The following is a 71,225-nucleotide window of genomic DNA, read 5'->3' as shown; positions in this document are numbered from 1 at the left end:
TTTATTTTTGAGAGGAGCACCATTGTCTAAAGTCGTCTGTTATATCTGTTACTAAAGTTAACATAAGGGTCCTCTGTTATATTAAGGAACGGAATTAAATTAAATGCTGTTGGAATATCTTTATTAAAGCTATTGCACTGTCAGATAAGCATCTAGTGTAGAAGCTTTTATTTTTTAGTATAGTCTGATAGTAAGAATTCAAAATTCAATTCCGATGCCATCTGTTCGCACAAGGTCGAGGGTGTGGTTAAAACATTGAGTGGCCTTATGCACACTCTGACTAAAACCAACTGAATCTAGTAGAAAGTTGAAAGCAATACTAAAGCTATCGTTATCACATCCACATGGATATTAAAGTCACCTACAGTAAGTACTTTGTCAGATACTACACTTGATAAAAACTCTGAGAATTCAGATAAAAATTCTGAAGCCTGGTCCTGGAGCTCAGTAAATAACAACAAATATAATTGGCTGTAATGTTTTCCATGATGGATGTTGAAGATTAAGAAAAAGGCTTATCAAGTTATAATTTAGTTTTTGTTCAGGATTAATTAACAAGTTTTGGCCTGAGCCTCTAGCGATTTGAGTATTGTTATGACTGGGAGGAGTGGCTTCATTTAGACTAACATATTATTCATGGCCCAACCATGTTTCAGTAAGAGAATAGATCAATGAATCGATATCATGAATATAGAACAGAACTGCTTTAGAAGACAGTAATCTAATATTTAATAGTCCACATCTAATTTTCCTATTCTGTTTTATCATTGCAGTGGTTGTTTTAATCCCAATTAGGTTTTTAAGCATAGCCCCTCTCTTGTTTACCTTTTGATTTAACCGATCTGAGTCCGGGGACAGACACCGTGGTTAAACTATGATTGGGCGACTGACCCAGTGGAAGCACAGAGGAGCACCATGCACTGCACCTCCGATTACTAATATCAGACTTGTGTTGTCATTGTTTATGGCTGATATGGCAGCTCTCATAAAAGAGGAATTGTTGTTTATTAACAGGATGGATGGGGTAAGGGTAAGCCTGGACCTCAGCACAGTGCCTTTCCTGACAGCCATGGTCTCAGAATGTCTTTATTATTTTATTGTACACCTCGTTATAAGTAGGTAGGATGCTAAATAGTGGTAGACAATTCTGACTAAAATATTTTATAGAAGTTGTCCCCAAGTGAAACAGAAGGAAAGTCAATAGAGTGGTTTCAATGTCGACCAACGAAGACAAAATCTTGGATGCCAATGTTAGATTTTTAATAAACCTGAGGTGTGTTCCATCTATCAATTCAAATTGCGTTAACTGTAAGATTTAATCAGGATTTGTATTTTCAAATTGTATAAAGTCTGTGTGTGTAATCTGATGTCATGAAGAGTATTCTCACAAGAACAGATTGAAAGACCCCAGGACAAATAGAACAAACAAACAAACATTGTTAGACCTTAACGATTGATACAATATTCATTTTGTATTTCTCCTCTTTTCTTTCCAAAGGAGAAACTGCTGTGACATATTACAGTGTGGAAAATTGACACATGGTTACTGCTATTACTCATTTATATATGCCACAATATTTGTGACATTCTCCAAGTAACCTATGCTGATGATCTGTCACTGTAAAATAAAATAGTGACTGCTAAAATATTTCTTTTGAATTTGTGAGTTAATTTGTCAACCCTAAATATCACACTACTACTATCTTCATTTTAAGTATGACATTTCAGAGTTTATTCTCTGTATCAGTTAGTTTATTTGATGTCACTCACTTTAATGTTTCTGCTCCTGTAGGAATAACCTGTGCTATTTCTTCTCTTGTCCTCCCTGTTTAATGCAGATTAAATGGGCTGCACTGGTTGAAAAACATTAGTCTAGAACCAGTAAGCCAGGTGACCCAGTTGGACTTACGGTACAATTACTTGGACTCACTAGATCTGAGCTCCGTGTGCAACCTGGAAATTCTGCATTGCCAGCGCAACCAGCTGACGACACTCACACTCAGTGGTTTCACACTGCGCATGCTTCACGCCAACAGCAACCGTGAGTCAAACAGAGCGTCAACTAGCTGCTATTATTGTCTCGCTGGCTGCTGTTGTCTGTATGTTCAGGCCCTTATCCCAAGTGATACATTCATCTTATAAGCACACATGTGAACTGGCCAGATGTTTAGCTGCTGATTGCTGCTTTTATCTGCCCACAGGCCTTACAACAGTCAACATCTATCCCGTCCCCAACCAGCTGACACACATGGACCTATCACAGTGAGTTCTGGCTGGGAAGAAGAAATGGCTGTGGTCTCTGTGTTCACAGATTTTTTAAACAGAGGCTCTGTTGTCTAAAAATAGTATCTTTAAAGATTACTTTTTTGGGCATTTTAGGCCTTTAATTCCAGATGACATATGAAGACATTAAAAGAGAGTAAGAAGGGGAATGACAGTCAGCAAAGGGCCACAGATTGGAGTAAAACCTGCGGCCACTGCGTCGGGGAGTAAACCTCTATATACAGTGAGGAAAATAAGTAATTTTTTTTAAGTACACCCTGCTATTTTGCAAGTTCTCCCAATTAGAAATCATGGAGGGCTCTGAATTTGTCATCGTAGATGCATGTCCACTGTGAGAGACATAATCTAAAAAAGATTATAAAGACACCTGTCCACCCCAAATCAGTAAGAATCCAACTACTAACATGGTCGAGACCAAAGAGCTGTCCAAAGACACTAGAGACTAAATTTTACACCTCCACAAGGCTGGAAAGGGCTACGGGGAAATTGCCAAGTAACTTGGTAAAAAAGTTCCACTTTTGGACCAATCATTAGAAAATGGAAGAAGCTAAACATTACTGTCAATCTCCCTCTGACTGAGGAGCTTGTCAATGACCTGAAAAGAGCTGGGACCACCGTTTCCAAGGTTACCGTTGGTAATACTCTAAGTATTTTATTGAATACAAAAAAATTGTTAAAAAATCATACGGTGTGATTTCTGGATTTTCTTTTTTAGAGTATGTCTCTCACACTGGACATGCACCTACGATGACAATTTTAGACCCCGCCATGATTTCTTAGTGGCAGAACCAAACAAAATAGCAGGGTGTTCAAATTTTCCTGGCTGTATGTGTGCCTGCTCTACCAACTGAGCTAACCCAGACACTAGTATCTTTAACTTAAGGCGTAAATTAATTTGAATACTGAATTGGAAAATTACCCAAAAAGCAAAAATTCTATGGAACCTACCAAGTAAAGCTTGTATGTGTGTATGTTTGTATTTTTTTTTTTATTATGATTTTCCTGGTCAATACATTACATTCAATGACAATACATATGATACTTCTCATTAAGCCATCTGTAAATGTACATTAATAGCCCCCAGAAAAGTATCACAGGCTCCATAAGCAGAACAAACGTGAGCAAGGACCCATTAGGCAACACATTCTTTTTAAAGTAGAACTTCGGGCAATTTTTACCTGATTCTTGATCGCTATATAACTCTGAGTACTGTCGTAAAAAAAAAAAAAATACCAAAATTGCTGCAGCTAATGCCGAGAGGTCCCAGTTAGCTAAAATGCAAGTTGTGGGGGCATATTGTAATGAGTGCCTTTGTGGCTCTTAACAAAGACAAAATGCAATTAAAATGTGTGTGCTTGAAGTTGGCCTTATTAAATTTTCCTGCAATTATATTAACACTGTCGGGGAGGGCCTGCTGCTGTTTGTTTATGGTGTTCAGCAGAAAAGAGAGAGGATAATGTTTACATTGGCATCGGGTGGAATATACACAGTGGTGACAATCACTACTGTTATCTCTCTCGGTAAAAAAGGCCGTCATCTTACAGACGTACTCACGGTCAGGGGAACAGTGTTTATCTATCATTGTCCGGTTATTACACCAGTTCTTATGCACGTACATACAGAGCCCCCCTCCTGTCCCAGCGGAGCAGAGTGTGAGCTGCTAGCTGCAAAAAAAACATTTTTAAGGGATAATTTTTTTTTTTTTCTTAAGATTTGATTTTTTTTAAGTGGTGTTGTATGTGGTACTTATTCATAGTCAGTGAATTACCTACAGTAGATGGCAATTGGCACACCCCAGTTTGAAGGAGCAGACAGGAGGACAGGTATGGAAGCTAAGCAATATCCTGCTGTGGATGGGGACAGCAGCTTAACATATTTTAGCCATCTAAAAGAAAGGCCCACCTAAATAAAAATAAATCAATAATAATTTAGGTGTATGCTATATTTACAATATTTTCACAGCTTTATCTTGCTGTCGAACAGCCCTGTTTAAGTTTACGCCGATGGAACCGAAGCTGTTCTTTTTTTTGGTGTCTGAAACACATTTTCCTTCTGACCCCATCCACAGCAGCAGCAGCAGCTTCAGCTTATGCACAGTAAACATCACTGTCATAAAATAAGTTATCTTGTGTTTCTGAACCACCTGCCAGTGTAAGACACATCTGTATCGAGATCATTTGCATGCTCAAAAAACCCTCAAGGATATTGTTTTGGCCTCCTGTTTACCACTTTTTCCAAACTGCTTACTCATCTGTACCAAGCCAAATGCCAACTACGCTCAGTTTGAGTGTTTGTGTGTGTGTGTCTTTCTATGTGTATGACGGTGTGTGTGTTGAGACAGGAACCTTTTGGAGTACCTTCCGGACTGGGTGTGTGACTGCGGAAAAATTGAGATGCTGGACGTTACCCACAACCTCCTGTCTGAGCTTCCTTCCAGGTTACTGACCTTATTCTGTCCCTAATCTTGAACCATATCTGCTTAAAACTTGAACTTTTCTGTTGCACAATTGCATATTTTAAATGGATTCAGCTCTTGTAATGCAACCGGATGGCTATTGTGTCCAGAATTAGGTTGTCAGGTGTCACATTACACATGGTCATGCTGCTCACTCTGTTGCCAAACTGCTTTAAAATTTGTCCATCCTAAACATTTCTTATGGTAGTGAAACAATAGAAATAACAAGGCACAAATAACAGCTGGTATCAGTCTCTCTGTGTAAAACAGTATTTTTGTATTTTCATTCATTTTCATTTTTTTTTCTTTTTTATTCATTCAATCATCATTTACAGCAAGCTTTCAACACAGGCATTTCCATTTGAATGAAATATCAGAAATGATTTTTCAAATGAGGTGATCCTCTATCCACGGGACCCACTCATGATATGATGTTTCAGGAGAGCACAAAAAGTTAGTTTAGGCAACCAAGCTAAAAGGTCATCCAGTAGTCAAGTTTGCACAGGGAGACAACGTTCTTTGGTTTGTTTCCTTTTTTGTTGGTCTGTTTTTTACGTATCCTAATCTGGCTCTCTAACATCTTTTCTGGCCTCCGACAGACTACTCAACAGCTTGAGTTTGAGAAAGCTGCTGGCGGGGAACAATCGTTTGCAGAGAGTGTCTGACCTACTTGACCACATCCCTCTGGAAGCCCTAGACCTCCAGCACAACAAGCTAGCTGAGCTCCCTGAGAGTCTGTTTTATAAGGCCTTAAAGTGAGTATCTCCACCCTCCTCTCTCTACAGATCTTACTGGTTCCTTTTTCATCCTGTCCTTGAAACTATTCGAGCTATTACTTGAGCCCTTTAGCAACTCTGCTTTAAAACATTTACCTGGAGTGTGTTCCCTGATAGGTGTCAGTTGACATTTATTGTGTCACATCTTATTGTTTTGGAGATGAAGTATATAATGTATGTAGGGATTGTGGTCAAGATCAATGGAGCATTCTAAATCTTAGCTGGAGTTTAATGTGCCCTCCTATTTCCTGTGTGGTAAATCACTTAACACCCATTAGCAGTTCAAATTCCTTAATGTACTTTACTGTCTCTAATGCTGAGGCGTAATGGAAGGGACTGCTTTGTGCACGATGGGTTTTCCGATATGTTGTCTAAAGAGCTGCCCAGCTTACAAGAGAAGGCTGTTATGCTCTGATGGAAATGATATGTGGCTACATAAACGAGGTGGATAAGGACTCTTTTGACATATTCAGATTTGACACTGAATTCCAAAAGGCCACAAGACCAGTAAGGTGTCTGTCAACAGTCTTGTAATGTTTGCGGGGCTTTAGAGATAGCATTGTAATAATGTCTGACTCTGTTTTAAAACAACAGCGTGACATGGTTCACTTTTTCATGTGTCAGAAGTACCGGGTTTATTACTGTTCACTACGTTATACGCACAGGCAATGACTTAACAACATCAATTACACAGGACCAGTGTAGCTCAAATTACTGTCCATCCTCTCGGCGTAGGTTCAACAGCGTGTAAATCAATGCTCCAATTGTCGATGTTTAGCAGTATCCTCTTTAGTACAATGAGAAAAAAAACACACCTTAAACACCTTAATCTACATATCACTGCACTTAAATTATGGTATGTCCTGTATTCTGCACATAATAGGTGGCTTGAATTTAGATTCTTGCACTTTGCATTGTTTTAATACTATCAATACTACAGCTGCAAATATTGTGAGAATAATGTAATAGAAATTATGCTGCTACATACTACTTTACAGAATCTAATTATTAGAAATTGTAGTTTCTAACCCCTAATACTTGCTCTTAGTCATAGTTCTAAAGTCCTAAATTAAAGCACAAAGGCAAAATAATCAAATAGTTTATTTATGAGTCACTCTTTAGCAGTAAATTATGTGATATTGTAGTAAAATGTAATTGTCCCCAGTGTATATATAAAAGAAAATAGGATTCACTTGGTTACAGTAAAGTATATGTGATATTGTAGTAAAATGTATTTGTCCCTAGTATATATTAAAGAAAAAAACTACATCTACAACAAACTGTTGGATTGATCTGGACTTTCAATTTTCTCACATTTAATTTCTGACCCAAAATGTTAGCTTTTTGTATATATGTTGCATCATTTGCATAGATCAAAGGGAGGGAAAGGGCTTGTACAGACAGGGTCAAATCAGAAAGTTACATTTAATAAAATTATTTGTATTATTTTAAACAAAATTTGTATTTCCCTGAACCCATGACATAAATATAACCCATTACAAGGGGAACTCAAACTTTTAGCTTGAGCTTCTCCAAATCCACTCTAAATGAGACAGTATTGGGTGTACAAACTTCTTGTACTTCTAGTGTATCCACATACACTTTTTTTTAAACTCATGTATCTGTTTTTTATTTGTTTTCCCTCACAGCCTAAAATACTTAAATGTGTCAGCCAATGCACTGGAAAGTATTCCTCCCAGCAGCCAATCAGAGGAGAGCCTCAGCACACTCCAGGAGCTCTACCTGACGGGGAACAACCTGAATGAGAACTGCGGTGCATTGTTAGTTGGACACCAGAACCTGCGGGTCCTTCACATTGCCTACAATCAGTTGCTCTCCTTCCCTGCCAGGTGTGTTACCTTGGCTTACTGTTAATCAGTGTCAAAAATATTTTGTATTCCACTTATTAAAGCTATAGTGCTCCTCCACACAGTTGCTAGTAGCCAAGGAGGACACAAAGGATTAAAATCTTCACTTGAGTTTCTGCTATGGAAAGTCACTGGACGCCACAATCTTCTGAACATAGCCATACTGAGATATACAGAGAGTTGTGTGGAGTTGATAGTCTTAATTATCTTTGTAGCAACTCATTTGGCAATGGCTTGAAAGTAACGGACATTTAATAATATCAAAATGTTGCTAACTAAATCTTTAAGATCACAGGATTGTTCCACTGTCATGTTTGTGTGTCTTTAGTAAGCTGAGTAAGCTGGAACTCCTGGAGGAGCTAAATCTAAGTGGCAACAAGCTAAAGACCATCCCCTCCACTGTGTCTAGCTGTAAGAAACTGCACACCCTCATAGCACACTCCAACCACATTACTGTCTTCCCGGAGATTCTCAACCTGCCTGAGATCAAGGTCAGACTGGTTTTGGTTTTATTTGCCTAGCCAGTGTATGATTATGTTCAATCTGTCAGCTCATGTTTGTTTTGTACGTTTGTAGCTTGTAGATCTAAGTTGTAATGAGCTGACTGAGATCCAGCTGCCTGACTCGCTGCCTGCCACTCTGCAAGAGCTGGACCTGACAGGCAACAGCAGCCTGATGTTGGAACACAAAACGCTCAACCTCTTCAGGTGAGTCATAAAGCTCACTGAAATTTGTCAAGCATGAAATATAAACACTTTAGATTGTGTAGCTGTCTGGACACATACTGGTGGGTAATGGCATCATTCTTTTATGTAAAACTTATAAGCAATGAAAAGATAAAAATATAGCTGTGAAAAAGATCATCACTATGAATGGATTGAACTGGCTGTAGTTACATTGCCTCTCTCATCCTGTCAGCATTATTTCGCTCTACCTGTACTAATAACTTATCAGAATGCAGTCAGGTTATATTCTGTCCTTCTTGTCATAGATCACAGCAGCCTTTGAGCTAGGAAGACCTTAACCTTGACCTTAACGGTGACACTCACCTGTGTTTTTTCCTTACTGGATTAAGTTCGTGGCTGTGTAAGGAAATAATGCATGTACCAATGTAAACCTTCTTCTACAATTCATTTTACTATATTTCGTTTCCTTTTTTAGTCACATCACCACCCTAAAGTTAGACCAGAAATCCACCACGACAGCAGGAGACACACAGAGTGCCTCCCCTCCATGGAACCACGGTTACTCTGAAATGAGTGGCCAAAGAAACAAGTCAGTACTGTTTGGTGTTTTGTTGTGTTTGTAAAAAAAAGAAAAAACACAGTCTGGTTAGCCATCTCCCGGTGTCCGCTGTTTTCCCGGTGGGCAGTAAAGCAGAGGGGCTGTAGGCTCGGTTTGGTTCTGCCGCTGATCAAGCAAGCGCTGTTTGTTGTGGGTATCATAGCAATGTTGTCCTGTTTCCCTTGTTAATTGACAAACAGATTACTACTTCCTGCTGGTATGACCTAGACAATCGGCCTTCGTTGCCTCTAGTCCCTGGCCGTTGGCTTGGTGTGTCAGGGCCTGTGCGTCATCTGTTTGTTAATGTGGATCTGTTGTTTGGGACAGGTTGTGCGTGTCTGTGCTGGCTGTAGACCGGTTTGGAGACGGTGTGGAAGCATGTTATGGCATCTTTGACGGAGACCGCAATGAGGAAGTGCCTCGGCTGCTGCAGTGCACCATGGGAGATGTGCTGTGGGAAGAACTCCAGCACTCCAGTATTGACAATGTGTATATGTGCAACACCTTCCTCACCTCACACAGGTAAGAGATACTATTTTAAATGTTAGTTTTTGTTAATACCTCTTTTGGTACTTGCTATAAATAAATAAATAAATAAATAAATAAATGAATGAATGCACTCTTACTGCAGTTTTGTCTTGTTTTGCATTGGACAGGAAACTAGGAATGGCTGGCCAGAAGCTGGGTGCTTCTGCCTTGCTGTGTTACATTCACCATGAGCCTTCAGATCCAGGAGGCTCCTTTAGCCTCACTGTGGCCAATGTTGGCACCTGCCAGGCAGTGCTGTGCCGGGATGGTCGACCTATACCTCTCTCTAAGGTTTACAGCTTGGAGACCTGCACTGAAGAGATGGAGAGAGTTAAACTCAGTAAAGCCATTATTACCGAGGTAACGCAAAGCTTCTAAGTATGTTTGGTTCTTGTTTTTATACTCAGGCCATTACAGTATGTAGAACTTTTGTTTAGTGTTAATGTGCAACTTCATATTCAGTGGGGTGTATTTAATTTTCATCCACAATTCCTCTTTTGTAGGATAACAAAGTGAGTGGAGTGACATGCTGCTCTCGCCTGCTGGGCTGCTCTTATCTGTCTCCCTGGGTGCTTCCAAAGCCCTGGGTGCACTCTAAGCCTCTATGTTCCCAGGATGAGTTCTTGATACTGGGGAATCGAGCGCTGTTTGAACGAGTCTCCTACCAGGAGGCTGTATGCACTGTGCAGGCTGTGCGAGATCCTCGCGCTGCTGCAAAGAAGTTGTGTTCACTTGCTCAGAGTTATGGTTGCAAAGACAACATCGAGGCTGCAGTGGTATCCTTGCATATTGCTGAGGACAGCTGTACCTGTGAGCCACCTGTCTCCACCACTGAACCACGGGGTCCCCCTCCCGCCCCTGTGCCTGTGACCGTGACCCCAGGCCCCAGTGACCCAGCAACCCTTTCATCCAGCAGTGGTGTTGTCTCTGAGTTTAACAGTGAGACATCGGCTTCAGAGGTTGGCAGTGAGGCGGGGTCCACCGCTTCAGACGAGCATCCATCGTCTGTCCCTGCATCCCGCCCAGAGAGACGCTGTAGTCTACACCCTGCTACTACACTGTGTGGAATTATGGTGCCAGGCTCAGTTGGGGCAGGAACCCACCCAGGCCTATTCCAGCGACAGCCCTCCTGTGCTACATTCTCGAGTAACCACTCTGACAACGGCTTGGACAGTGATGATGAAGCTCCGCTTGAGGGCGTAATTTCCAATGGCAGCAAGGTAGAAGTGGAGGTAGACATTCACTGCTGTGCTTTCCAACTACGGTCGGGGGTCTCTGAGAGCCCAAAACACTTCGACCTTGAAAAGCGAGGCTATGACTATCCCAATGGCAAAATGCGGAGACAGAACAGTGTGGTGGTTTCTGCTACAAACGGCTGCCTGCTAGCTGTATGTGGGAGAGAGATTACAGACCTTAAAAAGTCTCCTTCCACATGCAGCCTGTTTGGGAAGAAGCTATCCAATGGCTCTGTGGTAGCCCCAGAGGACAGTCATAATCTCATTGAGGTGGCCCTGGAGGCTCCAAAGAAGAAATCTGGGTACTTCACTGCCCCAGCACAGCAGGACCCCGAGGACCAGCTCATTGTGCCTCCGAGTCTGGAGCAGGAAGTCAGGGAGCAGCTAAGAGGCCAGAGCCTTCTAGTCTCAGCACCCCCCTTACCATCCATACCCCCTTCCTTAAAAGACCCAGTGTGGGATCATCCCCACCCCCCTTCATTTGCCTCCAACCTGGTCCCAGGTCCAGGCCCGGCCCCCACCCTACAGCAGGAAGTCTATGATACGGCCCTCTAGAAGGGGGACACAGGAGAGGGTCATTTGGCTGGAATTCTGGGATTGTGCCATTCCAGGAAAGAAGAGGAGATTATGCATGGGGGATAATCCAATTCAAGTTGCCATTGAGATCTTTTTGCAAGACAAAGCTGTGGGACTTCGACAGTCACTCAGTGATGCTGCACCTTTAAAGTGAGGTAACAAAAAATGATTTCTGTGAACGTTCTGAGTATCCAAGAAAAAAGGGCGACCAAAATCCCAGTTCATAACATGACGTTGTGAAAAAACCAAAACAAGCCTGACTTGAAATGGGATACCTCATGTGTTAAAACATGTCAGCAACATTTCCCTTTACTTGGAAAGCAAGCGATCTGGAGGGTTTGTACGGGAGATTATGTTTAGTGCAGTCAAATCTCCTCTCCAGGGTCTCTGTGGTCTCTCAGGTCCTGGAGAGAAGTCCTGTTACTGAAACTTGAAAAGTGCCTACTGCAGTCAACTCAGCCTTGAGCTCCTCCCTTATCCAGGCTGTGTTTGGGAATGTGAGCTTGTTAGTTAAATTTGGAGGAGGGACAGGGTCTCTAAGAGACCAGCACCGGCACAGCTTCTGCTCTCTTCCTTGTCCTGTGGCTTACAAGAGATATCAGATATCAGAGTGTAAATGCTTGTAAGGGCCATAGGACTAGAAGATGTGAAGACAAAATAACTGTATTTACAATGCCAGAAACATAATGCTTGGGTTTGATTTTTAAGATTCCCACACAATATGTATGGAATCTTCCATATAGGATACATTAATTCTATACAGTGTAGTACACACTCACTCAACTAGCAGTCAACTGACGTGGTCTGCTTGAGCTGCTGACACACCTAGATTAAAAAGCGTTGCTATTCAGAGTAATTCATTTTGAATAAGTGTAAAACAGAATCATTTTAAAGTCATTCAACTGTACAGATGGGTTGTAGAGTTTTAAAAATCCTTATAAAAGTATAATCTGTGACAGTACATGAGCAAATAGTCTCCTTAAAATCTAAATAGGAAAATAAAAGAAGAAAATTGACTTAATTTATTAAATTTTATAGCCACTGGATAGTGGACCCCAGGATCTATGGATATCATTTTTTAACAAACCAGTCAAGGCAATCAAACAGTGTACAAGAGATGAAGGATGGAAACTGTATTTTATGTACTGTAAGATATGGCCACTGGTACTTATATTGTACATGCATCCAAATGTTGACTGCTGCTACCCTTTGAAATGTGTAAACATTGATTTGTGTCCTTGCAGGCAGATTTAGTTATTGACGTTTGTACATTTTAGCAAACTCAATTTTGCTCATGAATGCACTGCCCACACATCCAGATGACTTTCAGGATGTGTTATTCCAGCCCATTTCAGACAGAAGCCTAACCCTATATTTTTGTATTTTTGTGTGATCTAGTCTGTATACACAAGATGTCACAAAGTTTGACCCACAATTTTACAGGTGCGTGCAGAAATTTGGGACATAGGAACAAATAATGTTGTGCTATAATTTGATAGAGTTCTCTTGTTCACTCCCACATATTGCATATATGCCATTTCCTGATCAGGGGGCAATGTTTCTGTAGAGTTCAGATCACACAGTTGATATAATAAAGGATTATCAGTGCAGCGGCAGTATACTGCAGGGTACTGCAATAAGAACGCACTGATTCAGTCCCTTATTATAAGTAAATAATGCGATTTTCCCATTAGGTCACACACAGTGCTTCAGCAGTAAGTATCATCAGTTCACAATCCGTTTTTTTATATGTGTAGGACCAATCATTAATACCTAAAGTAAAGTTGCCCTGGAAACAATTCCTAAACCTTCCCACCTTGTGCCAAAACAGAAAGTAGCTCTGCCCGGGCTGCGCTGGTTATAAGAAGGCCAAAGTTGGTTAATTGTTCATGTCAGTGATTACTACATTAGATGTATATTTATAGTTGCCACTCCAAGTCCGTAGCGGTGCACTTCTGGCATTCTACAGCTGTTGCATAACTGGACCTTTCAGTGTTCCTTTTTAGCCTTAAAGTAAACACTAATCAGTATTTCTTTAAGAGGAGAAGCTCTTTGTTTCATCCAACTCATGTTCTGTTTGCGACTGAGCCTCTGGGGTTGTGTTTTATTTAAGCAGCTCCTCTGTCCTTACTTTGCTACACAGGAATGAGTGGTAAGTCAGTGATAAAGCCTTAATTGATGTGTGAGTATGAATCTTTTCATGTGTTTTGCAGGTTTTTGTCTCACACGGTTAGAAGCACTTTGTACGTAGAAAATAGTGATGTAAGAGTTATACACATATATTTGAGTTTAATATATGAGATCATGTTCAACACAGTGTACTGGGGTTATTGTGGCTTCCCTCAGTCCAACATATCCCTTCTTGTCAAGGAATACATAGCCAACAGAAATGACATAATGACGGTTAATTGACAACATTCCCTTTTTGGTGTGTTTTTAAGTGACATATCAAAACATATGACTTGCCATGACTTATTTTACAAAAGGCTATTTTTGTTTGTTTTCAGTTACATCTGAATTTTACAGAACAATAGTTGAAGTTTTAACATCAGCACCACAAACAGCATAATGTGTGTTCTTAAGTAGGCCTACCCCCAATTTCCACAGGATGTGCAATGGCTGCGGATCGGCTCCACTGCGTACCGGCTCTGTGCTTCGCCGTTTGTCAATACCCACCAGGTCCGGATTTGTTGCGGAACGGCTGCGGCCATGCCTAACAGCTGAAGTCTCGAAGACCCACTATATCTCGCAAATTCATGTAGACTAGAACCACAAAAATGACAACAGTTTGTCCAGAGCAATAGAGAGGAAACAACTCTAAGCTGTGTTTTCAAGGTGTAGTGCAGGGAAATATGATCCGCAGTGAGCACAGTCTGTTTTGTTTGGAAAAATAACCGGATGTTTTATTTTGTTTCTGTTTGTTTCTCTTCTCCCGCACTGTCCAACCTGTACTGAATTGATATGGAGCATTCCGGCGTCCGGCAAAAATAGAAGCTTTGCGGAAGACTCCGTCCCAGCTCTGGCGAGCCCCAACCCTTTGGAGCAGATACGCAGAGCTTCTATTTTTGCCATTAATTTTACCTAGGGGGTAACCCTCTCCTCTCTAAGCGAAGGTCTTTGGCGCCATTTTAATGCTAGGAACCCATCACCTGCAGTTAGCATCCCATTGACTGACATTCATTTTGACGCCACTTTCACAGTGAATAACTTTACTTCTGAAGCGTTTCAAGACTCTATTTGTGCATTGTTTATTTCTAAAGAAACACCACAATGTATAAAAGGCTCTATTACCTTATAGATCACATTATGGCTCCGTAGCAGAGTTTTTTTGCAAAGAAAGGCTAACAATTGTGTTAGGACCATGCAACTCGTTGTCGCATAGTCGACAAATCACCGTATTACCAGGAGAAACTCGCAGACAGTTTTGGCTTGTTTAGGTTTAATTACTAACGTTAACTAGCATGTTAGTTAGCAGTAATTAGCCTGTGCCTATGTTGTCTCCTAACATATACCTACACTCTCCCTCTCTGCTGATTGGGATTGATTGAAATTTCTCTTGGCACAGTTACCAGAGGACTTACAACTTTCAGACACGTTGGCCACGTCACAACTATGTCGTCAAGCTAAGTTGGAGGCTGCGCAGGAACGAGTAGGCATTACCGAAAACGAGCTTATTTTCTCCTTCACGGGTCTCCATCCACAACAACGGGATCTGTTGGTCCACTTTTTTAACTCTATGAATTTGACATGAATTTGCGAGATCTTGTGGGTCCTCGAGACTTCAGCTGTCAGTCATGGCCGCAGTCGTTCCGCAACAAATCAGGACCTGGTGGTATTTATACCTAGCATCATTATTTGGTTGAAACATTGTGCTAATTGATTCCTAAACATCTGGCATACCAGAAAATGTTTTTTTTTATAACTCATTAATTACATATAATGATAACATTAGTCTAGATAATAATTACTATATTTCTTATCAAAGAGCTGGTATTGTCCTTACTACGACTATTTCTGAATTCATTGATTTCCACGTTTGTTTTTTTTTCAAAATTAAGAATGAGAAATTATATTTTATTATGGGGATGACGCTAATTATTAATTTCAAGTCACTTTATTGATCAGACGGTACAGTGTCTGAGATGCCAAACAGACTTGGGCTCACACATGGAGGGGCACTCTTGGTATACCTGACACAGGAGGAGCTAGAAAAGCTATAGGACAGATTATGATTGTGAATAATATTGGTACACATCTGAAACAAGCTGGAAGACTGTACTGATAAGAAAGTTTGGAGAGGAGATATTATATTTATGGTGGGAATTTGCTCATACAAATATGCAAAGTGTATATATATATATATATTCATGGATGTATATTGGAGCTTCACTTTCCATCAGCTAAAACTACAAGAATTATATTTCTCAATATGTCTGAAAATGATTAATGACTGATTTATGTATGATGTGTGTAATTTGGGATTTTCTGTGTAAATTGCATTGCTCTTTAATTGTTTTCTCAGTGCGTATCTTCCTTTGGCTCATTTCCAGTGTAGTTTTATTAGTTTGGATTGCACTGCTACATTTAGCACTCTTGAGAATCATCTTGGTCAGTTTTTTATACAGTTGTACATTCATTCTGTCTGTCTCCTGGTTGACACCATATATTCACCCACTGTCCTGTCCAATATACATTTCTAACTTGAAGTATATTTGAAAAATGATCCATCAGCAGACTAATCAGTGTGCGTGAACATAGGCCAACTATATGCGTAGATACAGCAAGAGGGAGCACAAGGTACAGTGCATTGGCATACGATATTCCCTTTAATTCTTTAGTGGAGAGGGTCCAGTAGTGAAATGCTTATAATCCCCTTTGAGCACCAAAAAAGAGGGTATGTGCATTTGAGGAAGCTTCAGTGTAAGTGTGTTGTTGTTTTTTTAAAACAGCTGATTAATTTCTTAACTAAAAGGGATAATTTCCTCTTTGCACAACTTAATATGCTCCCTGTACAACTCTGTTGCAAAATGTCCGTGTTTGTGTGTAAAATGAAGCTTAAGTGCACATGTTCAAGAGTATGCGTGCCCGTGTGAATAATGGATCGACTGTAATTCTGCGTGGGTATGGTGAATGAAACTGATCCAAGATGCTCCAGTCGTTAACATGTGACCAAAGTAGCCAATCTTACGGTTCATTTCTGTACATTATTTTCTAGAAATGCTTGAATATTTTTTTCTCAAAGCCAAGAAGCTGACATTTATTTTTGTACTTCATTTTTCATGCAAATGTATATTTCCCTCTCCACTACAGAATTGAAAGTGATTGGGATTCTCCAGAACACTGTCACTCATTACGGTACTTTGTTTGCAGGTACTAATTAAAGCTGTATTTAATGTTGAAAGCATGCCCTAAATATAAATCGACATAAAAGCATTGAGTACATACAAAATGTGAATTATTTCTACAAAATGGAGCATATCTAATATTTTGAGGTTTTTATTCCAGCATGCAGATTAATGCTAAAATTGAGTTTTATGGTTATTAATGAAAAGGTCTAACAATAAGCACTTTTGCTGTGTATCAGACAGAATTGTACTCTCCTTGAACATTCAGAGTGGAAGATGGTTGCTATTTTTATTTTAAATGCTGCTATCATTTGTTTTGAGCAGAGAAGCTGTTTTTAAATTAACTTTTAAGCCAAGTAGCAATAAAACTTTTTACTGTGAATTTTTTTGTCCAGTGTCCAGTGTGTTTTGCTCACAGATTTTATGATTTCATGCCAATAAATATCAAAAGGACTCCTTTTGGTCAGCATACGCTATCTCTACAGTTTTATTTTGCCATAATTTAATGAGTTATTGATATATTTACCTTGGTTTCCATAATGTTTTTTCTCTGTTCAATCAGCATAAATGCACAGAAGCAGTACTCTAATCAAGAAAATTAATCAGAAGAAATAGATTTCACAGAACTGCCATCTTTTGGTGAAGCTCAGAATGACACGCAGAACATAGAATAGTTGGAAAAAAATATCTTTAATGTGAAAGTCGAGGTATCATTGTTTTACTTGTAAGTGATGTAAGACGTTAGAGAGGAACAAAGTATAACTCTTTGACGTAAGTAGCCTATGGAGGAGCCATCATATCTCCTACTCCTTAGAAATACTATGGATATTTTAGGCTTCATCAATAGCAAAGTGTGAAGTCCTAGGTCAACGTTCAAAGCAAAGGAAGCTTTGCGGCACTTTTCTCCCGTGATGCAGAAAATGCATTTCACTACTGTTGACTGCATATTTTCTTTTCAAAAGTGGTTTCAATAAATATTAACTGACAGCTCTGAGATCGAAGGAATGCACAATCCTTTCGATCTGGAAAACAAATTATTTTACCATAGAAGAGAGAAGTCTCTGAACCCCCAACGAAATGTACCGGGTTAACATATTGTCTGACATTCTTCGTTGCAAGTTGCTGATTTTCTTTGCCACACAACTGACTCTTTTAGAAAGAATGATAAATAGTATCTACGAGTATTTCTGGCTATCAAACGTTTTTTCTATCTGCCTTTTAATTTTTGGGTATTTGTAAGCACAAATAAAAAACTGATTATAAAAAATACACCATTTGAGTAATTTATTATATATATACACATTTACAGAGATACAAGACATGTACATACTTGAAAAGTGGTATGTATTAAAAAAGTAATCTACAAAATGAAACAAAACTTAAAGTATAAAGTGGATTAAAAGAAAGCGGATTCACAGATCACACTCAACAACAATGAATGCACAACACCTAATATGACAACAATCCTAATTTTTCTTGTCACAGGGATTTGTAATCAATCACACTTTTTGTTCAAATATCCCCAGGAGAAAAGTCTTACAAATTGTTGACCTCATTTCTCGTTTGCTTCTTTAGCTCCCGCACTGACCTGAAAGCTCTGACAGCTAACACCGCACCAAAGATGAAAACAAACACCCCCACCACCCCAAAGAGACCTCCTGCAATATCTGCACCGTTGAACTGGCACTCAAAGCCCTTGTGCCCTTTGCTCTTGTACAACTTCTCTCTCTCCATACAGATGGGATCGTTGTAGGTTCCCTGCAGCTTAATAAAGTAGAAGGCCAGCGCTGGGATGTAGCCCAGGCCAATCAAGAGGTTCAGCAGAGACTCTCCCAGCAGCATGGGAGGCCAGCGGTAAGGGACCCTGAAAATCCCCAGGGCAAGCATGGCACAGGCGTAGATCATTATGGCCCCACCGCAGGCCATGGTGAAGACATACGGAGGCCGCGAGAGCTGTTGGAACAGCCGGTCCAGCTCCTTCACCCTGTCAGCCTCGGCTCCACTGAAGGCGTTGGCTCCACCAAAGTAATAATGGTAGAGTCCCCCTAAACTTGCCAGGTCACGGTAACCCCCGTTGTTGCTGTATGGCACTCCGGCACAGATGACAAGAAGCAGATTAACAAACAGCTCCAGAAGTTGGCAGAGACCTGAGAGACACAAGATAAAACACAATACTAAAATAAATGTATAGCAACATGGTAACACTAGATCTGAATTAAATAATGTCTACCCTATTTGGGGGACACCTAACAAATTCTAAAAACTGTAAACACTGATAAGCATGCGCTCTGACTGTAACCAACATTTCACAGAACACTAAAATAAATCTACTTGCCTCTGCTGGTTAAGATGTATCTGAGATTGTAAAGAGCTTGTCTGTGCTGTGGTTTATTATACTCCCCTCCAGGGTGATACGCTGCAGCTTCATTGGACCTACAAGGACAATACCACAGAATCAATTATATCTTTACAAAACATGCCATTTTTCAAACAAATGTACATAAATAACCCTGCCACCAATTGTGAAAAGTGTGTGCGGAAAATATGACAGGGAATAGAAATAGAAAGTATACGGTCCCTTACAGTCTTGAGGGTACTTCATGGTCTCGGTCTCTGTAAACAGGTGACTCATTGTGAGACGTAGTTGTCATGTCAATCTGTCTGTTTTGTTTGGCCCTTCTGTCACCGGCAGAGCCTCGTCCATGTCTCTCGTCAATGCCTCTTGGCTTCAGGTTGATGCCTCTGCCATCATATGAAGCGTTGTCTTCATTGTGTGAGTATTCCCTGTCCCTGCTGTTGTACTCATACAAGTCACTCCTCTGGTGGTGTCTCCCCCTCTCTGGCATCGTCCTCTTCCTAAAAGGGACGATTATGGAAATGAATTGTACTATAGACCCCCATAAACAAAGTGGATAATTGGCCTGTATTTCAGTAAATTACAGTACAGTACAGTACAGTGGACATTAAAGCAGCATGAAGGATTATTTAATCATTTAATTAAAGGCTGGGGTGAAGGACCAAAGACAGAGAGGTTTCTTCATTTGTAAAGTGGCTAGAAAGATGGTAATGATTTCCGGACCCACAGAAATTCCAGTAAAACAAATTCATTTTATCATACCTAGCCTGTTGTCAGCAAACTAAATCAGAAGTTTACATTCTTGTAACATGGGAGCCCAGCCCTGCATATTATTGCGAGAGGTCCACAATTCGAGAAGAGCTCCTTAGGCTCCTAATCTGTACTACTAAATTCATCCTTGTTTCATGTTTTACGTAAAGTAAATTGTTCTAGGCTCGTGAATGATACAAAGACACGACATAATTATTTTTTTACCTTCGGACTCCGTAAACCAAGTGATCTTGTTTCCGTTTATACCGAGAAGAAAACTTTCTCAGCTTCCTGTGTTTCAGATTTCCTCATGCCACTCACCTGTTCTGTGCCACGCCCACTAGAGCTCACATGTGCAATTTCTGCTAATCTAACGTAAGGTTTCTTGCCCCAGCGTAGAGTAGTTTATAGTGCGGCCTATACATTATGTATGATTGTACTGTATTGTAGGCTAGGTCTACTTTGTTATATTTATTGTGTATGACTAAACCAGACAACTTGCCACATTTAATTTCTGGTTAGTTAGATCTAATTATTACAGGACACATATGCAGCTTCACTAGTGTGACCTGGAACACAAACGGAAAAGTAGCCTATTAAATCGTTAGTTTTCAGTCGTGTTCAACTTTCAAAAACAAGAATGTTGCGATTCATGCCCCAACCCGGACGTAAACGCAGACGGCACACGCGGTCACGCTTCAATCATGAAGCCAGCTGCACGAAATTGCTTTCAGCGTTTCCGCCGAAGCACAAATATATTTCACAATAAACGTAGCTTAAACTTGGCAATGAGGTAATTCTTACACACACCCTGTAATTACAAGAGGCTGATACCTATGGATGTTATGTTTTTTTAATCATTATTTAAGAAGGGACAGTGCACATTATTTAACACAAGCACTTGAACTCAACACGCAGCCTAAATGTGCCAGATTACACACACACACACACACACGCTAAGCACAGACAAAAAGCATATGAGCACAATAAATGCACATAAACATAAACAAAGCTCATAAGTACAAAATAAAAGTACACAAGCAGTGAGCACAGACATGTTTGTGTATATACGTAATTCTCTGATACCATAATGGGTTTTCCTTTTCAAGTAGAGAGCTCAATCTCCACATACAGCAATGAATATTTTACCAGCAGTCAAATAACCCCTATACTGAATGGAGCATTTTGTTTTTTGGAACCGCAAGGCTGGATTTACAGCCAAAGCCGGCATCTGACCCATGGTCTCAGGGCAAGGAGACCTCTGGGCTGTTTTGGGAAATAGGCTATGACACATTACAATTTCAACTGACATGACAAGTCATGCAATAGAGTCAGGTGCTGTTTTTTGTCTGATCTTTAAGCCATGTATTAAGGAAGAGACCCTGTGTCAAACTCATGTAAATGTGTGCTTGTATTTAGAATATTCCTTAATTAATGTGATTAATAAAACTCAACAGATCCCACAATTTCACATTAGCCTACCCATCCCAGGGTGAATAGAAAGAAACAAATGATAATTTGATGTGATAATAACTGAATGAAAGTCTAATACGTGAACAATCTGAGATGTGTTGTTCCATTTGTGCCCCAGAGGTCACATACTCATAGTACATCACTGAACGGAATTATCTCATGTTAAATACAATGACTGTAAATTTGAATCTGAATGCGAAATGCTGTGTATGGTTAAAGATTAATTCTTTTATTTTGAAGTCCTGGAGCCAACCACCGCCGGAAGTGTTTATCGCTACTCTTTGAGGTCACGCTGCACTACAACCGACCGCGCGCTAGGTTGGCTACCAAGCGACGAAGAGGCGAGACAGAAATGGCGGTGACGGCAAGGCGAACAGCATGAAGTGCTGATGCATTACATGGATCAAAACTTACGACTACTAGGACACCGTTGGGAAAATGACAATGACGTCGAAGTAGGACGTCTTTTATAACGGCCATTACAAACCTACAACACCTTCCCGGGAGAATTCTCATCTTGTCAGTGGAGGAGAGGAAATCTCACCGGGAGCATGGCTTCTTACAGCAACCAGGTAGCTAAGCTAGCTTGCTAACGTTAGCCTGCAAAACAACTCCTGATTCTCGCCCTGGAACGTTATTTATAGACTTGCGACCGTCCCTCATTTGTTCAACCTTAATGACTTAATATAGTGCATTACTTGAAGCAGTTTAGTCAGATACATGTTTTTATTTGAAACGTATGGCTAGTCGTGTCATTGAAAAAGTAAGAACCGAAAAGTGCTTGCTAATGCCCCCCCCCCTAAGCCTCATTGAAACACCACCAGCATGGTAGCTAACAGGCCCTGGGTCCCTCCATTCATATGAGACAGCGGTACAACTCTCAGCAGATTTTTTAAGGAATATGACAGCCACGTTTAGCTGAATGACATGAAAGTGTGCGTAATCTCATTTTATTGACACTTTGTTATAAGATTCCATTGGTGACACGTGTTATTTACCATGGCAAAAGCGACACAGAAAACTGCTGCGTGTATGCATGGCCCACCTGCTCCGTGCTGCGACAGGCCTTCACCAAGCGCACATTTTCATAACTGGGAATTAGTTTCGCTCTGGGCAGTTAAGAAGCATAATAACGGTTTTGCATGTGATAATTTGCAGTTTTTAAAGCGTTGTAAACCACGTTACAATAATGTTTTGCTGAACAGCGTTGTACAAATAGTGTGGTTAGCGTTACACTTTGCAGTCAGTCCGCTAGCTGGTTAGCTAAATTCTAATGCGACAGTGTGGGCCTTCGTTGATAGCGAAGATTTATGAGAGATGGAAACAGTTGTAAGGCATGATTGTGCACGCACACTGCGAAGCGAGTGAACCGCTGCACAGTCATTCTCCGTGTGACTTAGATTGTTAAATAACTTGGCAAGCATGCTGTCGTTTTTGAATAAGTTAACGTAAGCTATCATGTGGGAAGGCCCATTTTGAAGTCTAGCGTTGTATGCAGAGACATGCCAGGTCCAGAGTTTATAGTTATTGACTAAATTAAAGACAACAATCCACACAAGTAAAATGACACTTAAACTATGCTTTACCAGGTTAATATCTGGCTTTCCAGTTTAAGAACCAGAACACAACTAACGACCATAGTGAAGAGAAACCTCGTTGACGACTTAATTCTACATGCTTTCCCACTTATTCCTGGCCGTTTCTATTGGCTCACTGTTAAGCTAAATAAAAGCTTGAGGAGATAACACACTTCAGTTTGTTCATGTCTTTACATACATGAACATTAACATTGAAGTATCCTCATTTGATGGGGCATTTGTTATACTCTGTATAAATAGCAAAGAATGAATAGCGTAACATATATATATATATATATATATATATATATATATACACAAATTTGTAAATAGCCTAAATTAAGTGTTGACAGACAGGGCTCTAGATTAATTGTTGCCTATTTTGCCTTTGCAACTGGATTAGGACACCTGTCAACTATTTCATTTGGTCTGCTTGTCCCATTTGGCAACCATTTTTCCACTGTTAAAAAATACAAATTTTTAATGGTTCACCCTTTGTAAAATACGATATGAAAGTGTTGCTGTCATATTGATTTGCTCAGTGAGAAATGACAGATATCATACAAAATGCAAAAAAGTCACATTAAAAAGCAATATCAATACATCCAAAAGAAAGAGAAGGTGATAGACAGGTGGTGCTGCCAAATAGTCAAAGGCATCAAAGCAACACTAGCAACAAAAAGGGTATTGATCGAGTATAAACTTGGCAAAACTGGTCATTCTGGAAATACTTAACAATACTGTTCTGCATATAAAAAAACACCTTTTATCTAAGTAGAAAAGTGTGACAATAATCTTGTTATAGTAATTTATCCTGCTAGTGTTGTAGTCTCGCAAATTTGTCACCTAAAAGTTACATCACTCAATGTTATTATATTTTATCTAATTTTAAAAGCAATGCCACTGGATAACTGATTTTCATTGAGATTTGTTGTAATAACATCCAGAGTTGCACTAATACTTTTAGGCAACACTGTTTGCTAACATTCAAGAAGGCCACTGCAGGATTTTAAGAAGACAAGAAAATGATAACTCTTTAACATTAGCTTGTAAATGTCAAATTTGAACATAAACATGAGAAGTTATGTGTTCACTTTAGTTGTTTAGTTTTCACAGAATTATGAAACTGTTCAGGAATTAGTCGTGAACCACTGTAGATGAAGGTATGGATGTTAGATGTCCTCATCGACAGTTAGGCTTGTTGGTTTAGTTCAGGCATCTAGATGCAGTGGTTGCCTTTGTAGCTACAACGTGTTACAGCTTATGCCTCAGAAATGTGTTGTCTTTTAAAAACTATTAAACACGCACAAAGGAACCAGACATTTCAATTGGGTGACACTTGTTTATTACACGGAACACGGCAAACTAGTTTGTTCTTCTCAATTCATCAAATTCATAAAGCGTGTGATCCGAGAACTTCTTCCCAGGGCATGCACATTGATGTCTGGCTGACATGGCTTTATTCTCTAAAAAGGCAGTCATTGAATTTTCAGACCAGTTTGACTGTTTTCAAACTTTTTTTGAAACATGTTTTATTTTTGACGTGACGTTTCATTTAGTTGCCTGTCAGTGGCATCCCACTGGTTACTCTAACTTCATTCATACAATGTCACAGAGTTATACTTGGTAAACCTTTTAATAAAGCTTTATTTTCTGCCACATGGCATCATTGTTTTTTTGATTACGTGCCACTTTGCAACACAGTAAAACAGCAGAGACCGATATTGATTTGATTAAAATATCAATTTGATCCACCTTTATGTTAAGCTACTACAGTGTACCTTTTTGACAAGCAGCTAATGCTAATGTTTGGTGGGTAACATAAGGTAACATCGTTTCACACGTTCAAACAAATATCGCTTTGCTGTTGACAATTAGTCTATCTTCCAAAATGCAAAGTTTTTCCCCTCCAACGAATTGTGCTTGAAGCTGCAGGCCATCCAGTTATAAGATTGTCCACATTGTCGAAATCACTTAGATATTGACCCTTTACATTGAAAATCGTTGTGATAACAGGAGCCTAGGATTTACTGTAGCCATACGACACATTACGCAAACGCCCCTTTTCTTGTCTCCCGTTTCACTCTCCACGTTGTGAGATCAATAACAGTTAGCTAGCTTTCCGGTTTATGTTTCTCGTAATGTGGGTGGAGCGGGGGCTCTTGGGGGGAAAAGTTTGCGTTGAGAAATGTTATCTTTTTTTAATAAGCACCTCTCTAAAACAGTGTTTTATGAAATTTGAACATTATAACTTACATACATTTGAACATGTTGTATTGTAGTAGGCTGCATTAGTATAATGGCTGAACGACATTGTGTTTTAGCATTGACATCGCGTTGTGCGCATTAGTGATAGTCACATCGCAGGACGTTGCAATGTTGGCGCTAATCCTTTTTACTGCTTGATAGAAAACTAAACTCACCGTTCTTTTACATGATTATTACCATCCGACCTTTCCCCATTAAGACAGGTAGCCATGTGGGCAACGTGTGTATGTGGCGTTAGTCCGACAGGGTTTATTGTTATGGGAAGTGAGGCTCTCCGTGTGTAGAAAAGTACCGTAGGCTACCGCTGACACAGTGCTACAGTAGTCGGTGTTTTATGTTTGCTGTAAATACAAACTAAATCACCAGATTAATGCAACATAATCACAACTTCTCCCGGCCATTTCCCCCGGAAAAAGCTGCTACCAGCCAGATTAAAGCTAATGTAGTTAGTTTAAAGAAACAAGGGGTCCGTCCGTCCGTCCCAACTAACGTTACGATTTGGAGCCGCAACACTGGAAACGGAACACTAATCTACAACAGAAGTCTGTTTCTGATTGAACGCCATTTACACTGATTTAATTGTTCTTGGATACACAGTTTGTTGCTAGTGCACGTGACATGCAGGTCTGATCAATTTATCAAACTAACAAACTGGCCCGCTAGTCGACCACAACCTGAAATTTAGAAGAAGCATGCAGTCACCGTCATTCACGTTAGGTAGCCTGTATTGATTATGTAAACACAATGGTGTTGTGCTAGTCAACCAGCGTATTTCTGCTTAATTTCCCTCTCCAGCACCACTTCAGAAGACTAACGTTAGTCACCGCGCTTACTTGCTTTGGTGTTTGTAGAGCATTAAAGTTCAACAAAGAACGGTTCACATTAGAAAAGATCCTTTTTTCATTTTTTTCTTCTATGTAGATGCATTCTCCTACAAAATAACCGCAGTGGACAAGAATGATTTATTTCCAAGTAGAGCTATTTATATCATTTTTTTAAATGTTTTTTTCCATATCTATATATAGTGCAGGAGGAAAAATATCAGTGTCAGATTTTTCCCAATATCGTGCAGGCCTTATTAGTATTAGCCTAATGGTCCCGATAAAGTGGCAGCTAAGTATTTATAGTAACAAATAGGGACTTGGTTGAGCGTTTGATTATTGGGAACAGCAAATGGGTCAGCTTCTAATAGCCCTTTTAAAAAATATCATTAAGGGCAAAAACAGCTTATAATACATACACTTACATTCTTGTAAATAGATAACGATTCATAAGTAGTTTTGTATAAACAGATACACACATGTCCAATTAGAAATACAAATAGATAAATACATGTTGACTAATTGATTTATTTAGACAGATCTGTAAAACTGAGGTTCTCCACAAAAAATCGTGTACTACTATCGGTTTATCACTTCGATAAATGAAGCATTACACCTAGGCTGGGTATTATATCAAAAGATGAGACTAGATATCTTAAATTTTGAATTATAATATAAAACGTTATGTCTTTTTCTGGTTTTAAAGGCTGCGTTACTGTAAAGTTTTGTATTGACAGTGTTGTTTGCCTTTAGCCACTTAGTCATTATACTCACATCACTGATAATTATCAAAAAACTCAATGTGCAAATATTTTGGAGAATAAATGACAAGGATTACTTTTTTCAGCATGTCATACTATTTCATGCGTTGTAATCATGTCACCGTATTTCTACATCACATTAAGGCATGCTCCAGAGATTCATTCAAAACTTATCTGACCACCTTGGTCTTGGGACTGCAGCAATTTAATGCTCAGCCAAGTTGTCCATTAATAACAGCATACCAATTTAAGAGTACAAGCAAAGTAGTGCTGGCTGTATCCTCTGTTATGGTTAGAGTACACATACTGTTTGAGCAGCATTCAGCTTTTTGGGTTATTATGGCCAGGTTATACTAGAAAATAAGTGGTTTGTATGATTTGCACTCCGACCACTTAGGAAATCAAAAGTGTTTATCTTTTTAACCTAATGTTTTTTGAAATACCACTTGTGTGTGTGATTGGGATGCAGATAAAAAGTGACTTGTTCAGTCGTATGTTGGTGATAATAGATGTGACCTTTTTTGTGCCCCTAGAGTCAGTCTTAGGGGGTACATATGTGTTTTGCACAAAGCTGGAAGCACGTTTCTATTTGACCGATTTTCACTGGCTCAGATATAGATATCAGTTACAGTTGAAAAGTGTGTATGTGTGGAAATCATACAGATGGCTAATTTGTTGTAATCCTCAGTCCAAACGAACAGCAAGGGAAGCTTAGTGTGGTACGTGTGGCACGCCTGCAGAGCGAAGCAAAGGGACATTCTTTCTGTTGTGATTGTATTAGCCATCCTGAGGCCTATGGATTATGGCTGGCTGTTTGTCTCTTGTAGTGCCATTTCAGCAATGTGGCTCCTCGTGTGGGGCCTCGTTTGCAAAGAGTTACATATGCTTAAGCTGCACTTTCTTTTCTCTGTGCCTCCCTTTTCACGTCCCTCTGTTTATTGCACTGAGAGCATTAACCGCATGGCTAGTGAGTTCATTTTACCTTTTCTCTGTTGCTTTGTGTTTTGCATGCACATGTAGACACTTGGGTGGCACAGTGCACTGTTTCCACCTGAAGGTGAAAGGGTAATTTGTCAGGGGAGTGCCACTATAACAGATAATAAAATGACATTGAATATAATATCATTGCATCTTGCTATGAGGGATTTATTTATTTCACTTCTGTCCAGATCTCCTTTTTTGTAATTCTTTCTCCCTATTTTACTATTGATTACAGGGCCAATGTCTGTATTGACTTGTTAGTACTCTAGTAATGAAGGTTGTCCACACATACACCTTCAAGTGCAAATTGAGTTCTGTATATTTTTGTGTACAGTGGTAGAACTTTGTGGTTAAACTTGTTGGATACGAGCACCGAGTCTTAATTTCAGGCCCATATGTATGTTTGGGGGTTAGCCATGAGGAGAGCCCATAAGCTAATTAAATGGTTTGTTAGCTACAGGTAACTAAATGTAGGTCACCTCCAAGGTGGGAATTTACCACCCGCCAATGGAGGGTACTATTTCAAAGTGGCGGGGGACTTGGCCTTGTATACCAGCCACAGAAGAGGGGTTTTCAGCGATAGTCTGTGACAGTGGTGTAAAAATGTGGCAACTTGTCCCCGGTGTTAGGAGGCCCGCCTCAGAGTCAATAGTAGCAATGTTGAGGGCGAAGTAAAGAAAAAGAGAAGGTACTTTTTCGAATTAGTGGTGAAGGGAAAACGAGGGAATATTTAGCCTACTAGGGTTGGGCAATGTCCCCTAAATTGGCAGTTGATCAGACATACATTCAGATGCAGTCTTTAAATAAACGGCATTACATGCTTCCGCTGGGAGGGGCACTACATTATAACTTGACCCACTTTCACTAAAGTACAGTGCCGTGAAGTCCAGACTCAATCAGATCACCGTAATCTGCATAACGAAAGTACAGAGCGACAGTAATAACCTAATATACCATCATTACTGAGATTAAACTACATTTTGTGTTAAATTTGTATTGAATAACGCACTCCATAAACAGAAACATAACTCTTGCTGCGCACATGAACAGATGCGCAATATTAGCTAACAAATAAAATGGCACCCTCGTGAATAAGCCTACTGTTGCTAACGTACATTCATAAATCCTACATAATGTCATCATCAGACTTACTTATTGATGCCCGCACATAGTAATATCTACAAAGTTAGTCCAATGAGGGATAAAGGGAAGTGTGATAGCATTCCACGTTAACGCCTTTCCTCTCTAGCTTGAGCCTGCTGTGCCCAAGCCAAGGCGCAGAGCATGACCTCACTGCAGAGCATGACCTCACTGCAGAGCATGACCTCACTGCAGAGCATGACCTCACTGCAGAGCATGACCTCACTGCAGAGCATGACCTCACTGCAGAGCCTGGGCTCACCACTTGCTGATAGGTTACTAGGCCAGGTAGAGCAAGCTACTGTACTCACAATGGTGGCTCTCCACAGCAAGTATACATCTTAAATTGACTTAAGTGAGGATACATCTTGTGTTTCCGGTTTTCAGTTTGAAGGGCTGTGATGAGATTAAGTAAGTGTACGTATGTAGGACTATATTGAGGAAAAACCTACTATTATTATTCAGGAACAAGGAAAGAGGTGATCAGGGTGGGAAATTAACTTTTTTGCCCAGTTTTACCAGCCACTTTTTCCATATTTTGACTTGCTTCAATACACTATTTTGTATTAATGCATATTTTATTAATCTAAGCAAATAAAAAGTGATGTGGAAAATAGTGAAAGCCTTTATTGCCACACACTGCTCCTGGGGTCCCATCTTTGCCAGCTGAATGTCAGTGCACTTGATATGAGACTTTGATGACTATCCATCCAACATGACTAATGGTCTTTTATTGCCTGTAATTTAAGGTTAGTTGTTCCTCTAACAAACAAATTATTTGCATTTTCTGAAGACAAGTAGGTTTATCATATTGTCCATCATGATGGAGAGCCACCATGCAGTGCATGCAGACCTTGATGTCACATACAAGCGATATTTAAATGCATCATTCCATTCATAGAATGCTCCGTGATTTTTTTTTTTGCAAAGCCAATCAACCGCTCTGTAAACCACTGTCTGACCATGTGCCAGCCTGCACCGTGCAGTTTCTAGATTTAGACAGTCACAGAGGGCAGAGTAAGCCCCGCCCCCATTTATTTATATTTGGCTCCCAGCAACACGGACAGACGCAGTGGCTACTGGTCCACACTTCTGCCCACAGTTTTAATTTTTAACACAGCTGTATATTGTTAGGCATGAGAGGTAAACCTGTATTTGTACCAGTTTTTCCTCTGGAAACTCAGCTATTGCGGCCGCCACGGCAAAAATCAGAAGAAGTAATTGAATGCAACTAAATTCAGTTCGTAGAGTAATATTGTGTGAGACTGAGCCTGCTGGCTCTGGGCAGGATATGTGACCAATGGCCACAATATCATAGTTCATAAAAATGCAGCGCAGTGACAATACAGACATTTCACACACATGTGTAACTCTTGGCTCATTGTCACGTTCAAGAAACTAACTTGAAATTATTCGAGCTTTGTGACATGGTGCATTATCCTGCTGAAAGGTAGCCATCAGAGGATGGGTACATGGTGGCCATAAAGGGATGGACGTGGTCAGAAACAATGCACATAAAGGCCGTGGCATTTAAAAAATGCCCAATTGGCACTAAGGGGCTTAAAGTGTGCCAAGAAAACATCCCCCACACCATTACACCACCACCACCACCAGCCTGCACAGTGGTACCAAGACATGATGGATCCATGTTCTCATTTAGAACAGAAATCGAGACTCATCAGACCAGGCAACATTTTTCCAGTCTTCAACTGTCCAATTTTGGTGAGCTCTTGCAAATTGTAGCCTCTTTTTCCTATTTGTAGTGGAGAAGAGTGGAACACGGTGGGGTCTTCTGCTGTTGTACCCCATCCGCCTCAAGGTTGTGAGGTTGCCCTGTCTGTTTTGAGTGGGCTAGAGGAACATATCAGAATTGGCATATTTCATAGTCTAATAATCGTTTTATAACTACCGGCGCACCCACCCGCAACGGCGGTAGCGTTCCCCAGACACACCCACACCACGCTGGATGTTAAGCCTCTACCATCCAAATGCAAAAATAATATCACGGAAGGAATTTTCAATTTTATTGCTCAGGATATGAGGCCAACTGCTGTTGTGGAGGACTGAGGTTTTAAGAACTTGTTAATATACAGCGCAAGCACACCACGCCACCTCTGCTGCAGCGCTTTCACAGCCGACAGACGAGCGCCATTTCAGTGCAAAAATAATTAGGTCAAAACAATTTAATATTCTGCAAATAGCCTACAAGGACAAGTACTGCAGGACAGTACAGTTAATTAATCTAACGTTTTTTTTTCTCTTCCCACCCCAAGTCGATTTTTAGTCAATTTCATGACTTTAGTCAACCAAGATTTTCTTTGGTTGATTACAGCCCTACTGTTGTCTGTCTTCTTTAGTTGGTTGGCTATTTAGGTTTTAGGTTGTCATGAAGACAAAACAAATTATTGTGCAGCCCTTAACATGACATACAAAATAAAGTTGTGCTCTTGGTCAGGTATTAAAGGAAACTTAGATTAGTACAGTTGTTGTGCAAGTTAATTATTGTTGCTGTTATATTGTGTGAGCTAATTATTGTCAAAGCAGATTCCCACATAAATGTACATGCTTTACTTGGTGTTAAAACACAATATAGTAGCCCTGCAGTGAATAAGTTTGGTTACATTTTATTTGCGGTGTAACTAAACTAATACATCAAACTGTCTCTGAGAAATGCAGCACTTTACTTTATTGTGCAAGCCATAAATTCACCAATGCTGTTATTTTGAGTGATTGATTCATTATATTATTGACCGTTTACTGCTCCTGATGTCCAGCTGACAGAACTAGTAGCTCTGTCTGGACTGATCCAGCTTACGCCTAACCTATTTTCGACCATTTTAGTGATTTGTGATTTCTCACGCATGTGAGACTAGAAAATTTTATGACTTTCTAATTTATTTCATGTTGAAAAGGGGGCAGAGGGCAATGTGTGTGAGAGGGGGAGGGTCTGTGAGTGGGCACTGCACAATACTGTGGTCCACACTTGTCTTATTTTTGTGGTGTCACACTCATCCGCACATGCTGTCAATCAATTAAACGTGCTCTAAGCAATGTTGGGTGGACAATGTTCTGTTCTTGATGTTTGAAGCATTGTCAAACAATATGAAAGCCAGCTCGCCCTTCCCTCTTCATCTTGTCTCCCTCCCCTCCCATCCATGCACTTACCCCCAAAATCCTTTTATTCTCAATTATTGGCTGGAAGACCATTATGTTTCGTGGTGCAGATTGGTGCGGTTCGTTTTCTGTTTGTGGAGCTTGGGTTGTTTACAAGATTTGTTTTTTTTTTTTTAAGTATTCAGGCAGCTAGCAGATAGTGAGATCTTTGCTGTAAGTGACAAAATGTTGTAGCCTAAATAACCTAAGACATTGCTTCAAGGACCGTTAATGGGATATTTGCAATGGTAATGTAATTTAGACCTTGTAATTCACACCTCAGTATTTCCTGGCGTTTGCCTCCCCACGTTCCGCTTTGGGTTCCGCTGTTGCGCGCTCCGCCAGTTCACTTATGTACATTTAACATCAATGCTAATGTCAGGCCTTGGTGCTGGATTTCTGGGGTATGACTATTTCGGAAAAATAAATTAAGTCCAAATGGGATTTGTTTTTGATGCGCTAGGTTTTACCAATCATCAAACTTCTACCTAGCAATGTAACAAGTTCTAGCCAATCCGATGCAAAGTAGGGCGGATCCTTGCGGTACATGAATGCATGTACCGTTCCACCCCTAGCAGATTGTAGTTTCTTTATTTATTACCAAAGCACATATCAGTATTACAGCTAAAAGGTGGGAAATAGGAAAAAGTGAGTTGCAGGTTGATTTAAGGTGTGCGCCCATACATTACCTATCTATGCCCCTAAATTCTTTTTAGTTATGGGCTGCAGTGCTCCAAAAGAAATGTACAGGCAAACACCAAATGACTCGTCACTTCATGCTGTGCTTTACTTTCACACAAGCTAGCATTGCAGTCTTGGCTGCGTGATGACTGGCCGACAGAGCCCTTGTACCTAGTAACATGGAAGTTCTAGTCTTTGACTGTGTATATTATGTAACTTTTCCCTTTTTTTTACTTATATTTATGCACGATCTCACGTTTTGTGACTTTGAAGATTTTTTTTCAGGTGATTCATGATCAGTTCACGAATTTAGAATTTTCATCACGTCAGTAAAAACAAAACAAATTGAGAAGTAGATTTTTACATTCTTTCTTCTTAACTAATGGTTATATTGATTCCTTTCCACAGTACATCTTCGGGGAATTCAGCCCTGATGAGATCAATCAGTTTTTTGTGACACCACGATGTTATGTCGAGGTAAGGAGCCGGATTACAATTCATTTTTATATTCTTACATTATTGATATATGGGTTGCCATAATGGTTGACCTTTTTTCAAGATCTGGTTGCCTCTACTGGTCGACAGGCTCTACTTTGACAGAAAGTAACAGGGTTCATGTGAAATTAATTAAAATCTTGACAAACACTACTCCCAATATACTACTTTGGAACTGAGGCTCCAGGTTGGTATTACATAGGTACCACCAGTAAGTGACAATGTTATTTTTTGATGCTCAGTGTAGCTCTTTTTTTAACAACACTATGCCTAAAATGACTGTTATTGCATATGAGAAATCTGTCGTTAATGGTTAATTACATTTCAAATAGTGTAGATAATCATCTAACATATTTAACTGTGGTTAGTCAGTGCTTCATGCTAAACAATTTAATTTCTCAATATGGGTGAACTTTTTAGATGTGTTTTTTGATAACTCCTAATGTTGCATTTTGCTTTCACACAGCTTCCTCCGTTCAATGACAAAGTCCCGTGCATCAGTCAATCTTCTGGTATGTACATTTCACACATTAGATTGCCAGATAATATTTTCCTTTTTTTTTTAAGCATCAAAAGACTATTCTCATTCTCTTATTTGACATCACTCTAGTTTTTCAAAGCAGGTCTTATTAATGTAAGATAGAAGCCCAGGCGGACCTGACTTGCCTGGCAGGGAGATGCTTTTCATGTTTTTGATTATTTGTGCATACCATATATATTTATGCATACAATTCATATTGTTTAGAATAGATAACATATCCCAGTAGATCTTATACATTTTATTTTAAGAATACGCCAGCCATTTTCATTCTTTAAATTCGAGCCACCAAATTAAAAATGTAATAGCAGCCACCTGTCTTTGAAATGGTACCCATTTGCACATGACATTTGCCTTACCTTGATTTGTATTGATTATTTAGGAAGTTACTGCACTCCTGCTGTACCTTATATTATGGAGTCTATGGGACTGCAGGTTTGCGGTGAGTGGAGGAGTCTGACACCCTGTGGCTTGACTAGCTGTTGTACGTTTGCTGTAAAACTCGAAATCCAGGTTTCAAAAACTGGTGGCTTTCTAAACCTTGCGCCTGTATTCTTTCTCTTGCCTGTTGGTATAATCTGTAGAGCTTTGCATGCTCAAGATACTTTTAGGTATCTTATCTTCTCTTGCATATAATGCATTTTCACCACTGCAGGGCTCCCAGATTAATTCAAATTGGATTAAATTTACATATCATTTAACAATCACAGCTTATTTTCTAAGGGCATATTGATGTTTTTTTTTGTGATTGCTAACATTGTGTTCATATTTAGCCTTGCATTGTCATGGTTTTACTACTGAATGCATTTTACAGTCATGCCGTGCAATTTCAGTAACACTAACAGAAGATCTTTTAATCCTAGTAGAGGAAGTAAAGTAATTGCTGTTTTCATACCCTCTTAACCCCTGCAGAACATCAGGGTTAACAGTCTGGGTGACCAGTCAGCTGTGACATGATAAAAGACACTTTATTGATTTTTCTGATTTGCCCTTACTAATGTTTCCTTTTTGTTCACCTTTTTCACTTTGCGCCTCTGCTTAATAATGTACTATTTAAGATGCCATGCAACACATTTTAACAAAAAAAATGAAGTTTTGTAATGAAGACATACACATTGAGACACTTTAAATTGTATTTTGAAAAGTATTTTTAGTTTTAAGAAATTATCTGTATTGGTGTACATCATTGATGTGCAGTCCTTTTATTGAAGTAGTCACTGAGTGCCCTTTGAGGTCTCAAATCAGAAATTTTTATTATCATCCTGCCATCAGTTTAAAAAAAAATATGCTAGAACTGAAGCTTGGCCATCTATAAAAGAATATTGTATAAAACTCAATGTTTTAAGGTCTGTAATGCTATGTAGGAATGTGTAAGGTAGGCCTGTTATGTATTCTTATTATTTTTGTCTTGGTCAGATTCTTTTCACACTATTTTTCCTCACTTTAATCTATAATTATTGAGCCTACCTTCAAGCAATTTTAGATGTAATCATTATATTGAAGAGTAACACTAACCCCCCTGTTCCTTGTTGCCCCACTAGTCAGAATTACTATTTACTATTTTGGTTTAATAACAGACTTTGCAAATTGACAGAATAATCAAAATAATAATTTGAAATTGGTCATAAAATCACATAATGAATAATGTCCACATTTATTTTTGCGGAATTCGGGCCAATTAACAAATAACCCAGGACAACATACACTTTCACAGCTTTCCAGTTCTTGCCGTTTGATAGGATTAGGACAACAAACAAACCCCAAGACTAGGTTGTCCCCCTCTACCTCATTGGATGTTAACTGAATCACCCCACTTTTGGATATGTTGGCAACATTCCGAAGATCCACATAATCCCAGAAGGAATTTTGTGTAGTTGACCATAGACACAACCGCAGTTGTTACAGCTAAAAATAGGTCCAGCTGGATACTTTCTTTTTAGTGGTGTGTGTGTATATAATGTCTGATCCTGTCAGAGAACTCCCACGACCCCTTTTATGATGGCTTAGTTGTTCAGAAATAAGGATTTTATTACAAACTCTTCAGCAGAGAGTAAAATACAGAAATACAAATAGGCAAAACTTTGTTTCTAATTGATTGAAATGTTTCTGCAGCAGAAGACTATCAGCGCATTGAGTTTGGTGTTGACGAGGTGATGGATTCCAAGCCCGTTGGAGTGAACGATCCTTTATTCAAGGTGTCGAGCACCCTCAACCCCCAGGCTCCAGAGTTCATCCTGGGCTGCCAGTCGGCCCAGAAGGGCCAACAGATGGCTCCACCAGAAGCTGATGTCCCTGATGGAACTGACTTCAACTCGCTGGATGGCCCTGACTCGGAGGCCTCAGCCATGGACAATCACCAGGCCTGCCAGGACATGGACGGGCTCCCTGGCAGCCTGGGACAGCGAGAGAGGAAGAAAAAGAAAAAGCGACCGCCGGGGTATTACAACTACCTGGACCCGTTAACTGGCAGCAGCAGCAGTAGCAGCACCAGCAGCAACAACAGCAGCAGTGCAGCAGATGGGACGTCTGTGACAGCACTTGTGAACGGACATGCAATGGGTGGCCCACTCCACAGTGCTGAAGATGTGGACAGTAAGGCATTGTCAAGGGCTGAACTTTCTACCCTTGGACCTGTCTCTACGGCAACATCAACAGCTGCTGTTGTAGCAGCAGCCAAGTTTGCCCCCTCATCCACTGCCAATCAGAGGACTTGTGATAGCCCTGATGACTCTTCTTTGGACTTAACAAGTGGAGCTGCGTCTTTATCAGATGGCAATGCAACTTCCTCCTCTTCATCCTCCTCTCAAAGCAGAGGGATGACAGAGGGACCGAGGACTGCAGATCAGCAGCCAGATCATTTGGCTCCACAGAGCCCCGAACTTTCAGATACTCCACACAGCCCCTGCTCCAAATCCCCTCTTCCTCCATCAGCTGCTGTGGCCACCCGCTCTGTCGCCACTTCCATTACGACTACTGAACTGGAGGGACAGGAGCTAGCAGACAGTGGTGTGGCCAATGGGTTGGAGGCAGAGCCTGATACTCCCATCCGTGCAGATGAACACGAAGACTGTGAGAGTGGGGGGCGGGCTCAGCATGACTCCTTAGACTCTTCTGCCCAGTCAGTAGTGACAGAGCAGGTCCATTCGACTGCAATTCCAGCTGCACCTGCTGCCAACCTCCCAAAGTCTTGGGCTAGCCTCTTTCACAACTCCAAGCCTTTGCCTGGGGGCCCTCAGGCCTTTGTTGAGGTAAAGAATGTTGTGGAAGTTGTGTCTCTCTCCCTCACTACACCAGAGCAGCCTGAGAAAGTTGGGGAGGTCAAAGAGTGCCCTGTCCACGTTTCAGAGGATCCTATGGCCCCTAAACTTGCAGGTATTATATAAAGATGCATTGTATATTCTTCAAAATAGCCCATCATACCGGGTTTATGTTGTTTTTGCTGCAAGGGGGGTGCATTGCTGCTAAATTCTTTCCCCCTCCACTTGGTGGCAATGTTGAGACAATTAAACTGTTCCTTACCTTTTGTGTTCCAGTGTAAGTTTAAGGTTTTAAGCATTTTATGTTGTAGAAGAGTAGAAAGGATAAGTGAACAAACTTTAAAATCTGCTGCTATTTATCCTATGTATTTATATAGAGTTGCTTAACTTGCTGAATAACGTTTTGCCACAGGAAAATGTAATTAACATGCTGTTCTCTTGTTAAAAAGGTTTAAGAAATGAACACTAGATGGTGGTACTACATAGCTGTCGGCTATTAAGTCATTGGTCACATTTGTGTAGACCAATTCGTCTCATTAACCAACACTATTCTAAGTAATAATGGATCAGTTGGAGTAAACGCACAAATACAGTTTAGAGTGATTTGAGATCACTTCTAGGTTCATTTATTTAGAAACTTGCAAGCAGATACAATATATTAAGTTTTTTCCTGTGCCACTTGATTCTTAAGTTGTTTTTTTTTGGTCCCTATCAGTGGGGCTTTCTGTGTCTTAAAAGCAATGTGCAGTGTATGAGATTTGTTTGTTCAGTAGAACTTGATTCAGCTGCACGTATGTATTTTACATGTTGGGCTGCTGTACAGTAGTTCTCTCAGAAGGGTTCGCAAATTTACCAGCGACCTAATTTGTATCTGTCATCCCAAACACTTTGGTTTGAGTACAGTTTGAACTCAATCCTGTTAAGTCAGCACGCTCTCTCTCTTCTGGTGCCCAGTCCGTATTTAGTGTAATTTGATACGTAAAGTATTCTTTTTACTCTCGTCACTGTGCTCCCTTTTGAGATGTAACATTTTACTTATGCATGTTTATGAACCAGAAAACCCTGTGGCTGTATTTTATCTGCAGAACAGTCAATTCCAAATATTTTAAAATACTAGAACTGCTGGAATTACATATATTAAAAAGCACCAGTGGGGTTCATTTCTGTTGGAATGATGAAACATAGTAAGACTATAGACTGTATTCTGCAATTGGAAAATGGAAATTTGTCCCCACTGCTTTAAATAGTGTGCATTTAAGCAGTTTTTATTTGAATGTGTCAAGTCTGTTCAAATGTTACGCTACATACATTTAAGAAATGGTGAAAAGATGCTCACATTAGAACATAATAGTGATTTATTTGTATTGTCTAAAGTTATAAGCTTTTGATATGCGCTATTTATAAATCAGTTGTGTAAAACATGTCCACGTTACCATGGGAGCTGTGTTACTGAATGACAGTCTCCCTTCCTAGGCGTGGTACATTAAGTTTTTGCTCTCTTTCAGAAAGTCTCTTGTGCTTTTGTCACCAGAGGCAGCAATAGAAAAAGGAACATTTGTTGTGTAAAAATGAATACTTTGTTCATGTGATTCAGGAATGATCTGCTGTAGTATTTACCACTATATCAGTGTTAATCACTGGAAGTATGTACTCACAAAGCAATACTTTCATTGTCTAAGTTGTACAGGGCTACATCTTTAAGAACATTGTGTCTTTTTGAATCCCCAGAACTTATTGAGAATGTGAAGTTGATACATAAACCAGTGTCTTTGCAGCCGAGAGGACTGATCAACAAGGGAAACTGGTGCTATATCAACGCTGTATCCTTTCACTCTGCTTTTTGCTGCACCTTTTTAACCCTTCAACACTGTGTGGACACATGTTATATGCTTGGTTGGGGGTAATATAAATAGCTCTTATATTGCAGCTTAAAAAAATACCACAAAGGACAAATGGGGTCAGGTGTTTTAAAAGTACTCGGCCATTGGGTAATGTAGTTGTCTTTGGCTGTGACTTGCTTAGAAGTGAGTTTTAGCTATGTCTGAAAATTTCCTCTGAAGCCAGGGAAATGCATTTTTTTTAAAACTTAAAACATACAGTCAATGACTAATTCTGTTGGTGTTTTATGGAGACCGCAGCTTGTCATTTAACGTTTCCTACATGCTGTGTTCCTCCCTGACTTTGAACATTCAGACCCTACAGGCCCTGATAGCGTGCCCTCCCATGTATCACCTGATGAAGTCTATTCCTCTTCATAATGAAACACAGAGACCATGTACCTCCACACCCATGATGGACAACTTGTAAGTAATATTTCTGCAAGCTGATATCAAATTGCTTAAATCTGTTCAGCAAAGAAATGTCACCATTATTTCTTTGTCTCTGGCAGTGTAAGGCTGGTGAATGAGTTCAACAACATGCCTGTGCCATCTAAAGCCAAACAGCAAGGTGAGATGTTAGACAGCATGTCCAAAGAAATTGGATATATTTTTATGGAAGCGTCTCTGATGTTGTATGATTTGTATCTCTGACCACAGCTGTTGGTGATAAAGTCATGAAAGATGTTCGCCCCGGTGTACCTTTTGAACCAACCTACATTTATAGACTTCTCACTCTCATCAAGTCAAGTCTCTCTGAGAAGGTAAATTATGCTGACTCTGGATCAAAGACATATTCATTTCAATGCAATGCGTCAGGTGTTTTCTTTTTTAATGATCACACTCTGAATACACATCCTCTGGAACAGAAAGTGCTTAAAGTGAATGTCCTTGTTCTTTCAAGTACACATCTGTTCTGATTCAGTTTTAATGAATGAAATTATGGAAACACTCTGAATGAAATGGTTATCTTTTTATATTTAATAAGGCTTACACACATCCTGTCTTACTTGTAAAACATGCTTCTCTGTCTGTGTACCTTTTAATGAACGACTGTGTTTGCACATTCATGCGTGCACACATTTGACAGTAAGCATTCTTGGTTAAGTGTTCTAATTGGTGCTAATGTCCTGGGGCTTTGCTCGCAGGGTCGACAAGAGGATGCGGAGGAGTATCTCGGCTTTACTCTCAACGGACTGCATGAGGAAATGCTGGCTTTGAAAAAACTAATCTCGCCTCAGGAAGAGAGTAAGCACCTTTTTACAACTTATCTTATCAAAACCATATCTCAAGGAAGATAAGATCATTACAGAAATTGTTTAATGAATTCATGTTTACTCTTCAGAAAAGTTAAAGATTAAATGCGTTATTTTCTGCATAATCAAACTGCAACTAAGTAGATTGAGCATCTATTGAGTTTATGAAATTTTGGTGCAAATTGTTGGTTTTCAATTGGATTAAAAATAAAAAGATTACTGACCAGCTCAGGAACATGAATTCCAATATATTTACTAAAGTTACATACAAAAAACTGAACAGCTGTGTACTGACAAACCTTACATTTCTTAACAATGCCTCAATCTACAATAAATATTCATTCTACCACACAAATTCAAATTTCAGCTTCAATGAATAATTCAAAAGTTTAAAATGAAACTTCTGTCATCGTATCAGTCAAAGTGCTATTGAATTTCCTGCGACATGTAAACAGACATGGGATTCAGTAGAGTAGAGAAGTTACTTACTTCAAGGCCATTTGAAGTTCTTTTAACATTTGGTCTCTAAAGGGTATTTTCTTTTGTTTTTTTGAACAGAACCCCCCACACCCAACGGGCCGGAGTCCCAGCCAGGTGTGGAGGATGATGTTGCTGATAAAGAGGAAGACGGCAGTGAGGACGAATGGGAGCAAGTTGGCCCCAGAAACAAGACTTCCATCACTCGCCAAGCTGACTTTGTCCGCACACCCATCACTGACATATTTGGTGGACACATCAGGTACGTTGATAGTTCTTTGTGAAGATGTGATTAAGAAATACTTTTTATAATCTGAAGTAGAAACAATGAGCCATATGTAAAGGAAAGAATTCTGAAAGCTGGCAAACTTGTGGACGTTTTTTTGTGAGTGTTATTTAATTTTTGCTTTAATAAGTTCACAAAGCACTCAATTATGCTCCACTCAAGTTGGATTTCCCAGTAGTCTGTAGTATGCCACAGTTTTATAGTGCTAGAGCGGCAATTAAAGGTTTTGCACGTCACTAAAACCCACTGCCACTTTTAAAAAACACTTTCAGAAAAAATCAAGCACTTACATGATGGGTTATGATCAACCAAGCTACATCCATTAACAAAAGAAATGGGCCAGTGTAAAGTGAGCTCACTAATCAGCCAATGATTGGCCTTTTCTGCAATGTGTAAGTAAGTGGCATGCTATGTAAATACAGGGGGAAAGCACCACTGTTTTGAATACTGAGCATTTAAGCAGTTTATATTTAAATGTGTTCCTTTTGAAAGTGTTTTGTCGGCTCCAGTGTTAAACATTGCGCTACATTCTTACAAGAAAGTGTGTACAAGATGTAAAAGATGCACATGTTTTAACAAACTAATGATCTATTTGTGTTAAATGTATGTTATTAGATGCATTATTTATAAATGTATGTCCACGTTACCATGGGAGCTGTGTTAATGAATGACAGTCTCCCTTCCTAGGCGTGGTACAGTAAGTTCTTGCTCTTATTCAGACAGTCTCTTGTGCTTTTGTCACACGAGGCAGGAATAGAAGAAGGAACATTTGATTTGGGAAATGATCTGCTATAATATCCATTAAACTATCACAGTTTTAATGACAAAGTATGCACTCACCAATAATACCAACACGGGTTTTCATTTTTTGTTGGAGTTGTTTATTTTTCTTTGTGCATGAAACGAAATATCATCCAGCCCTACTCGGGAGATAAAAGGGTCATCTAGATCTGTGCACCCTGTGTTGGTTACGTAGGTTCTGACTAAAAGTTTTTTGACTTCTGTTCACTGTCTCATCACAAATCAGTTTGCCATCAGCCAGCTCCAGCTTTTGTCCTGCAAGCGCCACAGTCCTTCAGAATAACAGACACTGTGGGCCGACTATGATCAGAAGTCTTAACAGCATGACATGGGGCACACATTCAAAAACAAAGGTCTTAATTTTCAGACAAATCCGAAAGAACCTTTGCGGGTGTAGCCTGAGTAAATAACATGTTCTATGAGGTTCTGGTCTGGCACAGTCCTGGTCTGCATTGGGCACACAATGTCTTAAAGGATTATTCTCTCAGAAATAGTTGCAACCAAAGAGAAAAGGAGTACAGCAGTGTATGTTTTCAGAGTGTGGTGTGCACGCCCACTAAGATTGGCTATAATAACCCTTGGGCTTTCTGGGCACTGTCGATGTGTTTGGTTTGTGAATAAGTGTTACAATTTGAAAGTTATTTCTACTAATTAAAGTCTTTATGGCGTAAGCATTCAGCCATCAATTAGATTTAGATTTATTTCCTTTAAAATATTCCAGGTCAGATTTTGCAATCCGGATGCTCTTACACAATTTGATGATACCAGTATTGACTGTTTACTCTTCTGAGAAGATACAGATGCAATTAATTAATACTATTTGTATAACAAGTAGTATGTCACTAAAACATGTGGCACTTATCTAATTAAAGATAATAAAATTCAACGTCTGTAGCAAAAACGTGTTAACACGTAAAAATGCAAGTTCTGGAAATAAGTATATTGAATTATTTCGATATAACGTAAAGGGTATTCCCTTTAACTTAATTTGTTGTTTCTTCTAATATCTAACCTGGTTTTTTGTTTCTTTGTCAGATCTGTGGTGTATCAACAAAACTCTAAAGAGTCGGCCACTCTTCAGCCTTTCTTTACCCTGCAGCTGGACATCCAGTCAGAGAAGATCCGCACTGTCCAGGAGGCTCTAGAAACCTTGGTGGCACGAGAGTCAGTCCAGGGTTACACCTCTAAAACCAAGCAGGAGGTAAGAATATAGCACAATTTCATGCTATGTTTTAGTTATTTAGTGTTGTCTGTTATTAAATTACAAAAAAATAAGTGATACTATTTTTTTTTGTTTTTCAAAGTAAGATTTGGGAGTGTACAGTAGGGCTAGGTATTCTAGAAAGATTTTTGATTCTATACGGAATTGATAAGGGTTCCAAAACGATACTCTTTTTTTCGATACCAATTTTATATAAAAATAAATTGTGCCGTATTACGTATTTATTTTCTTCTTTTTTTTTTTTTTAACAGCTCCAATGCGAGCCCCGTCTCTGTGCCTAACAGTTTTTTCCTGCCTGCGTCTACAACATGTAACATTACGCAGCCTAGTGGTGGGCACTGATGGTTTTACATAAAACAAAGTAATGTTGGCTACACGTGATAAAAGGCATTTCTGTATTTTCTTCACAAATGTTCTAGTTATTTCCTTGGATCGGAGTACACATCACAACTAGTGAAATAAAACACTTTGTTTAGTAAGTGAACGTTAAGTTGGAACTGGTTTGGGAACATCTGCTCGACAGCTGTATAATGGGCAACTTTGTATTTTTTTGTAACGATAAACCTGTCGTTTTGGTCTGTCATTTTAGAGGCAGTTTACTTGGTGTACAGTCTAGCTCTCGTCTTTTGTACTTTTAAAGCCCCAACACCAAATGATTGATGAGTCACTACTTTGAAGGGCACTGCCAGCTGTTCCATTTCAGAGAAAATGATACCCGCTTGTTCTGTACTTGTTTTGTTCCTTCCTGTTTTGTTTAGAATAGATTTGATAGGGTTTTATCTTAAGTCTACACTTACAAATAAACTCTTTTGAGTCTTTGAACATGTATATGGTTTCCCTTTAATAATATTGTATAACTATCACAGAAACCTTTCTGACTGCAGACATTTTTTTATCCTCTTTTTCAGATTGAGATTAGTCGAAGGGTGACTCTGGAAGAGCTGCCTCCCGTGCTTGTGCTCCATCTCAAGAGATTTGTTTTTGAAAAGACTGGAGGCTGCCAGAAACTGACAAAGAACATTGATTACCCTGTTGACCTGGAAATCAGCAAAGGTATGGACCCACACACTACTACCAGACCTTTAACTTGACTCTGGACTTTTTGGTGTTTACAAATGTGTAATGTGTGCCCCAAGTTCATGCACAATGCTTGTATTTAGAAATTTGATGATCCAATTTAGCAGCAATGAGCAAAGACAGACAACATAGATTTTTCTACCCTTTTTAAAAAGAAAAAAATGTATTTTGGGGCAATCGTATTAAGAAAAATATAGGAAAATATAGCTTTTGTTAATTTGATGTCACCTAATCAAGACATCCTTATTGCATTTAAGACACAGGTTTCCTTGAAAAGGGACAAAGCTATAAAACATGCATCAACATGTTACTCAAATTAAGCTGTAGATGATTAATTGGATGAGTTGGCCCAATAAACCTTGAGTCTGAAAAAAATGCCTTCCCAGAGATACTCATCTTTTGATACTCAAAAAGACAGAGTGGTGTGTCTTTTTTTCTCTCAAAGGGAACGGTCTATCTGCTCACCTTGTGGGAAAATGACACAGCATTGTGACTGATCGAATCAGGTTGCAAAATCCTTATCATGGCTGTAGACCTCCTTGGAGGGATCGGGGTTCAGAATGAATCAAGAGAACAATGTTTCGGTGAAGTTTGTAATCCCCCGATTCGTTTTTTTCTCCATTTTGTACAAAAACAGAGTTTTTAAGAATGACATTTTATCTGTTATTATGATGTGCATTCCACTAACACTAATACTCTGTATTTAATTCTAATTTAAGCAAAGCGTTACAGCTTCTTGGTCTAATTAATGGGTTTTCTTAACTTTGATTTCCTTTCAGATCTCTTGTCCTCTGGTGTGCGGGGCAAGGTTGTGAAAGGCCAAAGAACGTACCGGCTCTTTGCAGGTGTGTTTGTGTGTTTATTTTTTTTTGTTTATGTAGTTTCAGTCACATTGTTACATCAGCTTCAAGCAAGGTGTTAACTTTGTTGGTTTTGTAACATATTGTCACTGTGGGAATTGTTCACCCACCAATCTGGGGAATCTTATTGCAAATTTCTGCCAGATATTGCAACAACAATTTGATTTGGGATTATTATTATTATTATTATTAAAAAAAGTTGGGCTAAAGTGCAATATTGTCATGAGCACTATAACATGGGACACCATCAAAACTGCTCTATTTTCATATGTAAGGATGTGAACCTATTTATGAATTGCCATTAATAAGTGTATTTCTTTTAGTAAACATGGAACATTGAACAAACAAAACATTTATCACAAAAGCTAAAGTTGTATTAACAAAACAATACTAAAAAAATATTGGTACTTTCTAAATTGAAATTTCTGATATGCCACAGTTCAATAGCTACCTTTTTGAAAAATGAATGAAAAATCAACTGAAAATAAGACATTTCTGTAAATAACCTGTAATATGTAAAAAATAAAATAAAAAAATCTTCCATGTACCTTGAAAAAAAAACAGTAAATATAATAATGAAAAAAGGAGAAACATTTTTTAACACCAAACATTGAACTAAATACTGTGTGTAACATTAATGGGGGTCTTCACAATTTGCTATTTGCTTTCTTTCGAATTGCAATTTTGATTTGAAATCAATTGTTCAGCCCTGGCCCAAAAATAGAGACTGCCAAGAGTAATTTAACAATGGCTGTTCTTTTTTGGTGTTGAATCAGAATGCATCTGGTTGACAGTATTCCTTTTTTTTGACATAAGGAAATATCATAATCAATGATAAAAATCAACAGTTGAGTTCTATCCCTCATGTATCACCAGCAAATAAGCGACACTCAGTGAGTGCTTGTTTTCATGTGTGAGAGACCTGTAGTCAGGAGTACGACTCCTACTGGTCACATCACACTGGTTTGATTTACATGTGTCAACTCAGGCAAGACAATTTCATTTTGGTTTATAGAATCATTTAAAGAACCATTTTGGTAGGTATCCGTTATTTAAGCCACATTGTACAGCATTGTAGGTAGTTTAAAAAACAGCTCTTAGTAAGAAAAGAAAAGTGCACCGCAGTGCCCAACATTGAAGTAATGGATGACAATGACTTAAATAATGTCTTTCCCCCCATTCGCTTAACCAGTTGTCTATCACCATGGGAACAGCGCGACAGGCGGTCATTACACCACAGATGTCTTCCACATTGGTCTTAACGGCTGGCTGCGCATTGACGACCAGGCAGTGAAGGTTATCAACCAGTACCAGGTGGTGAAGCAGACAGCAGAGCGCACCGCCTACCTGCTCTACTACCGCCGCGTCGACCTGCTGTAGACGCACACATCCCAACGCAAGATTACCCGAATATATGTTCACGAACGCACACACAACACACATGCTCCACATGCACTCGTTGACAGGACATTACATCTACACATGACACAAACACACATAAAACTAATGAACAGGAACACTGCCCAACTTGTTCTCTTGCGAGATTTCCCTCTTCTTCCCTCCTGTCCCCCCTTTCCTGAGAACCAGCTTTTCCAACACCTTTTTCCTTGTCTTTTTTTTCTTTTTGGAGGAGGAAACAAGCTGCATTCACCAAGATTTCCCTGTGACTGCTCTCTCTTCTCTGTGCACCACTGCTGTTTCTTCGTTTCGTCCCATTTTTAGTTTTTACTTTTAAAGCAGCGAGTAAAGGACTGTTGAATAGACAGAGGTGGGGTTGGGGTTACATGTTAGGACCCGAGACTCACCTCTAAATGAGCCCACAGGTCGGCTCGGATAGCAAACCGTGGACTCACACACAGGAAGAACTATCTGCCACAGGCTGCAAGTGGACCGTCGGGGTAATTTCTCTTGCTTGAATTACCTTTTTTAAGGAAATTACCTAGAAATATCAGTGTTTGCCTTTTAGTAAAGGAGTACTGTTGGCCTGATGAATTTGAAGCAGTTTAAAAGCCTATTTGAATTTGCCCTTGTGCATTTAAAAGACCCAGCACCAGCATCATCATGAGTCTCTCCTCCCAATGCCAGATTGTCTTCTTTGCCACCAACAAAAACAACTCCTCCATGTCCTCACTTTTACGATGCTTTTAAATCTAGGTACAACTTGAGCCATCAACAGGAAAAAAAGAAAAGTGGTACATTGAGAACCGAACGGCTTCCTTGTTTGAGAGATCCATGTTATGGTATATGGGTTTAGATTTAGAAAGACTATCTAAAAAAAAAAAAGAAGATATTAATGCGCTTTAGAATTTAATAACAAATATGCTTCTGTGCACAAAGTATAAACTGATAAATGATTACAATATGACAGGCAAATGCATATTTTGCAAATATTTAGATTAAAATGTTAAAAAAAAAGAAAAGATAAAAATATAAAATCTGACTGAGAACTTGTTTGGGTCCTAAAGGACTTTGCTAGTTTTTGGACTCAGTTATTGCACTGGAGAGATGGCAACCAATCAAGACAGATTCCACTGCAAAACCTGCCCTTGTTTACTTTGTAAATTTCATTCTCTATCCATTTGTTTCTTTGTCTTGTCTAAGGGTTCCACCTGTGTATAGGTGGCTTATCAGTGTAGTTTTGAGCCACACCACCCCTCTTACCCCCAACTCAGCAGAAAGCGGGGGCTGCCTTAGGTTCAATGTGATGTTTTTCCACTCAGTGTACAAGTTTAACCCTAACCAGGCGCCAACAGCAAGTCTGTCTGTGAAGAGTTAGGAGAATGTACCTGACACCTATGTATTTACTCTTTTGTGGCTCGGCATTTCCTCCTAGTTGAGGGAAACTGAGTGTTGAGGGAAGTGGGACTACATCTGTGCTAAGCGCTGCATAAAACCCCCGAACATGTGCACAAAAGGAGATAGTTTGCTTTTGTTGAAGATATTGATATTTTTTGTTTTGATCATTAATTGATTGTGATGATTTTAGTTTGAGTTACTAAAAGATGTAAGTTTTTTTTTTTTTTTTTTTTGTCATTGATCATTTATTGGATGTCCCCATGCTCTGGCTCCCTTCAGAAAAAAATATGCTTGCATTTGAATTGGTGTTTGAAAAGAAATTACACAGGCTAAAGCACAACAATGAATAAAATCAAACTAGTTCTTTGCTTGATATTTATTTCCATTTTTGTCATTTTTTCTTTTCATATACCCCCCCCCCACACTCAAGACCCATTTCATTCCAACCACCAGTGTCAGACTCTCAGTATTAAAACTTCACAAAATGTAATCGGCTCATGTATTTCTACATGATTTAGTCCTGAGTACTATAACCCACGGAAGTCCTCATTTTTATGTCTCGCATATAGTTAATTAAAACAAGGTACACCGGTGAAAAGGTGGTTGTCCCCCATTTTCATGCTTCAGAATGGTACTTGATTGTAAGTTTACAAAGACTGATTCAGTCTTTCAATTTGAAATCAAATTGAAGTCTGTTATACAAAATTTCATAATTTCACATTGGATTAAAATTATGTTTAGTCTCTACATTACGTGGTGCGTAGTCTCAATTGACTTGGAGGTTTCAAAGTCCAAAACCTTCCACAGGTTAACCAAAGGAAACAATATAGGCCCTACTGCCTTTCCTCAAATATATATTTAGACTTTCTTTTGTCTTCTCCATTTGAGGTCTTGTTGCCATGTATAGGACTCTTTCCACACAGGAAACTGAGGCATGCCGTTTAGACGGTCAATACATCTTCTGACCTAAATGATCAGTTGTGCTGCTGACTTTGTAGTCATTTCTGCACAAATTGTGACATTGTTGATTTTCTTTCCCCTTTTAAAGAATGTTTGGACTTTGAACTGACACCCTGAGCTTTCTGTTGTACAGTTTTATCTCAGTCTGCCATGGCTGGTCAGGAAATGTGCTGGTGAAATGCGTCAATGTCTCTTTTCAGTATGTGCTCCTAACACTATTGTCTGCTGGGAAATGTTGGGATATTGACCTTTAAAGAAAAAAAAGAAAAAGAAAAAAACAACTAAAAAAATCTCTACTGTCTTTTAATTTGAATCCTCCAGCATTCTATTTTGTTAATTGTTCAAATAAAGGATTGTGCAAAAAGCAGTTTGCTAATGAAGTGTAGTCAGAAGACTACGTGGCTTTCTTATAATATACAGTAAATACTGAAAACATCTGCGGTCTCTTTGCCCTGGACTGGCCAACAGAACAATGCACAATAAACCAAAACCATCCACTGAGTCTTGGTCTACCACACACTGTTATTGGTCTCTTGTTCTTGCATGTCAACATATACTATGTGTAGTATTTGTAGTATGCTGTATCTCCCCTACCTGTGGTCTAGCTGGCTGCCTTAGTGCCCACACTGTGCTCTGTGGGGCCGTGGCTGAGCTCGCCTCTGTTTGCTTTAATGGGAAGCAGAACCCATCATTGAAAAATTTGCTATGTAAGGTTTTTCTGCCCTTTAGTATTCCTTACTATTTATTCCCTCCTCACTATAGCTCGGCCGTCCACTGAAATGTGGCTTTGCACTAAAACTTACAATCAACATAGTATTTTCCTTGTTAATGTCAGAACGCAACTACAAGGGATCTTTTTTTACAGGCCCACGGCCTGAAGGGCAAATTACATGTTTGAACACCCACTGATAGACCACCTATACTGGCAAGTGTCTCCTTGTGTGTGTGTTCGTTCACCCCACGGTCCTTTTTAAGGCTCTTGAGTGGTTAAGTGCGTAAGGCATATTTTTCAACCCAAGCTAGTAATTATAATGATCGTAGTATTGCAGCATCTACAGGAACATAGAACAAACAACAGAATGGAGTTACTTTTCTGCAACATGAACATGATATTGTGCCATTTAGATACTTAAAGTGCCATGACTCATTAGAGTGGAGATGACCAACCCAGCAAAGTCTAGCACATGCAGCGGCAGACAACAATCTGCTCCACAACCAATACATAAGTTGTTTCCCCTGTTTAAGATGACAGACTGTCAAAAAGTAAACAAGAAAAAGATGTTTGAATTGTGTAATCGTGTTGTCTTCAACTGAGACCAATGCAGGGTTGTGAGTTTCCAGTTTTGGTCTGCTATGGATTATGTATGTGGGTTTTTTCAGCTGAATAACACTTCTGAGAAAGAAAAACTCGTCTCTTGGACATTTGAATACAGTCACCAAATGTGATTAACATAATAACGAACCTTGGTCGCAGAGGGGCTGCTCAAAATTAGGAAAGATTGAGAATCTTACAAGATTTCTGAAAGTCCACTTAAATAATATTAGTTGCCTACAAGACTAAAAATGTGATTCTGATTTACAGTGTACATCGCTAAGACGGGATGTTAATACATTGATTGCCAGAGTTCAGAGAGCCGAACTCGGGCAGTACAGAAAGAAGTGGCTGGGATATTAAATAAGGTACACCTGCAATCAGATGATCAGACATTTGGATTCTGTGGTGATCATGGATAGGATATAAAGAACAAGGCTTCTTATGTTTCATACAAATGTCTGAAAACAGATTTTGTGTGACGAGAACAATAATATCACATTTATTTCCTACATCTGGATGGGTTTGGAATATCTATCTGGAAAGGTAGCTGCAGCCAATTCTAATGCGTAATTACTGAGGCCAACGGCTATTTGTCAGTTCTGTATGAACACTTTCCCAATAGTGTTCTCATATTGTTTACAGACAATGCCCCTGGTCTGCATTAGACATCTGGATGGATCAAAATATCATTCACTAGATCATAATTTCACCATAGTTCTAACTTGGTACATCGCTATCCCTGCAATCCCATACAGAAAAGGCCTTTTTTAGCTGAGGGAAGCCAAAAGTAGACTATAAAATATTTCCAGGCTGTGTGCTATGTAACATAGATTGACACCATGAGGTCGTTCCATGAGCTTGAGCTTTATCTTTTCTTATGTCTTAGAAATGACATTTTCCTGTGAACATCTTGCAGACCGAGGCCACCGTTGCTACCATCTCTGCAGGACATGTAAGAAAGCGAGCAGATGCATGATGGGCCAGACTTCCTGTTAAACATGTATTTTGACTGAGTGCAGAACCAGAACCCAAACTAGCATTCCTTCTGAGTGGCTGTGCTCCTGCAAGTATCTGAGATGTTACAGACAGAAATCAAGTTCATGATGGAATTTTTTTTTTAAACTATTTGGGTAATAAAACACCCGTTGTTACACAAGATGAACCCTGTTTTCAAAGGAGATCCTTGTTTTCCTCTTCATCCTCTCTAAGATCCTATAATCACGGGAAGTGTTTTGATACTGTATGTACTGATAAGTTTCATGTGATAAAAGTACTTCATAGTTATCCAGTAGCTCTACAATGGGTTTAAATACCGCATTCACTAAAACATACCAATGGTGACTTTAAAGTTTGATTGACACATTATATAAAATGTGTCATGCAGGACAGGTTTTTGCAGGGTTTGCTCCCGAAAAACTATAAAAGCAGATTTCCCTTGAATAGCATATATTTAACAAGTGACATTAAGTCTACAGAATTTATGTATCTTATTTCCATGTGGATGGATTTGAGTTCATATAATCAAACTGCAACAACTCAAAACCCATCAAGATCTGATTGCGTTGTGTAACTGCATTGGTGTGTTACAAAATCTGGATACAAATCTGGTTATATTAGGACAGAAATGGCCTTCTTACTGCTTGATTGATCTTTTGAATGTATCACAAGTAATAACACTATTTTGTCCCCTATATTACAAATATTTGTATCACTTTCAAATAAGGCACCCTTTGTAAAGTTGTAAAGTTTTAACTAATGGCTTTATTATTAGTTATTAAACCATTTACTGTTTTTTCTAGATTAGTTATAAGCCATTCATAAGAAGAAAACCAGCTTGTGGAAGCTCCCTTTTGACCACTAGAAAAGCAGTTGATCTGGAACAATCCCAGTTATTAACCTCCTAGTAACACTTACAACTGCAGACTTGATGATTACAACCATTAACGACTTGTTCCCTTCAACAGACAAGAATCCCATAAGCCTTTAATAATTGATTGAGTGCAAAACAAATGGGAGTTTATAAAGCTAGACGGCTAAATTTGTCTCTTTCGCTTGATTGTCGTTGAGAAATCTAAGATTTGATTGTAGTTTTTGCAAGAATTATAGATCAAAACTACAGATGTTTGATAATGATGCTTTGGATTTCTTACAGGTTGAGTAATTGTTGCCCATAACACGCTAGCATTTTTCTAAGGAATGCTGATTGGTCAGTGAAGGACTGACTACAACCAGAGATCGTGTGTGTGTGTGTGTGTGTGTGTGTGTGTGTGTGTGTGAGAGAGAGAGAGAGAGAGAGACTATTTTGGCGTGGTCTTTAAAACATTAACAATCCTCTTTCTAAGTGTACTGACAGGGGAGAGCCTGACCTGTCAGCTGTGTTGTTGATGCCTCAAGAGAGAGAGCGAAAAGCGAAATGCACCGTGCTTGCCGTAATTTTTTGCCGACGTTTTAAAAGGCTTTTTTGGACAAATAAAGCCCCCAGCTGTGTGCATTTTCTTTGCCTCCCTTTTTTAAAATGCAACATTCAAATTACTAGACAAAAAAATGATATCCTGAGAAAAGTGGATTTTGAGGGGTATTGCTCCATAAACCACCATTCTTTGTGCACTCGCCCGTGAGCGTCCCCGTGTGGAACCAGAGTGAAACTGCAACCAGTTCAGAAGTTTCCATAGAGTAGAAGTTCTCACCTTATTAGACATTCTGTTATTAGCAAATAGAAATGATCCATTCCCTAATTCGTTTATACCTGAGCCTATAACTCTATAAAGCATAAGCAAATTATGTATTAATCATCATTAACCATTTATAAAGCTATTAGCTTTTTGAGCCCTTTACAAATGTAAAGTGGTACCAAATTATTGCCTGGACAATGAGTTTTGAGTGATAATGTCCACTGTTGTGAACAGTTACCATTTCTTAAATGTAGTTCGAGGGATTTGAGCACTGCTGCCCCTGTTCAGTCTGTTGTGATGTTCGAAGCGTCCATTAGCCGGTTGTGAAGTCATAAAGCCTACTGTCACTTAAACGTGGTTTAGAGATGGGGATCTAACTGGATGCCGCTGAGTCTTCTGACAGCTTGCTCATTTACAATATTTGTAGTGTTCTTCCTATTAGGCTGCTCGTCAGCGTGCGCACACTGCGCGCCATGCCAAGAACATAGTAGCCTCCTTCAGGGAGGCTGGTGAGTGGGGGAGTTAGGAAAGACAGTCATTTTTTCCTCTAGTCCTGAGGGGTCTCCTTCTCTAGCCTATATAAGGCACTGGGAGCTGCTCAGGAGTTCCACAGCTCCTGTGTGCTTCAGGAACACCGCCAACAAGCTGCAGCTCGCTCCTCTCACAAGGGAATAATACCTACAGCTCTCCAGCGCGCAGAGGAAACTGCTCCGGAATTATCAACTGGATAGAAAGTGAGAAAGATAGAGGTGAGCAAGATCAGCCGTTATAGACATGAATGTGCAATGTATTGTGTTTCAGGTGCGCTGTGGTACCAGGGATTGTACTGTAGGCTCTGACTGATCTCAAGTGCCACCAAAAGGTTCACTCTTTAAGAAATCATTTGTTAGATTTATTGATTTACTCAGTATGACATTATGTTCACTCTTAAAAAAACATGTGTTAGATTTATTGATTTACTCAGCATGACCTTATGAACTTATGACACGAGCACTTCTCTGATAATTCAAGTTTTGCGTTATAGACCTGTTGGCAAGACACTCATTCATTGTGCGTCTGCAGCTTTACTGAGCTAATGCGAATGAGAGAGCAGTAGCTCCAATGATGAAAAATGTAAATGTACAGGTTATAGGCTTGTGAGCAAAGTATTTCAAATGTAATGCTATATTTAAGTTATTAATAAAATAAAAAGCCATACATCACAAAAAACACAGGAAAAGGAGGTCAGCCCCACTTTTTGAGTCTTCATAAACAACATGTAGATAGTGTGTGTCAGAGTCATCTGCTTTGTCTGTCACTCTCGTATAAAATTCATGAAAGCCATGAGAAGGGCCCAGACAGACTAGTTGGTAGAGGTTTAGTGTGAAGGGGGGGGGGGGGGGGCACAGGGAGAGGAGAAGGGTGTGGTGCCTGAGCTTGCCCGCTGTCTCACAGTGCCCAGAGCTGGCACAGCAGGTTGACACAGAGCCGGTGCCAGACCTCAAGCCGTCTTTTCAGCCAGATGGAAAAAGGTGAGGGATTCAAGGAGGAGAGCAACCAGTGTGAGCTAGAGCTTGGTTTAGTTTGTCTTTCTTCTCCAATCCCACTGACTGACTGCACTTCTCTCTTTATAAAACTTTGTGACTCTGATATTTCAGAGGGAGGTCAGATGTACCGTCAGTTACAGAATATTGCCCCAGGATGGGTCAGGAATGCAGTGTTCAGCAGGGTGAACGCTTGTCAAGCTGAACTCAGGTCTCCTTCCTCAGTGTCCCGTCCTGCTGCTCACTTTGGTTAAAGAATAATCAGTCAGAAGACGGGCAGATAGTATTTCTTAGTTCAACTAAGGTGCAGCAAGCCCAACACGAGTCAGTGTTCTCTTTACTGACAAAGCTTACATGCTCTTTACAACGGTACTGTTAAAGCTATATTATTACTGGGTAGAAAGACTCTGAATGCTAATCAGGCTGCGAGGGTTAAATAAACTCAGTCCTGATTGCTCAGATTCATTTAAACAAAGTTAACCTTTTGGATACAGAAGCCATCTGGTTGATTAATTGTGGTACAGTTCATGTTGTTTTTTGTGTACCTGTGAAAATATTTGACGCTGTTCAAAATAAGATAATGGCATAGTTGCACACTAAGAAATTGTGGTTGATAATTGTGAGGATCACTCACAAAGTAGTATGTCACAATATGTTGCACAATATTGGCAGTATCATGATGTACGCAGTTCTGGGATGCACATTATATCGCAAGACAGTCATCTATGATACATCACAGTACCTTTGTAGAGAAAGAGGAAAACATACCTCTTAATAACTTATAATAACAATATAATTCACTCTAAAACACCATCCCCCAAACAGCCTAAAAAATGACCACATAGACTAATTGCCTCAGTTTAAACAATGCCGTGCAGTTGTTCTAGTTGTATTAGTGTGCCTGATTATCAACTAACAGTTTGCATGCAACAGCCACAAACAGGCTGAATTGACAGAAATGAGAACAGCTGAGAGGAAAAAGTCCTTTTTTGAGGGATGAGTTGAGTTGAGCCTCAGCATCACAACAGACTATGTGCCAGTATCAGTGACAACATTACACAAGTGGAAGAATTAAACATTTCCATATCAATATTTTATCCCAAAAACTTGGTTAAAGAAAGTGACCTACATTAGTTTAGTAATTTGTATGCCTACGTTCTGTAATCTGTACTCTGCTGTGTTGACTCACACAGTTGGGAAAGACTTATTAAATGTTTCCTCTCTTTAGGTTGTGTCTGGGACTTCACACACAATCTGCTGTCTGCTGGAGTCTAAAAAGTCGAAACCCAGACAGCTGAAGTGTCAGAATGACCTGTGTTGCCATGACCTGGCTCCCTGTCCTCTCCCTCCTGCTGTTGTGCCTCAGGGACTCAGCTCCCCTCTTCCTGCCCGACTCCAATGAGCTCAGGCAGCTGCTGAGCCGCTACGAGGAGGAAGCAGACCAGAACGGCACCATCAACACAGCTGGCATTAGGACCCGACGAGCCATCCGCTGGTCGGACCGTGAGGAGATCCTCCAGCTGCACAACAAGCTGAGGGGCGCCGTCTACCCCACTGCCTCGAACATGGAGTACATGGTGAGACATGTCCCATCAACCCAATTACCTATTTTTCAATTATTCCCTAAAAGTTATTCTAAGATAATTCTAAAAGGTATCAATTACAATCTTTGGCTTTACCTCACAAAGAACATCATTTTAATGTGTCAGCAACTTCTGAAATGCGACTTGTGATTAGTTTAAAGTTGTATTCTGCCCCAAAAGCAGCATTGCTGTAATGAAAAAACTGCCTTTTCTATCTGCTGGAAACAAGCAGTAATGAAGGTGAGCTGTTGCCAGCCTGCTGTGCTGCTCTTTTACGAGGAGGATAATAATCCTCACTCTGTTCTACCTGCAAACAGCACAGAGAAGACAGCAGAGTGAAGGAGAGCTGGGTCAAAGGAGGACAGAGAGAACAGGACTTGAAACAGAAATGGATAAAGTAGGACAGGGATTATTGTTGAGACGCACAGGAGGTTACTGAAAACCACAAGCTCCGTAAAGTTGAAAGAAGCAGTGATGGCCTGTGTTTCTCTGAAGTGCGGTTATAACCGGGAAGGAAAGTGTCTGAAGATTTACTCGGCCCAGTGCTCTCTCAAATTCCAATGAACAGGCAGTGTGTGTTTGTGCCAGTGTATGGGTGTTTGGGGTTACAGTGGTGTCTGTGTGTGCATGTTTTAGCGACCACCAAAAGGCTGGAAATTTACTGAGGAGATGTGCTTTGAGGGGCCTTGCTTCATGCAGTACCTCCCTTGATCCCTTCATAGCGCCTTCTCCACGGCGAGAGTCAGGTGTCTTCTCTGCTTTCCACCCTACTGTCCACCACTGTGAAGAAACCCACTCAGGAAATGTGAATTCATCTGGGAAAGCTGGAGATTTGTAGTGGACCTTTGCCAAGCGCCAGCTGCCCTACTCAAATGTCACCGTCAAAGGTTAATGTTGTACTTCAGTACTCAGTTTCAGCTCACTGGAGTGGGAAGGAAGGAAGTGCAGGAGTAGAGGCCTTGAACAAGTTGCGGTTAGCTATCTACTCAGTCAGAGTCAGAAGAAGATGTGGATTATAATGCTTTATATTTTAACAGTTGCAGCAGGTGATTGTTGCAAAGTGTTCCCATTGGTGTCTAAAAATAAGCGAATTCCTTGGTAAAAACTTGTTTTACTTTATGTGTGCAGGTTTGGGATGATGAGTTGGAGCGTTCCGCCACTCACTGGGCAGAGCAGTGTCAGTGGGACCATGGACCTCAGGACCTGCTCATGTCTATCGGACAAAACCTGGCTGTTCACTGGGGAAGGTGAGCTGCAATAACACACAGTCTGTCAGCTATGTTATGCATAAAAAAACTGAGACTTTTTCAGTGTTTGTTTTGATTATTAATGGCAGGTGAAAATGAAATCAGATTTAATACCATTCCTAGTACTAGTACACCTCTATATATGGGCGCCTGCTCTACCAACGGAGCTACCCAGGCACCCTATACTAGGGATTTTATTAAGTTAGTACCAAAATCAAAGCAATATTTTTTGGGAAATATAATTTTTTTTTCCAAACATTTTTCAGAAAACATTTTAATTTATATATCACTTGCACTTTCTTTATAAAAGATTCATACATTTCAACAGAAGCAAATAGCTTTATTATTGGTTAATGAATCATTTACTAATGCTTTACATATTAGTTAAACTGCTCATATTATGCTTTTGGCTCTTCCCCTTTCTTTTATTTTATGCATGTTTTAGGTCTGCAAAGTGAAAAAGCCCAAAGTCGACCCCAAAGGGACTTAACATCTCCAACAGAAAACACTGCTCACAAACTGCTCCAAACAACTGTGTTGTAGTCCAGCCTTTACTTCTGTGACGAAAGTGCGTGACTTTATAATACATTATAATGCTCGCCTAGCTGTTAACATGGCACTCGCTTATGCTCTGCTACTGACAAGCTAGCAGTACTTACTGTGCATGTGCGACTCTGTAGCTAAACAAAGAGCTCAACACACAGGGTGAAAAGAGGAGCTAAACTGCAGTGTGCAGTACAACAAAAATATGGTGTTTTCTGAAAATGAAACCACATAAACCTTTTCTGGTACAACCTCAAAATACAGTTATAAACCTGAAAATGAGCATAATATGAGCACTTTAAAAGACATAAGATATGAGCCCCACGGTCCTAGTCCCTTTTAGTTGAAATACTGTTATTGCAGTTATGAAATTCATTGGTAAATGCTTAATGAGCAGATAATTAATAGATTCTGGTCCAGATCCTCTGCAGCCCTTTTGCAGAAGGTGATATGGGGATGGGAAAATGTTAAACATTAGACCTGCTTAGCATAAAGATGTTAGTATTTACACCATAACCCATGTTGACCTAACCATTCACCTCAAAGCACCGCTGTGCCCATGGATAGCCTTACAGAGCTGATTGCATGGCAATCCGCCTCTTCATTTCATCCTCCACCAACAAAAGACCAAGGGCTTCCAATGTCAATACACTTTCCAAGTTTAGACATTTTTCTCGATTACAGGAATTGAGAAAATTTACAACAGTTTTACATATCTGCATCTGGGTTCTGTTTTCCTCTTTTTTGAATGACAAGTAGAGACTACCGCATTCTGCTGGTATGGAGAGTTATTACCTTGCACGCATGCGCAGAACGTACATGGTACTTGGCTGTCAGTTGTAGTCTCTGCAATGTGATCAAATGCTAATTTTTGGCCGAGACAAAAGGCGACATGAGGCGACGCCACACGCTTTCGATACTCAATGCTACATATAGATTTTGGTACCGAAAAGTATTGAGGTATGATACCTAGGCTGCACAAACAGTAGTTTTGAGTTATTCTGTCCCATCATCATTAGTCATACAGGCTTTCTATGTACTTCTTTCTTTCTTTATTCACTATTTCTATATTTTCTGAGCTGTCAATGCAGCATATAAAGTAGTTTCCTGTAAACTACAGTGATTAGTGCTGCTCCTTTAAACCAAATCTTGGTACATTGATATCTGTAATGCACAAGCATGGGCAGTGCTAGTCAGTGCTAGCAAATTAAGGTTGATGTCTGTGTTTATGAAGGTGTGTGTGTGTGTGTGTCCAAGTCGACACCAGACACAGTGGGCCTCTGTGCATGACGGTGTATCGCTGTCCCAGCAGGTGTCCTTCCAGTAATCTGTCCCTCTTCACAACCTTGTTCCTCCCTCCACATTCCCTTCTTTTCTTTCTGTGCCAACAAACCCTGTTATGTCTTTTTCCACTCCCCCTCTACTCTCTCCATTTATAAGCTCAGCACTTTTCAATACCGTAAAAAGAGATGTTTATAACAAGAGCTTGACCAGTTTTGTTGGGCTGTGGAGCCATGTTTAGGTTTGCACTGATTCCTTTTTCAACCCGATTTAATTTCCCCTGTGATGGCGGGGGAACAGACTGCTGTTTTGTGTGCCAGGTCAAATTCAGACTTATCATTTGAGGCCTGAAGGGAGGAGGAGGGGCAGTGAGGTCCATGCAGTGTTTCTCATGTCTAGCCAAAGCAGCTGGCAGCTCCCTCAGATATTTCCCTTTTGCCCCTGGTACCTGGATGGCCTGTGACTGAGCTTACTGTCTGTCTGTCTGTCTTTTTTGGTGTGTGTGTGTGTGTGTGTGTTATGTGTGTGTGTTATGTGTGTGTTGTGTGTGTGTGTGTGTGTGTGTGTGTGTGTGTGTGTGTGTGTGTGTGTGTGTGTGTGTGTGTGTGTGTGTGTGTGTGTGTGCGGGTCCTACAGATACCGTTCTCCTGCCTTCCATGTCCAGGCCTGGTACGATGAGGTGAAAGACTACACCTACCCCTACCCCCAAGAGTGCAATCCCTGGTGTCCAGATCGCTGCTCCGGGCCTATGTGCACCCATTACACCCAGGTAGGTTAAAAAAAAAAACACGGCAGAGCAAGTTAAGTTGAAAGAGTTCAAGAGAAAATCTAAGAGTAAAATAGGTTAAAGGGAAACACTTGAGTCAGTGGGGGCTGAAGTATGAAAATGACCTCTGTAAAGCGGTCCTCATCTCTGCTGAAGGCTAGCAGCTCAAGGCTTCATTAGCCGCTACTAGCATAATAAAACTGTCAATAATTGTGTTGCATTGTGGGTAATGTAGGTGCCACATTTTGACAAGACAGAAAAGAAAAAAGATGATATCTCTGGTTCTGCTGCATCGTATTTGGCGCTATCCATTGTGAATCTGACAATTTTATAGAAGTGCAATGCTAAATCGGTGTTGTACTCCCTTAACAAACCACTTGGCTGTGAGCTATTCTCTTACTCTCCATCTGATCAGTTACTGCAAGAAGCTGAAACATTAGGCATCCAGTGTAGTAGGTGTTGTTTTTGTTTGAAGTATACATTTTTTAACATCCTTTTGAAGTGTGTACTGTAATGTCTGCTATATTCATTGTAAAATCTGTTTAGTATCAAGTCCTTTTTTCTGTAATTTTGAAAATATCACTTGACAGGTGTCGCTGGGATACAACATGTGGTGCACACTCTGTATGATATTTCACAGTGTTTATGGGCAGAGTTGTGGAGGGACTAAGGGGTTAAATGACAGACGTAAATATATAGTAACTTGTAGACAGTGGGGGATAAATAGAAAATCTGACAGAAATAGGAGTTGAAGAGTGGATGTGAAAATCAAGAAATCAATCAAAGGAAAACAGAAATGGGTGAGCTGGCAACCTCTTCTCCTAGACTTTACTTTGTAGCTGCTGGGATGAGTTTACAGAAACATCCATAGCCCTCTGTCTGCCTTACTCTGAAACCTGATCACTGCCATCTGGCAGTCATTGTAGACACACCCGACACCCCTCACTGCTTGACCTGGATTCTTCTGAAGATGCTGCAGAGACGAGACAGTGCCAAATCTAAGCGTCATCATCACCTTGTCTCTGTCTTTCATTTGCTGAAATTGCTGATGTACCTGCAGTCTAGGCACTCCTACTCCATAACTACCTCTGCATAGAAATGCTAGAGCCTCTAGAGTTAGAGAGTTCATTGAGCTAAACTACAGCACTCAGCACACATCAGTCTGTGTGCTGACTCACTGCTTCCAGTGGCTTCTAACTATACCAGGAAAAAGATGAACATTCCTGAGGAGGGAGAGTGCACATGTTTCAGAGTTTGGGAGGAAAGTAATGAGGAGTTATGGAAAATGCTGTGTTGTATTTGCCGTCAAATGGCACATCCTTCATCTGAATCACCACTGCAGCACCTTTCTGTTTAATGTGGTGTTTCATTCTACCTAGGAAAGATTTGAAACCCACGCTGACTTATGGTTAAATTGGAGTTAAGATATTAAAAACTGCCATCTTCTGACTTCTGTCAGGAGGACAAAAAGGATCATAATTGTGTCCCATAAGGCAAATTGGGTTCACACGAGACATTCATCTGACTGAAGCAGAATAACAAGATCAAGACCAAAAGTTTATTCTGTGTGTGTTCATTCAGCAATTGTTTGTGCTTACATTGTCCATTCTTTTATTTCTGTCTTTACAGCTGGTTTGGGCAACCACTAGCCGAGTGGGCTGCGCTGTGCACGTGTGTCCAAGGATGGACGTGTGGGGCGAAACATGGGAGAACTCAGTATACCTTGTGTGCAACTATTCCCCAAAGTAGGATCAATATTCCTCCATATTCCACTGACTGTTCATCAACATCTCTGCTCTCTTGACTCTTGTTTGCATTATTTGTCCTTACATTGTTAACAAATGCTACAGTGTGGCTCCCTAATATATAGCTGCACAGCAGATATGTAGCACCAGTTGTCTGAAACATGTGTATGACATATTGGAGTCATTAAAATTCCTGCACAAGTCAGAATAGAAAAATAATAATGAAGCACAGGGAAAGAAAAATAAGAGCAGAGCAGGCACTTGTTTTCCAGACAGCCCACAGGATGTAATTGCCTGAGAGACAACGAGAAGTGTTTTCATTAGTTTGTGAGATTAATGACTATTAGGAGTGTTGACCATGGAAAAAGAGTGCTGAAGTAATTACAAGGTCATGAGCCCACTGAGGCTTGACCGATGATTCAATGCCACCTTAGTCAAGCTGTCCACTAATCATTTCCGCAGGGGCAACTGGATCGGCGAGGCTCCATACCAGCATGGCCGCCCTTGCTCCCAGTGCCCTCCCAGCTTTGGAGGAGGATGTAAGAATAACCTGTGCTACAAAGGTGAGAAAACCCACACGGCTTGCATTTAAAGATGTTAAAAATAAACATGTTACTAACTTGAACCGATATCTGTTTGTCTATCTATAGACTCGCAGCGCTCAGAGACAGAGGACATGAACGAGGTGGAGAAACCTCAGGTTCCCCTGCCACCTCGTACCACCGCCAAACCTGCCCCCAAACCTAAACCCTCTCCACCGAAGAAATCAGCATCCAAACCTTTCATTCCTAAGCCCACCACACACAGGACACCATCTTCAAAGAGCCCCAGCAACACCTTTCTTGGTAGCTACAAGAATGATTAAAAACAACCTTGAACTTTAATATTTTATACATTTATTTACTTATTGTATTCTTGTTCTTGCAGCTCAGAACATTAAGTGTGAGACTAGACTGCGGGATAAGTGTAGAGGCGGAACCTGCAACAGGTCAGGTTATCTTTTCGGATGTGCATAAAGTATGTCTTATTTATTCTGATTTACCTTACACTTAAACACAATATCAACTCACTCTTGTCTCCATCTCATTTTCTGACTCTGCAGATACAATTGTCCTGCTAATTGTCTAAATAAGAAAGGGAAAGTCTGGGGAACCGTCTTTTACGATGTGGTGAGTCAGTCCAACATAAAACAAACGTCTTGCATCATGTAACATGTATACTGTAAATGCATATTTATGAGTAGTCATTTTTTATTGTTTCAGCAATCGAGTATTTGCCGAGCTGCTATCCACTTTGGTGTCATCGACAACAATGGAGGATTGGTCGAAGTCACAAGGAAGGACAAGTTGCCATTCTTTGTCAGAGCCACTAAGAATGGCATAGAGTCCTACAGGTAGATGTTTGACCTAATTAATAAAGAAAAGAAAAGAAAATAGATAATAAAATAGGTTGAAATCACATTTGCTGACACAACACATTTCTCTGGTGAGATGATTCACAATTTGTGCAATAATGGAATTTTCTGAGAACCATTTGCTTTTCTGATTTCTAAACACTATGATCTCTTCTACAGTAAATATAAACCCAGCAATGCCTTCGTGGTGGCCAAAGTGGAAGGTAAGTTAGGCACAGGAAGAGCTTTGACCTATGCTTACACGTACATTCTGGGTATGTTAAGTGTTTTCTCTTCTCTCTCTGTGACAGAAACAACTGCTGACTGCTACACCACAGTGGCTGAAATCTGCCCTTACAAAAAGCCTGACTCCCGCTGTCCAAGGTGCTTCCTCACAGCCACCATCTTATCATTCTCTAAAGCTTGACATAATTAGCCAATTAACGGTTTTACTTAACTCCCACTATGGGTACCCATAAGATGAAGCTGGTGTATAAACTGATGAAGAATGATAATATAGGCAAATACCGTTTTTTATTGTATGAAATACGTTTTTCATATTTTATTATGAGAGTCATAATTAACACTAAATTAACACTAAGGAAATAAACACTAAATATATCATTTTATTGTCTACAACCCTATTATACTGTGTTATAAAACATTCAAAAATTACATAGTGCTTTTACATGTTCAATAGGGCGTTAAAAATGTATTTTATGTTACTAATGTATTTCCATCAATGTCACAATTATCTGTTGCAAAAAATTCATACTAATGTCAAATTTGTTTCTCAGAATCTTCTGTCCGGCAAACTGCAAGACTCAGCCTTCCTATTGGTCACCTGTGATTGGAAACAACATTTACACAGATGTAAGTAAACTCTGTTTATATGTTCTAAATGAACTGCTACAAATTGATCATGAATCACACCAGAGGTCCAAGTCCTCCAGTTCTGTGCTATTTTTATTTATTTTTTGCATGTATGTGGTAAAAATCAGCCAGAGAGAAAACTATGTCTGGATTTGCAGCATGGTTAACTTAGATTGACTTTGCCGGCTTTATAATGCTTGTTACCTATGGAAAGCCATTGAATCACAGTATGTACTGTATATGGCTCACAGATGATAGGAGTAATGCCATAAATCGCCACAATCACTCAGAGGTGTATTCAAGTGGGGTGGCACGGTGGCTCAGTGATTGGCACTGTTGCCTCACAGCAAGTAGGCACTGCTGAGTGGAGTTTGATTGCAGGGACGCTGATTCCTGCTGAGTGCTAATAACCTCTTCAGCCAGGGCCTTTCTGTGAGGAGTTTGCATGTTCTCCCCTTGTTTGCGTGGGTTTCTTCTGCTCCGGTTTCGTCCTACCACTGAAAACCATCCTATGTATAGGATACTGCAAAGGGATACAGTATGTGCTTCTAGTTCAGATATACAGTAGGAGATATGTAGACAGAAATGGTTTCATAAAAACTGGTTTAGATCATCACTTAGAAGTCACTTTAATCCTGTTTAGAGAAGATTAGTGTCAAAAATTAACATTTCAAATTAAAGATTTTTATATTATTCTGAGGGGTTTTAGATAAGAAACTGAAAAACAAAGCAAACCAAATATCATCTAGGGTTTGTTTTCTCAATGTAAATGGTCAGGACTAGGAGACATCTCACTAGGAGGGTGTTCACTTTCTACACAACAAATGTAGTGTGTGGGATGTGTGAATACAATATTTGTTGTAATTCCAGAAATAACTCAAACTCCTTTTAACTTTTTACATAACGGATGATATGGGGAATAAGGGGTGAACACTTTTCCCTTTTCCCTTCTCCCTGTGCAGCACATGATAAAGACTTGATTCATTACACTGGTGACTCTGTAATTCTTCATTTCCCTGAGATCTTGAACGTCTAACAACAATCACAGAATAAGGCAGCAGTGACGCTCATAACAAATGTTTCCAGAAATGTTTTTCAATCTCAGGCGCCCAATGTGTTTCTACAGTGGTGTAGAAGCTGGATGTTGGTTAAAAATTTGACATAAACCATCTGGTGAGAAATGCTGTAGGGGTGTGCTCTGTGTTTAGACTAGAAATGAATGATTCTGCTCTAGACTGTTGATAAGAGCTTTTGGTCTGTTGTGCTGGCTCCCAGTGCGAAACAAATGCTTGCGTCTGTGCCTGTAAATCGTATTTTGTACTGTATTTGATAATAAAAAGTATTACAAAGATTTTCATGCAGTGACAAAAGCTGTTTAACATCTTGTAAAAACATTTCTCCTCTTTGTCGCACTCTCCACAGAGCTCCAGTATTTGCAAAGCAGCCATCCATGCAGGGGCAATCAAAGCAGACGGTGGTTTTGTGGATGTTCTGCCCCTGGACAAGAGAAAGCACTATGCTGGGGTCCTGAAAAATGGCATCCAGTCGGAGAGGTACTATTCAATGTTTTTGTGGTCAACTATTTTTACTGTAATTACCTTTCCCAGATGAGGATTGAAAGGTACGAAGCTAGATGGGTCAGGCACCATGTCAAATAGTTGAAGGTTACAACAGTGACATTAGGAGCCTGAGTTCCGGAAATCTATTTTTTTAGATTTGGCTCTGGGCAGTCTGGCAGTAGAGTATAGAGAAACTTTTTTTCTTTCTTTTTTTTTCTAAAAATGAGAACAACCATTCATGTTTAGACATGTGGCAGCTTTCATCAACAAGCAACCATTTGGCAGCTGTGAACTGCAAACCCTCCTCAGTTGTAGTTGTTGTAATGAAAGCTAGAAGATAAGTATTAAAGTCAGGGGAAGTGTGAGAATGTGTTTTTGCTAATAACATGTATAAGCACTATACAAATCTGCCACTATTGCAATTTGAGGAATACAACATGTAATCTATCTCATAGCAGTCAGGTTGTATGGTTTGGTGGTTAAGAGCCCCAAATAATGTCATAACATTTTCCCAAACCACGAGCCACATGAGTTTTGCAATGAATGGATCACAATCTCCTAACCAGAATCATGCTGGGATTTATGCAAGGCCAGCAAACTGACTGCACTAACAAGCATGATAAAAAAATAAAAGTTGGCTAACAGGTGCAACAAAGCTCACAGGTGAGTCAAGTCTGCACACAACCACACAGTCATAGGAAGAGGTCTAGTCAGAAAAGATTGAGCACACATGTGTGGGCGGGCAGTTGGTGTGTAAGAGCTTTAAATAGATATCAGATTGAAAAGCCATTTTGTTTTGTATAGCCTGATGCTAAGCAACTTCCTATTTAGTTTAGTTTTGGCCTATCCAATTGTAGCGCGTAAAAGATCTACCATGCTAAAGACCTTCGTAAATGACACGGAAGTTGCCGTAGCGGTTACTAAAAGCAGCTAACTCAACATTATTAATGTTGATAAAATACATTTGTTGACTTTAGAGTTCTTATTTATGTATGTTGAATTACTCGTACAGCTGCGTCAATCTCTCTGTCATTTGTCCGTAGCCTTTTTTAATGAATGTAGGTATGTAGCTAGCTAGCTACGTACTGTATGTACGAAGATGACATCCCCATTCTTGATCCTGCCTACCAAACTCAAATTAGTCAAAGTTTCTCTAAGTGGCGTTAACAGCCTTCAGTGGACACAAAGCAAACCATTTAAATTGCTAAACAAATTTGAGATGTGGTTGGTAAATCAGAACCAGATCTCTAGGTTTAACTAAGTTCACAATAATCATGATTGTTGGGTAACGGCTAATAAAAATCTGATTGAAGTAAATTTAAGACTGAATTTTATATTGGAGGTTATATGATGTGTAGATATATATATATATTGTTGATATTTAAACAATGGAAACCTTAAGACACTGTACAGTTGAAATGAAAACATGGAGCTTATAGTAAAATAAGACAAGTACTTTCAACGTTTGACTAAATAATCTAAAATATGTCTGAGAAAGGGGCTTTTATTCACTATACCCTACCTGGATTTATGTCTCCTTTAATATTGCATGTAGGGGGTTCCCTGCATGCACGCCATGTTTCTCACATCACTCTCATGGCTGTGGCCGGCTCCAGTGGACTACTCTTAGGCAAGGAAGCACTTGTGGGCAGTTCTGCTGGCATGTAGGGTTGTAAGAGTAATGGTGTGGTTTGGTGTGTGGATGGGCCACACATGGGATCTTTGCTTACTTTAGTCAGGCATTTCAATTGAGTGTGCAAAGTGCTGAATGGCCACAATAATCCAAGTCTACTATGAAATCTAATGCAAAACTGCGAAGGCCCTACTCAGGGCACTGGGATAGGAGGTCAATAAACAGCTGAGGAAGAGTCTGTGCCATGTGCCAACATCATGGCAGGAAGGGCAGTTTGGACCAGACTGTTGCTGGGGAAGTAATCACAGACTATCTGATTACTCGAGAATGGAAATGCTGTCAGCCACTTAGTGCTTTCCCATACGGACAATTATGTGTGATCTGATACCAATCGCACAGGCCTATCAGGATTATTGATCATGGCAGAGTTTCAAGGCCACTCCATCAAGTTTAACACATGTGGTAGCTGGAAAAAGTCAGATTCAGAAATAGGCCGACAATGAGTCATACTGCCAACGTGCTATTTCAAAAGATGTCGTGAATACCATGATTGTACTTTTCAATGGACTTGGTTGCTGGGAAGACTTGGACGAAACTAAAAAGCAGACTTCTAAGTATCACAAAAACAAAAAAAGATGTATTTATGTGACTTAAAGGGTGATTTTACACACTTGTACTCGTCATGGGAGGTACTACTCTGCCTGTGAGCACACTTGTACAGAAAACTCGGCCTCTGCCGCTTCAATTTTGATCAGTTCTCTCCAATCTATTTATAGAAGTTACATACTAAATTGCTAGAGTGCCCTGTGTTGCATATGTGTTAGTGGGTGCCATATGTAACATGTTTTCTGTATTGCCTATTTGCAGCAAGAGCAGCACAGAGGGTGGCTCTTTTCGAATTTTTGCTGTGAGGGAGTGAGACTTAGGATCAGAAGTCCAGAGACCAACAGAGTCACCGCAGCTGCTCTTGAAGAGCAGGAAGTGCCCACAGGTTGGATACCATGGCTGTTCTTCTGTCTCTGTCTCTGTGCCTTCAGTGGAAAAAGAACGTCCCAGCAGATTTTCCCCTCTTAGTTCATAAACAATAGCAACCCAGTAAAAGTTGTCCAAAATTTTGAAATACCGTTATACCAAATACAGATTTTTTTCTTCATATTTACGTAATCTGTGAATACAGAATGTTTTTATTATGTATTATGATTAGAGCCCGACCGATGAAGGATTTTTAAGGCTGATACCGATACGAATATTTGGTTATTTAAAAATCCGATATGCCAATATAATTTAATTAAAAAAAAGATCCTCACATTAGTTATTTGTAGTTATTTATGAATTCTCACTAAAATAATATGAAATAATGTGTTTTATTGTCACAACCGAATAGAGGAACATCAACACATATTAAAGTTCTGATAAATAAAATGTATAAAAATATAAACTTAAGATACGAAACTTAAAGTCCTTTGAAGAAAAACACATTAACAAAAAAATCAGTGTTGCCAGTAAGGACGTTGCAGAGTGCCCTCTGGTGGACAAACTATGCATCGCCAACGCTCATAACATGGTTGACTGTCCGGTATTATTTTTTTAAATATTAATTTATCAGAATAATTTATTTCTCATTATAAATGATTCTGATGAATGAATAAAAAAAAAAACGGACGGTCAACCTTGTTATGAGCGTTGGCGTTGTCGACCTTTATAAATGCCAATACCGATAGATCGGGAAATGCCTCACATTGGCTGTAAATATCGGCCCGCCGATAAAGCGGTCAGGCTCTAATTATGATGGATTGAACAGCTGGTGCTGGAAGTTTTGAGTTTGAGTTGCTTTGCAGCAAGTATTATGTTTACATTGATGTTATTATTACAAATTCAAATTGGTTACCATACACAGGAATGTATACTGATCACACTGTATTTAATCATCGTGTACAGAATATATGATATTTTGTTTGTTTTAAAAATGGAGTACCATATATTAACATTTTTATGTTTGTTCTGATTTTATATTTTATTGTATTGCCTTTTCTGCCCATGGGAATAATCTTTGCTTTTTGCTCTTAAGGATTTAGCCTATGATACCAAATCTAAGTCTAAATTGTATTCAAAAATGAAATGGTGTGTGCCTATTGTGACTGAGGATGTTTTCTTGGCTGGGTAGTTCAGAACTCCTCAGGCAGTTACAAAAAGAGAGGAAACAGTGTGGTAAATGGAAGTGTATGCAGGCAAAAGGCAGAGAGATTATGTTTCACTCATGAAGGATGGTCTCACTTTAGTGCCAGACATGTGGAGGTGATTTAGTGAAGGTGTTGCGTTGTTAAGTTCACTATGTAGAGTATAGATAGCTGGTGCAGTTGGATCCTCACAATGGTGGCAATATTGTAAATGTATTCAATAACAATCCTAGACAGGGGTTCCCTGTTAGCTCAGCTGGTAGAGTGGGCGCACATATGTAGAGGTTGACTCCTCGACGCAGTGGACCCGGCTCGACGCCGACCTGTGGTCCTTTGTCATGTCTTCAGCATGCCTAAAATGCCTCAAAAATTGTCTTAACACATTTTTTTATCCAATATATAATGTATATATACACAATCACAGACAGTAGACATGTTAAATATGACAAGCAATCGTTTGTCATTTTATATTTATTATTGCTTATTGCTTTCCTCATCTCTCTTGTTTCTGTAAGATATATGAAAATGCTAAATTGGTCCCCTCCCCACCAAGGCCAGATGAATGTTTTATGTTTCAGGTACAGAGAGAGTCTTATGTGTAGAAACTAGACCATACCCTGAAGTGTGTGTGTGTGTGTGTGTGTGTGTGTGTGTGTGTGTGTGTGTGTGTGTGTGTGTGTGTGTGTGTGTGTGTGTGTGTGTGTGTGTGTGTGTGTGTGTGTGTGTGTGTGTGTGTGTGTGTGTGTGTGTGTGTGTGTAGGCAGGATACAGACACCTGTAACGGATATCACGATACGGGATTAAGGCCTTAATTAAAGCAATGTCCCATTTTATTAAATTTTAGCTTGTTAATTTTTATCCTTTTACACTTTGACTTTGATGCCTAAAGTGTCTTTGCTGTGTCTCTTAAAATTGCAGAAAAAAAGACATTTGATGAGACAAATGTAAAGTCCAATTTGTGCTTTGGGACTGGGGTGTCCAATTGTACCGTTAAGTCTTGAAACTCTATTTGCTTGTTTCCATGAGCATACAAGACATGCATCAGAGAATATTTTTTAGAGTAAAAAACAAGGCTATAAAATATCACAAATACCTGGTCAAGAACAAATCTTTATCTCTTTATTCTACCTCAGTCCTATCGCTACGCTAGGCATTTGAGTCTCATCTATATGGGAATAGTTTTTCATGGGAAATGCTAAACGTTTTGTAAAGTTACGGGAACTGTAAATACTTAGATTTTTCCATTTATTTTGAATAATCCTTTTTGCATCAAGATACAATTAAAAGATGTGAACTTGTTTTTATACAGGTGTAGGATGGGTTTTATATTTTTTTGCACAATTTGAAAATAAAGTATGTCTTACAAATTCTACAACACCTGTTTCTGTTTCAGTGAAGGATGTGTCTACTGAATACATGATTATTTCATGTATTTAGCACATACTCTGGGCCAAAGTGGCAAGTTGAGACGAGGAATCTGAAATTTGTTATTGAATGATGAAGTATTTGATGGTTCTGATATACTTCAGTTATGCTCTGCCAGTTAATAGCAGGTGCAGAGGGAACTGACCAGTCATGTTTAGCAAAGCCTAACCAGGCAAATCAACTAACCAGGATACCTAGTGATTTACCTTGACCTACAGTACATGAGGTTATAACTTCATGGATTACCAAATTTTAGTACATATGTGGATTACTGTATCCTACGGGAAGTGAGTGAGAAATGAAGAGAAAAACAATACAACTGTTATATGATCTCACAACCTTATTAAATTTACTTTGACCAGCGCATCAACCTAAAATCTGTGCGTCATGCAGTATTGAGACGCAGGCCACCCAGGATTTGTCCGTCATCTTTGGAAGAATATCACTGACCATGTTCATAACCTGGCTCTGGTTCTTGTGGACACATACAAGCGGAACGATAAATTGAACCAGTCACTTTTACTCAAGCACCACGTACATAATCTGCCAGTAGGGATTTACTTATGGTGGAATGATTTCAGAAGAAAGAAAGAAACTCTGTGGACTTGGCTGAATGTTCACAACCTTGAAATTTCCCATTTGAGACTCTGGGCTGAAGTTTTCATTTGTCACTTAACAGATGTTCGTGACAAGCTAACTGACATGATAAGTAAGTTTGCTGTCTAAATGCCATTAATAAATGCCTTGTTTACTCAAAACCTAAGAAAGGGGGAGAGACACGGGAAGAGGAAAGAAGACAGACAATCAGAGCAACCTTGTAAGAACTAATAATTCTTCATACCTTCAGGGTTTATGAGAGGCAGATGTTCAGTTTTAGTTTAGCCTTGGTTAGGCAGGAGCCCTGGACACTTTACTGATAAACAACTGCAACTGGCTCATGTGATGACTTTTTTACTCCCACTGTCAATGGAGATAACGATTTGTACTCAGCCTGTAAATCACCAGACCCCTCTCAAATCTCAGGGGCTCAGTCTAACTTTCTTGTCCTTAAATGTGCGCGACACAACATGTTGTATTTTTTCTGCAATGACTGCATCATATAGGACTCAAAGGGTAGTAGCTTTGAATTTTTTTTTTTTGTTATTGTCTTTGAAGTGTATAAAGTGTCAAAACTCTTTCAGCGGGGTGTCCTGGATAGCTCGGGCGCCCGTATACGTACAGAGATTTACTCCTTGACGCAGTGGGCACGGAGTCAACTCCAACCTGCGGCCCTTTGC

At 39.7% G+C, this 71,225-nt stretch overlaps 4 protein-coding genes across 9 annotated transcripts in view; 3 read left to right on the top strand and 1 right to left on the bottom strand.

Annotated features, from left to right (window-relative positions):
• Positions 1–11,164, top strand: part of phlpp2 (PH domain and leucine rich repeat protein phosphatase 2) — a 48,702-nt gene extending 37,538 nt beyond the window's left edge. For both annotated transcript variants that reach the window (XM_034870658.1, XM_034870650.1), the window contains exons 9-19: positions 1,839–2,041; positions 2,202–2,262; positions 4,625–4,720; positions 5,338–5,493; positions 7,164–7,364; positions 7,711–7,873; positions 7,959–8,089; positions 8,544–8,657; positions 8,994–9,188; positions 9,323–9,554; positions 9,698–11,164. In XM_034870658.1, coding sequence (XP_034726549.1) covers positions 1,839–2,041; positions 2,202–2,262; positions 4,625–4,720; positions 5,338–5,493; positions 7,164–7,364; positions 7,711–7,873; positions 7,959–8,089; positions 8,544–8,657; positions 8,994–9,188; positions 9,323–9,554; positions 9,698–10,984 — 2,839 coding nt within the window. In that variant the 3' untranslated portion in view covers positions 10,985–11,164. The remainder of the gene's footprint in view (positions 1–1,838; positions 2,042–2,201; positions 2,263–4,624; positions 4,721–5,337; positions 5,494–7,163; positions 7,365–7,710; positions 7,874–7,958; positions 8,090–8,543; positions 8,658–8,993; positions 9,189–9,322; positions 9,555–9,697) is intronic.
• Positions 11,165–17,820: 6,656 nt separating this feature from the next.
• Positions 17,821–20,133, bottom strand: marveld3 (MARVEL domain containing 3). 2 transcript variants are annotated; one of them, XM_034870835.1, is made up of 4 exons: positions 19,778–20,133; positions 18,934–19,206; positions 18,686–18,783; positions 17,821–18,497 (listed from the first exon to the last, which is right to left on the bottom strand). In XM_034870835.1, exons 2-4 carry the CDS (start codon positions 19,194–19,196, stop codon positions 17,887–17,889), a joined length of 972 nt encoding a protein of 323 aa, XP_034726726.1. In that variant the 5' UTR covers positions 19,197–19,206; positions 19,778–20,133; the 3' UTR covers positions 17,821–17,886. The 2 variants fall into 2 exon arrangements, with proteins under 2 accessions (XP_034726726.1, XP_034726716.1); XM_034870825.1 differs by having other exon boundaries at positions 19,682–20,132.
• A 1,089-nt stretch (positions 20,134–21,222) lies between these two features.
• usp10 (ubiquitin specific peptidase 10) lies at positions 21,223–47,628 on the top strand. Of its 4 annotated transcripts, none has more exons than XM_034867542.1 (15): positions 21,223–21,501; positions 32,720–32,788; positions 33,273–33,318; positions 33,727–33,786; positions 35,460–36,716; positions 38,330–38,421; positions 38,795–38,904; positions 38,991–39,049; positions 39,139–39,242; positions 39,627–39,726; positions 40,293–40,473; positions 42,334–42,499; positions 43,429–43,573; positions 44,377–44,442; positions 45,650–47,628. In XM_034867542.1, the coding sequence occupies exons 1-15, from the start codon at positions 21,481–21,483 to the stop codon at positions 45,835–45,837; spliced, it is 2,664 nt and encodes an 887-aa protein (XP_034723433.1). In that variant the 5' UTR covers positions 21,223–21,480; the 3' UTR covers positions 45,838–47,628. The 4 variants fall into 4 exon arrangements, with proteins under 4 accessions (XP_034723433.1, XP_034723426.1, XP_034723452.1 ...); XM_034867535.1 differs by having other exon boundaries at positions 35,457–36,716; XM_034867561.1 differs by lacking the exon at positions 33,727–33,786.
• Positions 47,629–52,719: 5,091 nt separating this feature from the next.
• On the top strand, positions 52,720–67,492 carry crispld2 (cysteine-rich secretory protein LCCL domain containing 2). The gene is made up of 15 exons (XM_034874518.1): positions 52,720–52,949; positions 54,952–55,300; positions 56,435–56,553; positions 59,014–59,146; positions 60,773–60,888; positions 61,351–61,451; positions 61,539–61,733; positions 61,816–61,876; positions 61,991–62,057; positions 62,151–62,281; positions 62,462–62,505; positions 62,593–62,665; positions 63,079–63,154; positions 64,577–64,707; positions 67,214–67,492. Exons 2-15 carry the CDS (start codon positions 55,031–55,033, stop codon positions 67,263–67,265), a joined length of 1,569 nt encoding a protein of 522 aa, XP_034730409.1. The 5' UTR covers positions 52,720–52,949; positions 54,952–55,030; the 3' UTR covers positions 67,266–67,492.
• Positions 67,493–71,225: the final 3,733 nt, after the last annotated feature.

The sequence above is a fragment of the Etheostoma cragini genome, chromosome 1 (assembly GCF_013103735.1).
Source record: "Etheostoma cragini isolate CJK2018 chromosome 1, CSU_Ecrag_1.0, whole genome shotgun sequence".
Taxonomy (NCBI): domain Eukaryota; kingdom Metazoa; phylum Chordata; class Actinopteri; order Perciformes; family Percidae; genus Etheostoma; species Etheostoma cragini.
The sequence above is the reverse complement of the archived record's forward strand: the minus strand, read 5'-3'. Positions and strand labels throughout refer to the sequence as shown.

Coding starts and splice junctions, on each gene's coding strand:
- marveld3 (XM_034870835.1), bottom strand. CDS start 19,196: ATGCCAGAGAGGGGGAGACACCACCAGAGGAGTGACTTGTATGAGTAC. Junction 18,784..18,933: donor CATGAAGTACCCTCAAGACT/GTAAGGGACCGT, acceptor TTGTCCTTGTAG/GTCCAATGAAGCTGCAGCGT. Junction 18,498..18,685: donor ATACATCTTAACCAGCAGAG/GCAAGTAGATTT, acceptor TGTGTCTCTCAG/GTCTCTGCCAACTTCTGGAG.
- usp10 (XM_034867535.1), top strand. CDS start 21,481: ATGGCTTCTTACAGCAACCAG. Junction 33,319..33,726: donor GTGCATCAGTCAATCTTCTG/GTATGTACATTT, acceptor TTGATTATTTAG/GAAGTTACTGCACTCCTGCT. Junction 38,905..38,990: donor ACACCCATGATGGACAACTT/GTAAGTAATATT, acceptor TGTCTCTGGCAG/TGTAAGGCTGGTGAATGAGT.
- crispld2 (XM_034874518.1), top strand. CDS start 55,031: ATGACCTGTGTTGCCATGACCTGGCTCCCTGTCCTCTCCCTCCTGCTG. Junction 56,554..59,013: donor CTGGCTGTTCACTGGGGAAG/GTGAGCTGCAAT, acceptor CGGGTCCTACAG/ATACCGTTCTCCTGCCTTCC. Junction 62,282..62,461: donor AATGGCATAGAGTCCTACAG/GTAGATGTTTGA, acceptor TCTCTTCTACAG/TAAATATAAACCCAGCAATG.